The sequence below is a fragment of the Hevea brasiliensis genome, chromosome 11 (genome assembly GCF_030052815.1).
Source record: "Hevea brasiliensis isolate MT/VB/25A 57/8 chromosome 11, ASM3005281v1, whole genome shotgun sequence".
NCBI lineage: Eukaryota > Viridiplantae > Streptophyta > Magnoliopsida > Malpighiales > Euphorbiaceae > Hevea > Hevea brasiliensis.
Genome location: NC_079503.1, coordinates 98,210,934 through 98,265,168, shown reverse-complemented (window position 1 = coordinate 98,265,168; position 54,235 = coordinate 98,210,934). Strand labels below are relative to the sequence as shown.

Here is a 54,235-nt window from a genome sequence, read left to right as displayed (position 1 = left end):
GCAAGTTGATGATGGTACTGAACCAGCGGATGCAAGGAGTTTTAGAAGTCTGGTTGGAGGCTTAATCTACTTGACTAATACGCGGCCTGATATTTCTTTTACTATTGGAGTTATTTCCAGGTTCATGCATTGTCCATCAAAGCATCATTTTGGAGCTGCAAAAAGGGTTCTACGTTATATTGTTGGAACAGTTGATTTTGGGATATGGTATGGTCATGTTTCAGAGTTCAAATTATTTGGCTATACTAATAGTGATTGGGCTAGGTGTTTGGAGGATAGAAAAAGCACATATGGTTATGTTTTTAGTCTTGGATCAGCTGCTGTATGCTGGAGTTCAAAGAAGCAAACAACAACAACCTTGTCTTCATCTGAAGCAGAATATATAGCTGCAAGTTCATCAGCATGTCAAGCCTTATGGTTAAGAAGAATTCTAGCTGATGTCAATCAAGAACAGCAGGAAGCAACTGAAATTTACTGTGATAATCAAGCCGTAATTTGTATGTCTAAAAATCTAGCTTTTCATGGAAGAACTAAGCATATAGATATTCGAGTTCATTTCATTTGAGATCTTGTGTCAGATGAATCAATCATTTTGAAGTACTGCAACATAAATGAGTAAGTAGTAGATATTTTGACAAAGTCCCTTCCTCAAGATAAACATGTTTATTTTAGGCTCCAACTTGGTGTTTGTAACTTTGAATAAAGGGTGAGTGTTGGAGAATGATTCAAAGTCAATTATCGAAATATTAGTTTTTTTATTGAGTTAGATGTAGTTATTTGTAACACCCCTAATTTTTAAATTTATTATTTTTGAGTAAATATTGATATTTTATTTTATTTGAATTTTAGAAAATTATTTGAAATTTTTCAGATTTTAGAAATCGGGTTCGATTTTTCCGAAAACAAAAACTTTGATGATTTTTAAAAATTAATTTAAAGACCACGTGGCAAAACTAAAAATATATTTGGAGTCTACGAATTTTTCTGAGTTTTCTAGAATTTTTTTCGAAATTTTTGGGTCTCGTTTTCGGTCCCAAGGCAGAGTAAAAAATTTAAAATTTTGTATCCTGAATCGAACCGATCGAATTGAACCGGACCGAATTGGTCCATTCGAATCGGACCGGCTTCTTCTTTCTTTTTCTTTCTCCGCGCGCAAGTCCCGACCTCCCCTCCTTCCTTTTGTAACACGCCTGATTTTTTATATATTATTATTGGGCTTCGTGTAGGTATCCTCAATTCGCGGAAATTCGACAGTTGTCGGATCGTGAATTTACGCCGAACATGCACCCACTCTGGAAAAGTCTCCGAATTGGATCGAGGTTTTGGCTACCCCACCATTGTCAGGCATCCCGAGCGCGTTCCCGAAGTCGGAATCGGCAAAGGTAAACCCGAACCTTTCTTTTTCGTAATTTTCTAGTGCTTAAATAGGATTGAAAATCCATAAAATATTCGTGGTATCTTAGAAAATTATGATTCTTTTTGCAATGGCTTAGTAATATTGCTAAGGACCGCGGGGCAAAGTTTTAGAATTTTTAGAGCTGATTTGAGTAGTTTTTGCAAATATGGTCAATTATAAGGACTAAATTGAAATTTTACATATTGTGATGGATGATTGATTTGATGGGCCCAGGAGGGGCTGTGTGATGGGATTGAGTTGTGGACATATGGATTGTGAATATAGAAGTGTGTTTTGAGCCCTTTTGCAGGTTGGGTAGGTCCTAGGTATAGGGGAGACTTTGCCGGATTTTCGGCACGACTTAGGACGTATTTGGTCTTTTCTTTGTTTGTATTGAGTCAAATTTATTAAATGATTGTAATAAAAATTTTCAGGTGAGCATGACCTTCTTCCTACGCCCGCCACAGTGATTGTCGTCAAGTCTGTGAGTAAAATATTAATTTTAATTGTAATTTCGATATTATTATATGTTCAGCATGCCCATGCATCACTTATATGCATATATATTTATGTAGTTAAACTCTAGGCACGATTTATGTTGCATTCATAACTGTTAACGTGCCATGAGTGTTGTTGTGGTAATTTGGAGCAGTGTGCGTGCGTTGGCGTGCGTGTGATGTGGTGTGGACTATGGATAGGACGGGTAGTCACGGCTTGAGTTCTTCGCTGGGACCCGATCCTTCGGGGGGTAGTCACGGCTTGAGTTCTTCGCTGGGACCCCCGATTTGGTTATTAAGTGGAAGTCCGAGCTGAGTTCTTCGCTGGCACCAGGTTGGATTTAAGAGAGCTGTATAGGGGATCAGCTCCCATATATTATGATTGATGCTACAGGGTGCGTGAGTGCTCCAAATTACCTTTTTGATGCTATGATGTGAATTTATTGCTGATGTTGCATTTCATTCCACAGGTTACATTAGTTTTAGATAGTTATAGAGATTATGGTTAAAATTGACATTTTACTCTCTGAGTCGAACGCTCACTCCTGTTCAATATTTTTTTCAGGCTACAGGAGGATTTTATTTTGGTTAACCTGCTTTTCTCCTTCGCAGGTTGTTTATCGATAATTGTGTAATTTTATTTACTCCTAGAATTTCCGCATGTGTTAGAAGTATTTAAATGATTCGGGTCTGTAATATAAATTGTCATGTGGACCTGTAAAATTATATGCATGTTTGATGGATTGGATGAGGGAGCTGAGCTCCCATTTATTTTTATGCCGATATGAGTATGTGGAGGGTGAGCTGAGCTCCCCAATTGATGATATATTTTGTTTACAGGTGGGGTGAGTCAAAAACTCCCCGTTGAAAGGTCCACTTTATGGCCGGACTCTGTCCGGTTGGTTTCTTGAAATTGGGCCCAAATGGGCCTTAGAGTTGGGTTAATGAACAGTTAGGCTTACTACGGGCCTCAGGGGCTTTAGGCTGGCCCAGGTCCTAGTGCCGGTCCGGCCCATAGGTTGGGTCGTGACAAATGTGGTATCAGAGCTTAGGCTCCAGATTCATAGGGAAAAATTATCTAAGTGTTGGGAAGAGTCTACTAGGAGTCACATGCGGAGTATAGGATTCTGTTTCGTCTTTTCCTGTAATTCTTTGTTTCTAGATTCTACGTTATACCTCGTGAAATATAAGATTACCTCAGTTAGTGTCTTGATTTTCGTGGAGTACACAGAAATGTGAAATAGAGTTAGTAGACATGTGAGGTCTATCATGAGGATACGTACTCCAAGAAATGTTATATTTTTGTCAGTATGGGTTTAAATGGTGTGCCCATTTCGTGCAAGGCACGAGTACATAAAAGTGAGTCTTGAAAGTACAGTTGCCCTAGATAAGGATGAGGATACCAGTGCTGGCAGTTATCAGTGGATGACCCAGACAGAATAAGTTTATGATAATAGAAGATTCAAGAGAGATAAGAGATTAAGAGACCTAGTCTGCCAGGACGTATCGTAGTAACTATACAATATTCTCGATGTCTGTTCTGTAAGCTGCAGATTACAGTACCGATATGAGATTATTGTGTAGAACTGCGTACTTCCCTGTAGTGCTTATGATGAGGATGTTGCAGCGGTCTGCTTTGGTACAAGAATGCCGCAAGCAGTTCTATATCTGCAAAGGAGTTGGGAACTCCTAGTTAGGGTCTAGAGTTAGAATATTGAGAGGTCACGGTGGGGTGATAACTAGAGTCGTTGACTTCGATTACCTTAGCATGAGCTAGAGTTACAATAAGAATTGCCATCAGACCAGAGGTTTCGGATTAGTTGCAAAGTAAAGGTGACACCTATAGAGTGAGATTATCTAGTATTCAGTGTGGAATTTTGGATGGTTTTTGCAGTATGACAAACATTTGGTTAGAACTTAGTGAGAATAGTATACCTTGTGTGTATCAGTATGAAATAAAGTACAACCCTACTACCTAGGGAAAGTCGGAACTATGAATTGATGATTCACAGAGCTATAATATGATAGGAGAGTCATTAATTTGACATGGTTTTGGGCAAGGTGGTAAATGTAGTATCTTTGTTGCAGCAAGTTAGGGTATAGTCCTATCTTTTCACAAGGGATCGAAAGTTATTACTAATAATGGTGACCCACAAAATAGTACACAGATGGGACTGTAGAGTGTGGTAGAGAGTAGTTGGCTCGGGTATCCTGGAGAGGATACAAGTTCCATTATAGGAATCATATATAATCAGATCACGATGGATGTAAATCCTTTGAATTGGATGACGGGTTTGGGTGCCCGGAACCTTAAGTTTTGGCTAATTGAGTAAACATGGATAATAATAATAATAACAAATAAATAAAATTACTGCAGAATCAGTTCTCGAGGTAGTAAGGGTATTATGTAAGCTAAAGGATAAGAATAGAAATCATACGATAAAGGTATGACTGCAATTTCCTGAGTTCCTTTCTGACTTCATATTGTTCAAACAGTAGTATAATCTAATTATAATAGTGTTAAGAGTAATAAATTAGCGAAGATAAATCACAGAAGGCCAGTAGATAGAGAAAGTATAGAATGAAAATTGGGATAATTGATTACAGATGCAATATAATCTAAGTGCCAGTGGGAGTACTAGCTAGAGTGGTCAAAGGACCAAATCTGAGTAGCACAGACATATGATAACGCGATAGAGACTCTGAAAGATATAGTTAGCAAGTACAGCTATTATGTTAGGAAGAAGAATGGAACCAGGGATAGAATAGTCAAGTTCTATTTTGGGTAAGACAAAGGAAATAAATGAAAGGACAACCTAAAGAGCGCATAATAAAAGGAACAAAGTTAAGATATAGGATAGGCTAAGTGTTATTCTTAGCAAGGAGAATGACAAGGATGGAAAACCCAAAATGGGACCACATTAGTGAGAAAAGTGATGGAGGTATGGAATACAATAATAATGAGTAAATGTTAGAAGGTGTGCGATGGTATTGTGGACTACCTAAACAGGTAGAGAAAGAGAAGTTAGTAAGCAGTAAGTTGAATAAAAGTCAGTCTAAGGGATCAAATAGGTATGATGAGAGAAAAAGAATGATAGATAATGACACATAGGTTTTAGGTTAGACTTTTGAGATAGTGAGAAGGTAGTTAGAGATTCGTTATGAATGTTAGGCAAACATTTTTAGTGTGATCAACAGAATCACTTTGCAATGGACTTAATAACGACAGAGCAACAAATGAGGGGTAGAATAAAAAGTGACAAGTATGGATGGTAATAAATCACTAGAAAGTTTAAGGATCAAATTAATGACCATAGATAAGGGTGGAATTAGTGTTTGAAGAATCTATTAGCGAGAGAAATCTTTCAGGATTCAACAAGGGTTAAGGGCACAATATAAACGATGATAGATATGAATCATAGGTCGAGTATAAGTAAAGTTAATAAATTATAAAATATTATGTCGAAGGACGATGGTACAAAGAAAGGGGTCATGCAGATGATACCTTATAGGTAGAGCACAATTGTTCTAGGAGATGATGAAATTTGAAGAGAAAGACTAAGAAACATAGGTTAAACGTTATTATATGGACAATCGGGCGTAGTTGAATATAAAGTATATTTTTCTTTCTTTTCAAGTTTAGCTCGTGTTTTTGATTCCAGAGCGTTATATAAGGAAGAGGCGAGGCAAGGAGACCTAGTTATTTGAGATTTTGATAGGCACCAATTCATATACAATTTCTGATATGAGAATGACAGTAAGTGCATACCTAGTGTTAAGTATGAAAGGACGATCAGTAATGACAGAGTTAAATTGAGTTAGCTACTAAGGCTTGCATCGTTTTAAACTATGAGCTAGATGAAGTACTATTTATGGATGAGTTTCAATAGATGAAATTGTTCTGATGGGTAATTTGAGGTTGAAGTTTAGAAAGCTATGGGCGATATATGATTATATTAAGGAGAATGAACACGTGAAGTATCTTGTTTGGAATTAAGGCATGACACATATTTCCTACAGTAGTGTTAGTTCGGATGGAACTTATAGTTTATGGGGCTCATATTCATCCAGATAAGCAATTTCCTACTAAAATGGTAGGGAATGATAATGTTCGATAGTTAAGTTGGAAAAAGGGAATACAAGAAAAATTTATATGGGTAATTATAAGTGTTACATAAGGTGAAGAATGTGCTGGTAGGAGTAAATCATAGGGTTAGAATTCTTGAAGTAATGAAACTAGTATTCAAGATAAGACTAAGAAATAAAAAGAAAGTTAAAGTTGATGATGGGATAGACATCTTTGAAGGACAAGGTGTAAGGATGAGATAGGACTAAAATTCAGGAATAAGTACGAGTTGAAATGATACCAACAATACCAAAAATAGGAAAAGGGAAGTGGATAAGATGCAAAGGACAAGAAGAGAGCTCAATAGAGTCAGTTATAATGATGAGGATAAGGAGTGTCTAACCACTGCCCCTGTGTTAACACTACCTATGAGCGGCGAAGGATACACTGCGGTGTCGTGACGCCTCGAGTTGGCCTAGGGTGTGTTTTGATGCGGAATGGAAAAGTAGTGGCTTATGCTTCAAGGCAGCTGAAGAGGCATGAGCAGAACTATCCCACCCATGATTTGGAAATGGCGGCTGTAGTCTTTGCACTAAAAATCTGGAGACACTACCTGTATGGTGAAGTGTGCGAGATATACACCGACCATAAGAGTTTGAAGTACATCTTCCAACAGAGGGATTTAAACTTGAGACAGAGGAGATGGATGGAGCTTCTGGAAGACTATGATTGCACCATCCAGTACCACCCTGGGAAGGCCAATGTAGTAGCAGATGCTTTAAGTAGAAAATCTTCTGGCAGTTTGGCGCACATTTCAGCAGAGAAGAGACTGTTGATTTAGGAAGTACATGAGTTGATGGATCAAGGTTTAATCCTAAATCTTTCAGATGAGGGGGTCTTGTTGGCTCATTTTTCAGTGAGGCCAGACTTGCGAGATAGAGTTAAGAGTTTCCCAACACAGAGACAAACAATTAATGAAGATCATAGAAAGAGTACAGCAAGATGAAGGTGGTGAGTTTGGATTTGCCAATGATGGTGCCCTAGTGCAAGGTTCTAGGATATGTGTGCCCGAAGTGGACAACCTCAGGAATGAAATCATGCGAGAGGCACACTACACAGCATGCATGTCCACCTGAGTTCCACCAAGATGTACCATGATGTGAAAGATAGCTATTGGTGGAATGGCATGAAGAGAGACATAGCAGACTTTGTGTCCAAGTGCTTGACTTGTCAGAAGGTGAAGTTTGAACACTAGAGACCGTCAGGGAAGTTGCAAGAGCTCCCTATCCCAGAATGGAAGTGGAAAATGATCACTATGGATTTTGTGGATCAAGGTTGCCTCGTACCACGCGAGGATATGATTCGATATGGGTAATTGTAGACCGCTTGACCAAATCAGCTCACTTCTTACTCAGAAGACTACATACTCTGTGGCACAGGTATGTCCGCTCTACATTCGAGAAATAGTCGATTGCATGGAGTTCCGCTTCTATAATATCCGATGAGGGCCCGATTCACTTCTCGGTTTTGGAGAAAGTTGCAGGAGGCACTTGGCACACAGATTGAACTTTAGTACGGCTTTCCACCCTCGACAGACGGGACAACCGAAGGACAATATAAACATCGGAAGACATGCTTCGCATGAGTGTTTTGGATTTTGTAGGTCAATGGGATGATCATCTAGCTTTGGTGGAGTTTGCCTACAACAACAGTTATCACTCCATCATAGGAATAGCGCCCTATGAGTAACTATAAGGAATAAAGTGTAGGTATCCTCGTGTTGGGCAGAAATGGGAAGCGAAGGTGCATGATGTAAACCTAGTGCAAGACACTTGAGAGATAGTTCCTTTAATCGAACAGTCAAACGACTTTCAAAGAGGTAGAAGAGTTATGCACGGACCCAGACGGAGGGATGTGGAGTTTGCAGTGGGCGACTATGTATTCCTGAAGGTTTCTCCAATGAAGGGAGTCATGAGATTTGGAAAGAAGGGCAAGTTGGCACCTCGGTATATTGGACCTTTTGAGGTTACTGATAGAGTTGGAGCAGTTGCCTACCGGTTGGAGCTACCACCCAATCTTTCTCACGTTCATCCCGTATTTCACATCTCGCTGCTCAGGAAGTACATCCTAGATCCTCCCCATGTACTACGGCAGGATGTAATAGAGCTAAAAGAGAACTTGACCTTTGAGGAGCAACTCAGAGCCATAGTGTACTACCAAGTGAGACAGCTAAGATCAAAACAGATCCCTATAGTTAAGGTTTTGTGGAGGAGTCAGTCAGTGGAAGAGTGCACCTGGGAGTCAGAACGGGACATGCGTAGCAAGTACCCTTATCTGTTCAATGTGTGATCATGTACTTTATTCTGCCTTGTGTAAAATTCGAGGACGAATTTTTTGTAAGGGGGGAAGAATGTAACACGCCTGATTTTTTATATATTATTATTGGGCTTCGTGTAGGTATCCTCAATTCGCGGAAATTCGACAGTTGTCCGGATCTGTGAATTTCTCGCCGAACATGCACTACCACCGGAAAAGTCTCCGAATTGGATCGAGGTTTTGGCTACCCCACCATTGTCAGGCATCCCGAGCGCGTTCCCGAAGTCGGAATCGGCAAAGGTAAACCCGAACCTTTCTTTTTCGTAATTTTCTAGTGCTTAAATAGGATTGAAAATCCATAAAATATTCGTGGTATCTTAGAAAATTATGATTCTTTTTGCAATGGCTTAGTAATATTGCTAAGGACCGCGGGGCAAAGTTTTAGAATTTTTAGAGCTGATTTGAGTAGTTTTTGCAAATATGGTCAATTATAAGGACTAAATTGAAATTTTACATATTGTGATGGATGATTGATTTGATGGGCCCAGGAGGGGCTGTGTGATGGGATTGAGTTGTGGACATATGGATTGTGAATATAGAAGTGTGTTTTGAGCCCTTTTGCAGGTTGGGTAGGTCCTAGGTATAGGGGAGACTTTGCCGGATTTTTGACACGACTTAGGACGTATTTGGTCTTTTCTTTGTTTGTATTGAGTCAAATTTATTAAATGATTGTAATAAAAATTGTCAGGTGAGCCGGGACAGCCTTCTTCCTCTGCCCAGCCGCCACAGTGATTGCCGTCAAGTCTGTGAGTAAAATATTAATTTTAATTGTAATTTCGATATTATTATATGTTCAGCATGCCCATACATCACTTATATGCATATATATTTATGTAGTTAAACTCTAGGCACGATTTATGTTGCATTCATAACTGTTAACGTGCCATGAGTGTTGTTGTGGTAATTTGGAGCAGTGTGCGTGCGTTGGCGTGCGTGTGATGTGGTGTGGACTATGGATAGGACGGTAGTCACGGCTGAGTTCTTCATTGGGACCCGATCCTTCGGGGTAGTCACGGCTTGAGTTCTTCGGGACCCCGATTTGGTTATTAAGTGGAAGTCCGAGTGAGTTCTTCACGGCACCAGTTGGATTTAAGAGAGTCAGATAGGATCGGCTCCCATATATTATGATTGATGCTACGAGTGCGTGAGTGCTCCAAATTACCTTTTGATGCTATGATGTGAATTTATTGCGATGTTGCATTTCATTCCACAGTTACATTAGTTTTAGATAGTTATAGAGATTATGGTTAAAATTGACATTTTACTCTCGAGTGAACGCTCACTCTGCTCAATATTTTTTTCAGGCTACAGGAGGATTTTATTTTGGTTAACCTGCTTTTCTCCTTCGCAGGTTGTTTATCGATAATTGTGTAATTTTATTTACTCCTAGAATTTCCGCATATGTTAGAAGTATTTAAATGATTCGGGTCTGTAATATAAATTGTCATGTGGACCTGTAAAATTATATGCATGTTTGATGGATTGGATGAGGGAGCTGAGCTCCCATTTATTTTTATGCTGATATGAGTATGTGGAGGGTGAGCTGAGCTCCCCAATTGATGATATATTTTGTTTACAGGTCGGGTGAGTCAAAAACTCCCCGTTGAAAGGTCCACTTTATGGCCGGACTCTGTCCGGTTGGTTTCTTGAAATTGGGCCCAAATGGGCCTTAGAGTTGGGTTAATGAACAGTTAGGCTTACTACGGGCCTCAGGGGCTTTAGGCTGGCCCAGGTCCTAGTGCCGGTCCGGCCCATAGGTTGGGTCGTGACACCTTTCCCGTTTTCTCTCTCCTCCCTCACCCCCAGGCCGCGCCGCGTCCTCCCCAGCCACCCCACTTCTCCGGCGCGCCACCCCACCACCTCCCCATGGCCGGCCGACGCTCCAAGCTGCTGAAAACGCACGCGAACGCCACTCTTGCGCGCGCGCGACTCTTCGTCTTCCCGGTCGAAATCCAGCCAATCCGACCATTGATTGGGCCGGGCCTTGTGTCAAACACCATCTACACCTCGAGAGCTTTCCATAGACACCAAGAACACCAAAATCCATCAAGCGGTTTGTTCAATTTTTGTCCGAGAAGTTTTAGCCCATTTTGACTTTTGGGCTAGATTTCTCACAAACCGCGAACCCCACGAGAAAACCAAGAGTACCAGAGCACTTCACTCATTGAGAGTTTCGCGGCAATATAAATTTCGAAATTTTTCGACATCGTTTTTCGATGGGTCCCATGAAATTTCATAGTATTTTTCCGAGCATTAAATGAGCTTAGAAAATTTCGTAAAATTTATGTACTAACCCCCGTGTTGTGGGCTTCGTGTAGGTATCTTCAATTCACGGAAATTCGACAGTTGTCCGGGTCTGTGAATTTCCGGCCAGACAGACCGGCTACCGAAAAAGTCTTGGAATCAGATCGAGATTTTGGCTACCCCACCGTTGTTAGACGTCCCAAGCGCGTCCCCGGATTTGGAATCGGCATAGGTAAACCCGAACCTTGCTTTTTCGTAATTTTATAGTGCTTAAATGGGATTAAAAATCCATAAAGTATTTGTGGTAGCTCAGAAAATTATGATTCTTTTTGCATTAGCCTAGTAATATTGCTAAGGCCCATGAGACAAAGTTTTAGAATTTTTAGAGTTTATTTGGGTGGTTTTTGCAAAAAGAGACAATTACAAGGACTAAACTGTAATTTTACATATTGTGATTGATGACTATTTGGATGGGCCTAGGAGGGGCTGTGTGATATGATTGAGTTATAGGTGTTTGGTTGGTGGATATAGAAGTGTGTTTTAAACCCATTTGTAAGTTTGGTAGGTCCTAGGTATAGGGGAGACTCTGCCGGATTTTCGGCACGACTTAGGACGTATTTGGTCTTTTCTTAATTTGTATTGAGTCAATTGTATTAAACAATAGTAATAAAATTGTCAGGTGAGCCGGGACAGCCTTCTTCTTTCACCCAGCCGCCACAGTGACTGTTGTCAAGTCTGTGACTAAAATATTAATTTTAATTGTAATTTCGATATTATTATATGTTCAAGCATGCCCATGCATCACTTATATGTATATGTCTATGTAGTTAAACTCTAGGCACGATTTATGTTGCATTCACAATTGTTAAAGTGCCATGGATGTGTTTGTGGTAATTTGGAGCAGTGTGCATGCGTTGGCATGCGTGTGGTATAGTGTTGGACATGGACAGGACGTGTAAACATGGCTTGAGATCTTCGCTGGGACCCGGTCCTTGGGGTAGACACGGCTTAAGTTCTTCGCTGGGACCCCGATTTGGTTTATTAACCGAAAGTCCGGCTTGAGTTTTTCGCTGGCACAGATTGGATTAAAGAGAGCTGTATAGGGATTAACTCTCATATATTTATGATTTGACATTACTGGGTGTGTGAGTGCTCCAAATTACCTTTTTGCTATTATGATGTGAAAATATTGTCGATGTTGCATTTCACTCTACAGGGTGCATTAGCTTTAGATAGTTATAGAGATTATGATTAAAATTGATATTTTACTCTCTGAGTCGAATGCTCACTCTTGTTCATTATTTTTCAGGCTACAGGAGGATTTTGTTGTGGTTAACCTGCTTGTCTCCTTCGCAGGTTGTTTATTAATGTTTATGTAATTTTATTAACTCCTAGAATTTTCGCATGTGTTAAAAGGATTTATTTGAATTGGGTCTGTAATATAAATTGTCATTTTGGACCTGTAAACTTATTATTTTATGCATGTGTGTTGGGCTGGATGAGGGAGCTGAGCTCCCATTTATTTTTATGTTGTTATGAGTATGTAGAGGGTGAGCTGAGCTCCCCAATTGATTATATATTGTGTTTATAGGTCGGGTGAGTCAAAAACTCTCCGTTGAAAGTTCCACTTTATAGCCAAATTCTGTCCGGTTGAATTCTTAAAATTGGGCCCAAATGGGCCTTAGAGCTGGGTTAAGGAATAGTTAGGCTTACTACGGGCCTCGGGGGCTTTAGGCTGGCCTAGGTCCTAGTGCCAATCCGGCCCATAGGTTGGGTCGTGACATTAATTCTGTTCCTTTATTTTCTACTTTATGCTAGTATTTTGCTGCTCTTCTTTCACTAATTTGTTATTGTGTAAAGCCTATTTATAGGCCTGTTGTTTACTTCATTTTAGCAAGTGAATAAAATAGCAACTTCAGTCAATTATATCTCGTCTTTCTACTATAATTTCTCTGTTTTTTTGTTGCTTTGTTTAATTCCTAAATTAGCTCAAGCCTACTGCATATTTTTTTTTTTGTCACCATCTATCTGATAAAAGTCCTATGTGGCAGCCTCTTGTGTTTACTACAGATTTCCAGCATAGGCGTCCCACTTGCACCTTCTGACTTGACCATTAGTCATGACTCCATGAGCTACCATTACCAGAAAGATTCATGCTCACTCCATGCAAAATAGAAGCTCACGCTGACTACCAATTACTCCCCATAATCACATGTAAGATATGCAAACCTAAGAAAAGACAAAGAAATCAAGTAGCTCAGAAAGATCCCTCAAAATATGCAAACCCAACAGCAAATCAAACTCAGAAGTTATCTACATCCTGACTGGCTGAGGGGAGGGAACCCACGACCGAGTCAGGAGAGGAGGGCCATCCCTTGCCTAGAGCGGCAATGAAAGGGCTTGAACCCTAGGCAAAAAACGAAAGAAATAAGTGAATATGGGTGGTTTACAAGACAAGAAAGAGTGAAAGAGTCAAGTAGGACTTCCTTACTTGGTACTCAAATATCTAAATTAATATTAGTGTTTAAAAGTGAATAAATTAAATAAGACAGAGAGGGGAGTAAATACAAGAAAGTAAAAGGATGAAACAAATGAATATTAGAATATTCTATACTTAGTACCTGCAAAGACTTATATAGTGTTATAGGAACATCGCAAGGGATTTGTTAGAGTAAGCAGACAAGTTGCAAATATTATTGGATTGGTGCATGCTGAGCAGAGTTTTGTTCGTCACACCTATAAATTGTTCCTATCACTGCTCTTACACTAGGGGTCAATGACAATTATATTGGGATCTAGATATTGCTTAAATAGTTATGTCAGTCCCTTGTCTAAGTATGAGTTTCTGAAGCTCCTGGTTATTTAATACGTTCAGTCAACTATTTAATGTTCATAGTAAACTTAAGGTGACTTAGAATGCACTATACTTACTGTTAGAGCTTAAGGGTAATCATTGAAATTGTCTAGAGTATTTAGAGGAACTTGCAAGCTTTTACAAGCAGTTTATAGGGCAATTGACAAAAAAATAATTTTATTTTATATTTTAAATAAAATATAAATATTATTTTAATAAATAAAATTATAATATTATATATTATAATATTTTTATTATGAATATTATTTTTTAATTTAAAATAAAATTAAAATTTAAATTAATAAAAAATTAAAATTAAAAAATTATTTTATTTTATATTTTAAATAAATTAAAAATATTCTTTTAATAAATAAAATTATAATAATTAATATTATCTATTCTATAATATTTTTAATTATTTTATTTTATATTTTAAATAAATTAAAAAAAATAAAAAATTATAATAAAAATATAAAATAAAATAATTAAAAAAAATTAAACTATAAATTGTATCTAATTTTGTTTAAGCCTTTTTAATTATTTATTTTTTTAATTTTAATTTTATATTTTATTAAATTTTAATTTAAATTTAAATTAAAAAAATAATATTGATAATAAAAATATTATAATATATAATTTTATAATTTTATTTATTAAAATAATATTTATATTTTATTTAAAATATAAAAATTATTTATTTTTAATTTTAATTTTTATTTAATTAAATTTTAATATAATTTTAAAATAAAAAAATAATATTGATAATAAAAATATTATAATATATAATATTATAATTTTATTTATTAAAATAATATTTATATTTTATTTAAAATATAAAATAAAATTTTTTAATTATTTATTTTTTAATTTTAATTTTTTACTTATTTAAATTTTAATTTAATTTTAAATTAAAAAATAATATTCATAATAAAAATATTATAATATATAATATTACATATTATAATTTTATTTATTAAAATAATATTTATATTTTATTTAAAATATAAAATAAAATTAAAAAGATTACCATTTTTTTGTCAATTGCCCCAGTTTATAGTTATAATATGCAAGCCGTTGGTTCATTAAGCCTGAATTTACCTCTTTGGGACCCAAACAAATCTTTGTGATGGTAAATGATCTCTCTCCATTCAGGCAATGAGATAATTGTTATTATTTTAAATATAATGTATTTTCTCTTTATATTAAAAATAATTGAAATTTTTTATGTGCAAATAATTTCAATAAATTGAGATATATATGAGTTCTATACTGAAAATTATTTTGCCCCTTAAGCCAAAATTCCAAAGCTCGAAAAGAGAAAGAAAGAAAAAGCTAAGAGCAAACCATTTTAAGATAAGAAATACCTACAATGAATTAAGTCTGGGAATGAAGAGATTGGTGATTTTGCATTATTATTATTATTATTATTATTATTATTATTATTATTATTATTATTATTATATATAAAGGGTCAATATAAGAATATCAATTAATGGAAGTCAAATGAGAAAGTGCTTCTATAACGGTTTTTAAACTAACGTTTACACTTGTTTTTCGTTTTCCTTATAATATATGAATCTGTACAATGTTGAAAATACCAGTTGCTAGATGATGATGACCATCGAAAGATCGTTAATTAAGGTGATCACTCACCTACCTACCCATTACATTTACATGCAAGCTTAATTATCTCTAATTTCTATCAAACTTTGCCTAATTTTCAATTTTATACATTTCTCTGAGAGCCTAACTTTGGTTTACTTGAATTTCCTTAGGCCGTTGAATTAGACCACTCCACTCAACTAAGATATTTTCTTCATATGCCATGCAATTGCCTGCCTGCCTTCCACATCCAACTTGTTTACCAAGCTATATCATCTTCTTCATTTCTGCTCTATAAATAATCTCCATTGCTCTCCCTTCTTCTCCATTCCCAACCCTTCTTCTTTCCTTCAATTCTCACACTCACAAAATGAGGTCTCTCAAGTTATTCTTTTTGCTGGTCCTGCTCGCAGCGTTTGCTGCCATTGCTCTGTCCACCACACCATCTGAAGAAGAATCATTCGTGGACGATAACGATGATGCCACGGAGGAAACTTCTGATATTCCTTGGCAGGAAAGCAAAGAAACAAAGTCTTCTTTGCGGGGAACAATGCGCTTTCTTGCCCACAAAACCAGAGCTTCAGTGATGACATGTGACAAGTACCCTAGGGTTTGCCGAGCCAAGGGCAGCCCAGGGCCAGACTGCTGCAAGAAGAAATGTGTGAATGTGAGGACAGATAAGCTTAATTGCGGCAAATGTGGGAAGAAATGCAAGTATCCAGAGATTTGCTGCAAAGGGGTGTGTGTGAACCCAATGTCCAACAAGAAGCACTGTGGAGGTTGCAACAACAAGTGCAAGAAAGGGAGTGCATGTGTGTATGGGATGTGCAGTTATGCGTAGAGAAATCAACCCATTTGTTCCTTGGATCAGACAAGCATTGGGGTAAATTAAATTTGTGATTATAATTAATTAATTAATTGAACTAGCCATGTGATGAATAAGAGCGAGCCATCACCATATGATAGGCTTCGCTAGTGTTTATTTATTCTTTATGCAGTTTATTCATGTAATAAGTGGGATCTATGTACTCATATTCGTTAGTCGTAATTAAAAGTTGTATCATTCAATTTATGTATGTTTGAAATTGATTTCAATAATATTAAACAAAAGATTTAGGTGTTTATCTCTATTTCTAAGTCAATATTTATTCACATACATCCAGATAATCCTTATCAATTATATCTACTTTTTAAAGTTTCAAATCATAAAATATTTTCAAGACTCCCAAGTATTTTATGATATCCCTTGATCATCGAGGCAGAAGGCTTAGAGTTAGTGGCAAGTCAACAAGCAAGATCAAGCTCGTGCAACCACGTCTGTGTAGGTCTAGCATCGATCAAATCCTACTAAACTTAAACCAAAAACCGACTAGTCTTATACATGGTATCGTGTGGACCACCTTCTTATCTTGTATATAACTTCCCCCTTTTGTCCATTTGTATCAACGCACAAATCCATGGCCTCACTACGATATTCTCTTTCTCTGATTGCAATCTTTGCTTTTACCTTGCAAGCGAATGCGCAGGATTACAACTCCCAACCTTTATCAAGCTATCTTCCTAGCAATACTCAAAGTGTTTTGAACACCGTAGACTCATGCTGGCGTACCGAGTCCAATTGGGCAAGCAATCGCCAAGCCTTGGCTGACTGCGCAGTGGGTTTTGGCCAAGCAGCATTGGGTGGGAAATATGGGGATATCTACTTAGTTACCACCCCGGAGGATGATCCCATAAATCCTGAACCAGGCACACTCCGATATGGAGTAATACAAACCGAACCTCTTTGGATAATCTTTGACAAGGATATGGTTATTACACTAAAAAACGAGCTTATAATGAATAATTTCAAGACAATAGACGGGAGAGGGGCTAAAGTGGAGATTGCCAATGGACCATGCTTAACCATTGAAGGTGTTAGCCATGTTATTGTCCATGGGATTAGCATCCATGACTGTAAGCCAGGAAAGCCAGGCCTTGTTAGGAGTACTCCAACGCATGTTGGTAAACGTCAAGGCTCTGATGGAGATGCCATAGCTGTTTTTGCATCTTCTAATATATGGATAGATCACTGCTATCTTGCTAGCTGCACCGATGGTCTAATTGATGTCATTCATGCTTCAACTGCCGTCACCATCTCTAACAACTATTTCTCTCAGCATGATAAGGTAGGGGCCGGGGAAGAAGTTTCCTTATTTATGGTTTCTGAAGGCTTTGGCCTCTGATCAATTTGGCTACTAACAGGTGATGCTGCTGGGACACAATGATGAATATACAGCCGACAAAGTTATGAAAGTCACGGTTGTCTTCAACCATTTTGGCACTGGACTCGTCCAAAGATTGCCAAGGTACGTAAGGTTTGGCTATATTTCCAATAAATTAAATTTAATACCAAAAATTTGGTGCTTATATATAATATATATATGCAGAGTAAGGTTTGGCTATGCACATGTTGCCAACAATAGGTATGACCAATGGGAAATGTATGCAATCGGAGGCAGTGTTGATCCTACCATTTTCAGCGAAGGCAATTACTTCATAGCTCCTGATGATGCCTATGCCAAAGAGGTGTGCCAAGAAAAAATTCCCTTTTTTCTTTTCACCCATCCTACATAAACATAGACTCTAAACCCAATCTACTATAGACCTAAGACATAAAATCGGTGTTTGGTGAGACTTAGTCTATCTAGGCAAGAAACAAAAAACTATTGTGCTCTATATATATATTTTATGATGTGGTGAGTTTCTTGACGAGTGAACAGGTTACCAAGAGAGAGGCAAACGGAGGTTGGAAGAATTGGAAATGGAGGTCTTCCAGGGATGTATTTATGAATGGTGCCTATTTTGTTCAATCTGGATATGGAAGTTGTTTACCACCTTATTCTGGAGATCAATCATTTACGGCTTCCCCAGGATCTTTGGTTCCTGCCTTAACATCTGATGCAGGTCCTCTAAGCTGCATTACTGGAAAAGTCTGCTGATAAGATCAAACCCGTGATGACGACGAAGTGGCGAGTACTATTAAGATTACAGCATTAAGAAGCCCCCAACTATGGTCTTGTCTTGATGGATTCAGAGAATATAAATCGAAGGCTTTCCAATCTGCTTGAAAAACCAAATTAATGCAGGCTATTTTTTCCTTCCTGGTAAGAGATGTCCAATTAAATTCTTGTAATCGGAACCTTGTAAGTTGTTTTTTTCATTAATCTTCTTGTGTCTTTTGGAATGAGTAATGTGAGCGCTACTGCCATACAACAGCCTGTGATGCATTTTGGTATCACATATATCCATTAGTTGGATTGGTGTTGAAGTCATATTCAGAAATGAATTCTCAATTTCGAATTTCATGAATCAAAGCCAATTGAATAAAAAACATATATTATACGCTCATTTCTCCATTTTTCGTAATATAAAATTATACTCAACTCAACTCAAATAAGCCTTTATCCTAAAAATTGGGAGTCGGCCATATGGATTTTCTTTCTCCACTTTAAACGATTTTGGGTTAAATTCTTGAAAATGTGTAATGCTTCTAGGTCATGTTATATTACTCTTCTCCAAGTCAGTTTAGGTCTACCCCTTCTTTTCTTTCTATCTTCTACCCTATTGTGCTCTACTTGTTTAACTGGAGCCTCAGTATGTCTATGCTTCACATGACCAAACCACCTCAATCTCCTTTCTCTCAACTTATCCTCAATTTGTACAACTCCTACCTTTTCTCTAATACTATCATTACGTATAATATAAAATTATAATGACAATAAATTTGATTTAATTTAGTGGAGTGAATATTTATAAGATAATTGTTTTTTTATCTTATATATAATATACAACAATTAATTAAACCTCACTTTTTTTTTTCTCTTATCTCATTGTCAGTTGCTTATCATGCTAAACAAGTAACACATTAATTCGTTTACTACGTAATTTTTAACAAATATAATACAAATTTGTCAACAATTATAAGGACATTCTTCCCTCCATATATATAATTTACTTCCAAAGTATTTTATCATTTCAGAGAAGGCTTATATATATATATATATATATGTATAAAAGCTTGTGCAACCATGTTGCTTTTAGCATCAAAATCCTACCAATTAACAACTCTTAACAAATAGAATTCACTTGTTAAACATATAAATTTCATATATTTATATTTTAAATTTATTATGGATTGAGTAAAAATTTATCCAATTCAACCATAACGTAAGTTTATCTATAAATGCGTGCCACCTATGTTGTATATGTTAAAAGACATAAACCTAACAATTTTTAAAGTTGAACATAGTGACTACTCCATTTATTAATTAAGCATTACAACATAAAGACAAGCTTGAGATTTTAAGCTTCTTTTGTAGATTTTTTTTTATCATCAAGAAATTAACCATGGCATAACTAGACTCTCTACAAGAGATTATATAATAAAACAATTATTTTATATAGGACTATTATATGAAATGGTAAGATAATTAAAGAGTGACATATAAATTAATATAGTAATTATAATTTTAAAAAAATAAAGATTATTTTCAAAATATGAACATAAACAAATTTTATAAAATTCAATATTGCTTATTTATTATTTTATTATTAATTTATCATTCTATATTAATAAATCTATATAAAATCACCGTTTCATTATAAAATCTCTTACTCTCTACACTTGCTTTCATGTCTTGTACTATAGTCGCTTTATTGACAATGTGCACTAGACTACAAGCCCTTGTCCAGTTATCTTCCTAGCAATTCTAAGGTTTTGAATATCTTAGACTCCTGCTACTGGAGCACGAAGCCAAATTGGGCCACCAATATCCGTGGCTGATTGCGAGGTGGGTTTTGTGAAAGGCAAGATGAAAGGGAAAATGGGGCTATATGTGCAATTACAACTCCATGCGATGATCCGGTAAAGCGTGGGCCAGGAACGGTGTTAGCCAAACAAAGCCTCTATATATGGATCATTTTTGCCAAAGACATGGTTATAATTACTTTTAAGATGATCTTATATTATACTAAAGGTTTTACCTTGAGATATACTCTAATGATTATTGTCAACTTTTTCTTTTACTTTGAATTATTTTTTTTTCTCTTGGATTCATATAGATTCTACAAATAAATTAGACCGTCGCACATATTTATTGAAGAATTTTCTTGCGCGGCAGGTTACTAATTAATTAAGAGAGATGTCAAAGGTGGTTGGAAGAACTGGAAATAGATCGGAGGTCCTCAAGGATGCATTCATGAATGCTCCTTAATTATTTCGTGCAATCTGGATATGGAAGTACTGCTCCACCTTATTTTCGTACCAGTCATTTCTGGTTGTATGCTCCAGGATCAATGGCTCCTGCTTTAACAACTGATGCAGGTCCTTTACGCTGTTTGGTTGGTAAAGCATGCGGGTATAATTATTAAACATTGATCATTTGATCTTTCTTTCTCCTTTTCTTCCATTTTCCTGTGAGGTGAGGTGAGGTGCCAGACCTATAGGAAGCGCATATCACAAAGTGGCAATTGAGAGTTAATTATACTATCATACTGTTTTGTAATAATACATTATAGATTATGCGAAAGGGTGGAAACCATCAAAACTCAAAAGCTGCTATATATTATTCCAATCAATAAAAAATGTCTTGGGCTTTCTAATCAAGCATTGTATGGAGTTTTGTTAAATGTAACAAAGAAACATAGTTAACTAATAAAAGAGGCTTGTTAAACAGAAATCAAAGGGTGGGTAAAGAAAAGTATAGTATTTGCTGCTTTGCTTTAGTTGATGGGTTTCATCAGAAGAGCCTGTTCTCAGTGCTCTGAACCCCACATGTTACTGGTGCTTTAGCTCTCACTTTTTTCCAATACCATATGCCAGCACCAACTCCCAAGGCACCAGCAGCTGAAACTCCAGTAACAGTCCCTGACTCAATAACAACACATCAAAATTAACCTTAAGCTTCCAGTAAAATAATTATTATTCAAATTATGCAAGCAGAATTCAAATGTCAGTATATATTTGACCTGCAATGACCCCTGCCCTGCTATGCTGCCTAGAAGTGCCATGATCTGCTAGAAAGTGAAAGAAGTATTGTTAAAGACTATATTGGCTTTAGCAAATACATTTCCAAAAGCCTTATAATTATTAACGTACCTTTGCAATAACTGGTGACATTTCTGTCGTTACATAGACACATGAAATTCTGTGACTGTATGTCAAATCCACAAGTTCCGCCTCCTTTCATCATGTCTTGACACTCAAGGCAATGGGTAGTCACTGGAATGTCAAAATCGATCCTAATCCCATACTCAGCGACTTGATCATAAGGAGAATTTGCACCATTTCTCCAATAAATGCTTGTGTAACTAGCACAATACTCGAGCATAAGCCTCAGAGATTCGGTTGCTTTCGGGTAGTAAGAGCAGCAAGAACTGCCGCCCAATGCAGTAGCACATCCTGGCAGGTGCCTGCAAAGATAACTTGCACTATCACATGTGGAATCACACTGATCAGGAAACCGCTCGCAGAACATAGGCTTGGGCCGAACGATCACGTTCTTCTCACTACAGTTAAAGAAGAGATAGTCGTTTTGAGAGGAGAGTGTGAAATGTGTGCTTGTATCAAGGCTAAAAGGCCTAGTTGCCCTGAAGTGATTGCCATCTTGACAATTCCACATGAATGGATCAGCAACTATGATATGGGGATCAGAGTAGCTGATGCTGTGTACTTGGTATCTCCCAGAAGGAGTTCGAAGCTCGAGATTACCTGAATCAGAGCAAACAAGTATGTGCCTGTAATAAGGACTGCCACAGCCATCATCAATACCAAAAGGGTAGTTTATTGGAATGGTGCCACAATAGGTTCTGCAACGGCTGGCTTGAGCTGGTGTAATGCTAAAAAATGGAAGAGTAAGCATAAAATATAGGAAACATATAAAGTGATAAAAACAAGAACGTGGGAAAGGCTTATTTTCTGATAAGGATTTGAAGAAGATGAAGAGGAAACCCATTAGATTTTTGACGGCAATTTTTCGTTGGACAATCCCTCTTTATTGTGTCATGGAGGATGGTTTAAGGATAGCAGTTAGATGGAATGAAGAAAGTGGAGGGTTGATGAGTAAGGCAGAGAGAATCTCTGTGTTCTTTGTGATCTCGCTTTCTTTTAACTTTGTCGTCTTTTGTATGTACACTTTGATTTCATTTTGCTTTTGCTTTATTTCTTTAGGAAGTTACAGACGAGAATGTATTGAGCAAGGTAATGAATACAATGATTAACGTCCATGTGAGTACAGAGTTCTATTAAAGCAAAACTGTTACCACGTCAAAGCCCAATGTTAAGGAAGCCAATGGAATTGGATGACGGACAACGGTGGGCTGCTGATTGTTGCAAATTGTTAAGCCTAAGGTTGATCTCAACTATGGCCCTAATTAATGGTTCTTTTCTGTTCTGGGTTCATATGGGCCTTTTGAAGGAATGAGCTCCAAGAGACTTCAAGATAGAGAAATCTCGTAGAAGCCAGAAGGGTCAAAGATACCGGCATTGCTTGTCCTATAGTGATTCACACCTAGGGCTGCTGGTGATTCACACCCAGGGCTGCTGCAAGGAAAATTGGAGGCAAGTTGATAGGCTAGCCGCTGTTGTGTCGTCTAAGTCTCAAGTTTTGAGCTCTCAAGTCTAATCCACTAATGCAACTTTGAAAAAGCATCTCATATGGTGGTCACACCAATCCATGCCCATAACAAATTCAGTCAATCAAAGTTCATTAAATATCCACTCCCTCGATGCAGGAAAGGGGGTTACTCTTCTTTTTTAAAGGAATTTTAATGCTTTATTTTATACAAGATAATATTAGTAGGTCTCCACTGAGTCTGCTTGTGCCTGTGATTGCTTACTTGAAGGTGATTCTCTATTGGTTTAATTGAAGATGAAGGTGAAGCATTTCAGACCAAAATTTGTATAGGATGAAAGGTTCTTTATACCCACAACCTTACGAGTTTAGTTTGTTATTAAAGTCTGTGATTAATCTCAAGACCCATCATCCAACTTTCAGCAACATGGCCGACTCTAGAGGCGTGCGTGCACTCGCTGTTGATTGAGATTTTCTAAGGTGGACAATTATCACATCACTTAATTTACAAATATTTTTATAAAAATCCTTAAATTTTTATTTTTTTATAAAATTTATTAAATTTTAATTTAATTTCTTAATAATTACAATGACATGAGATTAAAAATTTTTAAGTTAATTTATTGATTTATCAACTATTCTCTCTGTTCACAAATAAGTGTTTTAAAATTTTAACATTAGAATTAAAGAAAGTATTTAATAATTTAAATTTATAAAAATATTTAACTAAAATACCCTTTTAAAAAAACATAATACCATTTATTAATCTATTATTTTTTTGTCACACAACATTAATCTTCATTTTTTAAGAGATCACATTTTTTGTTTAAATCAAAGTTTATAATGAAATATGAAATATTGCTTTGACGATATGGCTGGGAAAGTTACAAGAGTAATTAGCTGATTATTTTAACAACTCTGACAACTAAAAAGAAAGTTGAAAAGATAAAATTGGAACATGTAGTGTTTGATAATTGTAAAAGTCATTTATTGAAGTAAGGGTGGAGTTTAATCAAAAGTTAAATTGTTATTTTATTTTTTTTAAATGTCACTTATTTGTAAACAAAATTTTTTACCTTAAAGTGACATTTATTTGTGAACAGATGAAGTATTTTATAAATAAGATTATTTAATTAATAATTATTAATAGAGAAAAAAAAAAAGGAAAGAATTTAATGGTGAAGGAGTAACCGTATACGTTTCATGTAAATTTTTTTTTAAAAAAAATTAATAAAATAAAATAATTTTAATTATAAAATAATTAATAGGTCAACAGGTTAATCTAAAATTTTTTAATTTCAATTTATAATGACTTTTATGAAATTAAATTGAAATTTTATGAGTTTTATGAAAAAAATTAAAATTTAATAATTTTTATAAAATTACTCATAAAATTAAGTGAGCACGTGTTATATTTACTGTTGATATTAATTTTATTAAGCTATATTTGAATAAATTATATTAATTTTGGTTTTTTTTTAATTAATTCCTTTTTAAATTTAAAAAAATTAAAATATCTTACCTATTATGTTTTCAAATATAAAAATTGACAAAAAAAAAATTGAATTGAGATCTTGCAAATTTATAATTTCTCTATCAATTAATATCCATTCTTAATCTATCCATTACAGTAATAAAATTTTTATAATTAAATAATTTGGCCTTGTAGTTTCAATATATATATATATATATATATATATATATATATATATATATAATCTCTCAAAGAAAGTGTGGGCAATTTTTTGTTTAAATAAAATGAGTGTACAGATCAATTGACCATACACCATTCCTATCGTATCTATATTAAAGATAGCATCGACTTAAATACGCTACTACACAGAGAGATCAGTGACAGAGTTGAAACCTTCCTATTTTTTAAGCTATTTTATTATTATTATTATTATTATTATTATTATTATTATTATTATTATTATTATTATTATTATTGTAGGGGGGGATTGAGAAGCAATACCTAACCAGAGGACTAATATTTGCCGACTTGATTAATGCCAACTACTGAAAATAAAGAAACCCATACCAGTTTGCCTCCTTTAGAATTCAACTTTACAAAACGTCAGCAGATCGCATGGATTGATGGAGCATTTAAAAGAGGGGGTAGGCATCAAATCGTTGGGACCAGTTTATATATGTTGTATACATAATGCTATTTATTGGAAAACAAAGACTTAAAACCAGGAACAATTTTCCTGTTTACATGACAATGAGTGATGGCCTCCTTTCTCATTTTAATTTTATTTACCAAGTTTTGCAAGTATTTGTTAATATATATATGGCTGCTATCATCATCTTCCATTTCGTTGGTCATGAAAGGGTTTGAATTTAAGAGAATTCTCTTTGAACTGTGTAAACAATCCAGGGAAACTTAATACAACGACAATATTATAAAATTTAAAAAGGGATATAGATGACATGTTCTATGAGGAAAGTTATAAGTGTAAATTTCAATAATTGTACTTAAACTTTAGAGGTTATAATAAAGTTGTGGCTAAACTTAAAATTATAATATAAAATTATTTAAAATTGTCAAATTTTATAAAGTATAATTTTTTTTTTATTCTCAATAATCAATTTATAAGTAATATATTAATGTAAATAATCTAAAATGGTGATAACATGGATGATTGCTGTTGTTTTTTAAAGATAAAGTCTTTATAATGAGCTGTTATATATCTAGTGCTTTATTATCTCATACAACTGATATTTCTTTTATGATTAATCTGTAAAAAAAATTATAATTAATTTTATCACTATACTATTGAAAATTAAAAAAATTTTATTGTATAAAATTTCAAAATTCAGAAAATTTTATATTCTATTTTTAAGTTCATAAATAATTTTATTACAATTTGAGAGATTCAAGGGCAACCCTTGAAATTTATCTAGAAAGTTTTAAATTTAATTGAAATTCACTACATTTATATTATAAAATAAGAATATAACTAGGAATGGCAATAATAAGATATATTTATTGTCACGACCCAACCTATGGGCCGGACCGGCACTAGGACCTGGGCCAGCTTAAAGCCCCCGAGGCCCATAGTAAGCCTAACTGTTCATTAACCCAACTCTAAGGCCCATTTGGGCCCAATATCAAGAAAACAAACGGACAGAGTCCGGCCATAAAATGGACTTTCCAACGGGGAGTTTTTGACTCACCCGACCTGTAAACACAATATATAGTCATTTGGGGAGCTCAGCTCACCCTCCACATACTTATTAACATAAAATAAATGGGAGCTCAGCTCCCTCATCCAATCCATCAAACATGCATAGCATATTTAGTTTACAGGTCCAACATGATAACAATATTACAGACCATAATCAAATAATTTCTGCTAACACATGCGGAAATTCTAGGAGTAATTAAAATTACACAAATATTGATAAACAACCTGCGAGGTAGAAAAGCAGGTTAACCCAGAACAAAATATCCTCCTGTGGCCTGTAAAAATTTTTGAACAGGAGTGAGCGTTCGACTCAGAGAGTAAAATATCAATCTTAACTATAATCTCTATAACTATCTGAAACTAATGCAATCCTGTAGAGTGAAATGCAACATTTACATCATATTCACATCATAGCATCAAAAAGGTAATTTGGAGCACTCACACACCTGTAACATCATTCATAGTATATGGAGTGATCCCTATCTGACTCTCTTAAATCCAACGGTGCCGTGAAGAACTCATTTCGGACTTCCACTTAAATACCAAATCGGGGTCCCTGAAGAACTCAAGCCGTGTCTACCCGAAGGACCGGGTCCCAGCGAAGAACTCAAGCCGTGTCTACCCGTCCTATCCATAGTCCACACCACATCACACGCACGCCAACGCACGCACACTGCTCCAAATTACCACAACAACACTCATGGCACATTAACAGTTATCAATGCAACATAATTCGTGCCTAGAGTTTAACTACATAAATATATGCATATAAGTGATGCATGGGCATCTGAACATATAATAATATCGAAATTACGCTTAAAATTAATATTTTACTCACAAACTTGACGACAAATTATCGTGGCGGGCCGGGCGGAGGAAGAAGGTCATCGGCTCACGACAAATACATTACATATATTTAATAAATTTGACTCAATACAACAAAGAAAAAGATCAAGTACGTCCTAAGTCGTGCCGAAAATCCGGCAGAGTCTCCCCTATACCTAGGACCTACCCAACCTGCAAAAGGGCTAAAAACGCACTTCTATATTCACAATCCATATATCAACGTTCAATCATATCACTCAGCCCCTCCCGCCCATCAAATCAATCATCCATCACAACACGCAAAATTTCAATTTAGTCCTTATTATTGATCATTTTTGCAAAAGCGCCCAAACAAGCTCTAAAATTATAAAACTTTGCCCCTCGGTCCTTATCAATTTTACTAATCTATTGCAAAATGTATATTAATTTTGTATTCTACCAATAATATTTTTTGGATTTTTAATCCTATTTAAGCTCTAGAATATTTCGAATAAACAAGCTTCGGGTTTACCTTTGCCGATTCCGACTTGAGAACGCTCGGGATGCCCGACAATCGTGGGGTAGCCAAAACCTCGATCCAATTCGAGACTTTTCCGTAGCTAGTGCGTCGCCGGAATTCACAGATCCGGACAATCATCAAATTTTCGCGAATTGAGGATACCTACACGAGCCCCATAATAATATATAAAAATCGTGGGTGTTACATTCTTCCCCTTACGTAAAATTCGTCCTCGAATTTTACACAAGGCGTAATAAAGTACATGATTACACATTGAGCAGATAAGGGTACTTGCTACGCATATCCCGCTCGACTCCAGTGCACTCTTTCACCGATGGCTCCTCCACAAAACCTTAACCATAGGGATCTGTTTTGATTTTAGTGTCTCACTTGGTAGTCCACTATGGCTCTGAGTTGCTCCTCAAATGTCAAGTTCTCCTTTAGTTCTATTACATCCGATTGTAGTACATGAGAAGGATCGGAATGTATTTCTGAGCATGGAGATGTGAAACATGGGATGAACGTGAGAAAGGTTGGGTGGTAGCTCCAACCGGTAGGCAATCGCTCCAACTCTATCAAGAACCTCAAAGGTCCAATATACCGAGCCGCCAACTTGCCCTTCTTTCCAAATCTCACGACTCCTTCATTGGAGAAACCTTCAGAATACATAGTCGCCCACGCAAACTCCACATCCCTCCGTCTGGGTCCGCATAACTCTTACGCCTCTTGAAAATTTGATCGTTCTCGATTAAAGGAACTATCTCGAAGTGTTCGCACTAGATCTACATCATGCACCTTCGCTTCCCCATTTCCGTCCAACACAGAGGAGACCTACACTTTCTTCCATATAGTGCCTCATAGGGTGGCATCCCTATCTTTGGAGTGATAATCGTTGTTGTAAGCAAACTCCACCAAAGCTAGCTGCTCATCCCATTGACCTCCAAAATCCAAAACACTCATGCGAAGCATGTCTTCGATGTTTGGATTGTCCTTTCAATTTGTCCGTCTGCATGCGAGGGTGGAAAGCCATATTGAAGTTCAATCAGTGTGCCAAGTGCCTCCTGCAACTTTCTCCAAAACCGAAGTGAATCGGAGCCCTCTGTGGATATTATGGAAGCCGAAACTCCATGCAATCGACTATTTCTCGAATGTAGAGCCGCATCTTGTGCCACGAGTAGGTAGTCTTCTGAGCAAAAAGTGAGCTGATTTGGTCAGACGGTCTACAATTACCCATATAGAGTCATATCCTCGCGTGGTACGAGGCAACCCAGTCACAAAATCCATAGTGATCATTTCACACTTCCATTCTGGGATAGGGAGCTCTTGCAGCTTCCCTGACGGTCTCTGGTGTTCAAACTTCACCTTCTGACAAGTCAAGCACTTGGACACAAAGTCTGCTATGTCTCTCTTCATGCCATTCCACCATTAGCTATCTTTCACATCATGATACATTTTGGTGGAACACAGGTGGACAACGTAAAGTGTGTAGTGTGCCTCTCGCATGATTTTATTCCCGAGGTTGTCCACATCGGGCACACATATCCTAGAACCATGCACTAGGGCGCCATCATTGGCAAATCCAAACTCACCACCTTCACCTTCTTGTACTCTTTCTATGATCTTCATCAATTGTTGGTCTCGTGTGGAAACTCTAACTCTGTCCCTCAAGTCTGGCCTAACTTATAAGTGATCCAACATTACCCCATCATCTGAAAGATCTAGTATTAAACCTTGATCCATATACTCATGTACTTCCTGAATAAACGGTCTCTTCTCTCACTGAAATGTGCACCAAAGCGCGGAAGATTTCTGCTCAAAGCATCTGCTACAACATTGGCCTTCCCAGGTGGTCTTGGATGGTGCAATCATAGTCTTTGAGCTCCATCCATCTCCTCTGTCTCAAGTTTAAATTCCTCTGTTGGAAGATGTACTTTAAACTCTTATGATCGGTGTATATCTCGCACACTTCACCATACAGATAGTGTCTCCAGATTTTCAGTGCAAAGACTACAGCCGCCATTTCCAAATCATGGGTGGGGTAGTTCTGCTCATGCCTCTTCAGCTGCCTTAAAGCATAAGCCACTACCTTTCTATTCTGCATAAAAACACACCCAAGGCCAACTCGAGGCGTCACAATACAGTGTATCCTTCACCACTCACAGGTAGTGCCAACACAGGGGCAGTGGTTAGACACTCCTTATCCTCATCATTATAACTGACTCTATCGAGCTCTCTTCCTGTCCTTTGCATCTTATCCACTTCCCTTTTCCTATTTTTGGTATTGTTGGTATCTTTTCAACCTGCTGTACTTATTCCTTAATTTTAGTCATATCTCATCCTTACACCTTTTCCTTCAAAGATGTCTATCCCATCATCAACTTTAACTTTCTTTTTATTTCTTAGTCTTATCTTGATTACTAGTTTCATTACTTCAAGAATTCTAACCCTATGATTTACTCCTACCAGCACATTCTTCACCTTATGTAACACTTATAATTACCCATAGAAAATTTTTCTTGTATCACATTTTTTTTCCAACTTAACTATCAGAACATTATCATTCCCTACCAGCCTTAGTAGGAAATTGCTTATCCTGGATGAATATGAGCCCCATAAACTATAAGTTCCATCTGAACTAACACTTTGTAGGAAATATGTGTCATGCCTTAATTCCAAACAAGATACTTCACGTGTTCATTCTCCTTAATATAATCATATATACGCCCATAGCTTTCTAAACTTCAACCTCAAATTACCCATCAAAGAACAATTTCATCTATTGAAACTCATCCATAAATAGTACTTCATCTAGCTCATAGTTTAAAGCGATGCAAGCCTTAGTAGCTAACTCAATTTAACTCCTGTCATTACTCGATCGTCCTTTCATACTTAACACTAGGTATGCACTTCATCATTCTCATATCAGAAATTGTATATGAATTGGTGCCTATCAAAATCTCAAATAACTAGGTCTCCTTGCCTCGATCTCGCTCCTTATATAACGCCTGAATCAAAAACACGAGCTAAACTTGAAAAGAAAGGAAAATATCCTCTATATTCAACTACGCCCGATTGTCCATATAATAACGTTTAACCTATGTTTCTTAGTCTTTCTCTTCAAATTTCATCATCTCCTAGCACAATTGTGCTCTACCTATAAGGTATCATCTGCATGAACCCTTTACTGTACCATCGTCCTTCCTGACATAATATTTTATAATTTATTAACTTTACTTATACTCGACCTATGATTCATATCCATCATCGTTTATATTGTGCCCTTAACCCTTGTTGAATCCTGAAAGATTTCTCTCACTAATAGATTCTTTCAACACTAATTCCACCCTTATCTATGGTCATTAATTTGATCCTTAAACTTTCTAGTGATTTATAACCACCCAGACTTGTCACTTTTCGTTCTACCCCTACTATTATCCTGTCGTTATTGCTTCACTACAAAGTGATTCTGTTGATCACACTAACAATGTTTGCCTGAGATTCATAACGAACCTCTAACTACCTTATCACTATCTCAAAAGTCTAAACTAAGCATATGTATCATTATCTATCATTCTTTTCCTATCATCATACCTATTTGATCCCTTAGATTGACCTTTAATCAACTTACTACTTACTAACTTCGTTTTCTCTACCTAATTAGGTAGTCCACAATACCATCGCATACCTTCTAGCATTTACTCATTATTATTGTATTCCATACCTCCATCACTATTCTTGCTAATATGGTCCCATTTTGGGTTCTCCATCCTTGTCATTCACCTTGTCAAGAATAACACTTAGCCTACCCTATATCTTAACTTTGTTCCTTCTATTATGCGCCATTCAGATTGTCCTTTCATTTATTTCTTTTGTCTTACCCAAAATAGAACTTAACTATTCTATTCCTGGTTCCATTCTTCTTCCTAACATGACAGCTGTACCTGCTAACTATATCTTTCAGAGTCTCTACCGCGTTATCACATATCCTGCTACTCGATTTGGTCCTTTGACCACTCTAGCTAGTACTTCCACTAGCATTTAGATTATATTGTATCTGCAATCACTTGTCCAAACTTTCATTATGTACTTTCTCTATCCATTGGCCTTCTATAATTTATCTTTGCTAATTTATTACTCTTAACACTATTATAATTAGATTATACTATTGTTTTGAATAATATGAATTCAAAAAGGAACTCAGGAAGTTACAGTCATACTTTTATCGTATGATTTCTATTCTTATCCTTTAGCTTACATAATACCTTTACTACCTCGAGAACTGATTCTGCAGTAATTTTATTTATTTGTTATTATTATTATTTTCCATGTTTACTCAATTACCCAAAACTTAAGATTCCGGGCACCCAAACCCGTCATCCAATTTAAAGGATTTACATCCATCGTGATCTGATTATATATGATTCCTATAATGAAACTTGTATCCTTTGCAAGATACCCGAGCCAACTACTCTCTACCACACTCTACAGTCCTATTTGGGGCACTATTTTATTGGTCACCATTATTAGTAATAACTTTCGATCCCTTCTGAAAAGATAGGACTATACCATAACTTGCTGCAACAAAGGTACTACATTTACCACCTTGCCCAAAACCATGTCAAATTAATGTCTCATTTATTATATCATAGCTCCGTAAATCATCAATTCATAGTTTCGACCTTCCCTAGGTAGTAGGGTTGTACTTTATTCCATACTAATACACACAAGATATACTATTCTCACTAAGCTCTAAGCAAAATGTTTGTCATACTACAAAAATCATCCAAAATTCCATACCAAAGACTAGATGGTCTCACTCTATAGGTGTCACCTTTACTTTGCAACTAGTCCGAAACCTCTGGTCTGATGGCAACTCTTACTGTAACTCTAGCTCATGCTAGGGTAACTGAGTCACTGACTCTAGTTACCACCCAACTGTGACCTTCGATATTCTAGCTCTAGGCTCTTAACCAGGAGTTCACAACTCCTCTGCAGATATAAAACTCTGTTCTGGTATTACTGTACCAAAACAGAGACTGCCTGCAAAATCCTCATCATAAGCACTACAGGGAAGTACGCAGCTCTACACAATAATCTCATGTCGGTACTGTAATCTGCAGCTTACAGAGCAGACATCGAGAACATTGTATAGTTACTACGATACGTCCTGGAAGACTAGGTCTCTTAATCTCTTATCTCTCTTGAATCTTCTATTATCATAAACTTATTCTGACGGGGTCATCCACTGATGACTGCCTGCAGTGGTATCCTCATCCTTATCTAGGGCAACTGTACTTTCAAGACTCACGTTTATGTACTCGTGCCTTGCACGAAATGGGCACACCATTTAAACCCATACAGACGAAACATAGCATTTCTTGGAGTACTTTTCATCATGATGGACATCACATGTCTACTAACTCTATTTCACATTTACGTACTCCACGAAAATCAAGACACTAAGAGGTAATCTTATATTTCCGAGGTATAACGTAGAATCTAGAAACAAAGAATTACAGAAAAGACGAAATGTAATCCTATACTCCGCATGTGACTCCTAGTAGACTCTTCCCAACACTTAGATAATTTTTCCCTATGAATCTGGAGCCTAAGCTCTGATACCACATTTGTCACGACCCAACCTATGGGCCGGACCGGCACTAGGACCTGGGCCAGCTTAAAGCCCCCGAGGCCCGTAGTAAGCCTAACTGTTCATTAACCCAACTCTAAGGCCCATTTGGGCCCAATATCAAGAAAACAAACGGACAGAGTCCGCCATAAATGAACTTTCCAACGGGGAGTTTTTGACTCACCCGACCTGTAAACACAATATATAGTCATTTGGGGAGCTCAGCTCACCCTCCACATACTTATTAACATAAAATAAATGGGAGCTCAGCTCCCTCATCCAATCCATCAAACATGCATAGCATATTTAGTTTACAGGTCCAACATGATAACAATATTACAGATCATAATCAAATAATTTCTGCTAACACATGCGGAAATTCTAGGAGTAATTAAAATTACACAAATATTGATAAACAACCTGCGAGGTAGAAAAGCTGGTTAACCCGCAACAAAATATCCTCCTGTGGCCTGTAAAAATTTTTGAACAGGAGTGAGCGTTCGACTCAGAGAGTAAAATATCAATCTTAACTATAATCTCTATAACTATCTGAAACTAATGCAATCCTGTAGAGTGAAATGCAACATTTACATCATATTCACATCATAGCATCAAAAAGGTAATTTGGAGCACTCACACACCCTGTAACATCATTCATAGTATATGGGAGCTGATCCTATCTGACTCTCTTAAATCCAACTGTGCCGTGAAGAACTCAGCTCGGACTTCCACTTAAATACCAAATCGGGGTCCCAGCGAAGAACTCAAGCCGTGTCTACCCCGAAGGACCGGGTCCCAGCGAAGAACTCAAGCCGTGTCTACCCGTCCTATCCATAGTCCACACCACATCACACGCACGCCAACGCACGCACACTGCTCCAAATTACCACAACAACACTCATGGCACATTAACAGTTATCAATGCAACATAATTCGTGCCTAGAGTTTAACTACATAAATATATGCATATAAGTGATGCATGGGCATGCTGAACATATAATAATATCGAAATTACAGTTAAAATTAATATTTTACTCACAAACTTGACGACAAATTACTGTGGCGGCTGGGCGGAGGAAGAAGGCTGTCCCGGCTCACCTGACAATTACATTACATATATTTAATAAATTTGACTCAATACAACAAAGAAAAAGATCAAGTACGTCCTAAGTCGTGCCGAAAATCCGGCAGAGTCTCCCCTATACCTAGGACCTACCCAACCTGCAAAAGGGCTAAAAACGCACTTCTATATTCACAATCCATATATCAACAGTTCAATCATATCACTCAGCCCCTCCTGGGCCCATCAAATCAATCATCCATCACAACACGCAAAATTTCAATTTAGTCCTTATTATTGATCATTTTTGCAAAAACTGCCCAAACAAGCTCTAAAAATTATAAAACTTTGCCCCACGGTCCTTAGCAATATTACTAAGCTATTGCAAAAAGAATCGTAATTTTCTAAGCTACCACGAATATTTTATGGATTTTTAATCCTATTTAAGCACTAGAAAATTACGAAAAAACAAGGTTCGGGTTTACCTTTGCCGATTCCGACTTCGGGAACGCGCTCGGGATGCCTGACAATCGTGGGGTAGCCAAAACCTCGATCCAATTCTGAGACTTTTCCGGTAGCTAGTCTGTCTGGCCGGAAATTCACAGATCCGGACAACTGTCAAATTTTCGCGAATTGAGGATACCTACACGAAGCCCCATAATAATATATAAAAAATCAGGGGTGTTACATTTATAAATTATTTTATGAATTTAATTAATATTTTAATGTTCGAATTTATTTGAAATTTGATTAAAATCTATTTTAAGTTCTTCACATTGATATCAAATTATTATTATTATTATTATTATTGTTGTATATTCGAATTCAATTTACCTTTTATATATTTTATTTAAGTAGATTACATATTTTTAGTAATAATCTACACAAAATGTATTTTTTATTAATAAATTATATTTTAAAAACTTAATAATTCTATAAAATATTTAATAAATTCTACTTACTCAAAATATAATATATAAAAAATTTTAAAATATTATTATAAAATATATTTTACATTTAATTAATTATTTATCTAAATGAATTTTATAATAAGTATCTAATACATAAAATCTAAATAAATTAAAATTTAATATAAATATTATTTTTTAAATTTAAATTTTTCTTCAATTTAATTATATATTATATAAATTTATTTTATTAAAATAGAAAAAAAAGAAGAGAAAACGTATGCAAAGTAACAAAAGGCGTTTAGGGGATGGCGGGTTGGGTATTCAAATTCCATGATTCGGAGCTGTCAAAACCTACCCTCACACCAAAATTTCTACGTCATGCAAGTAAGCCACGTGGGGTGGGTATCTCTACGGTCAACTAAAATCTTAGTCAACTCTGTCTCTTTTCTTCCATGTTTATCTTCTTGTTTTCTCCCCTCCTTGAAAATCTCCATTGTTTTAATGAAATCGGGTATTGACATTTTATGTTTTTATATGGCTGCCTGCTGCTTCCTTCTCAGTAATTCAATTAATTATTAATATTCTTACAAAAAAATCACAATTATATTTTAATAATTCATCTGATTTTTTTTTATAATATATTTTTGTTAAATAGTAATTTTCTTCCTTCTCTCCTCTAAGTTAACTTTTGAGATAAAATTAAATTAAATTTATTTTATTATATAATATTAAAATTTATTTTACTTTAATTTTGAGGTATTTATAAATTTTTATTTAGTATAATTATTATATATAATTATTTAATTATAATCATTAATTATTATAAGATCCATCATAATTAATGATTATAATAAAATTATTATATATATATATATATTAATTTTATTATTTATAAATTTTATATTTTAAATATTTATGTCTGTATACTCATATAAATCTATTATGTTTGAGTTAATTTTTGAGATAGAGTAAATCTGAATTATTTTTCTCACATAATTTAGAGGACACCCAGATGATTTTTCTTCTTATATAATTAATTGATTTATTAATCATAGCTGTAATTGAAGACCAAAAGAGTCCTTTCGATTTGGATAGTTGAAGAACACATGCAGTGTCGTTGATATTTGAAATTAAAGAGAAGAAACCTACACATTAATTACATTATTACCAGCTGCATCAGTTGACTGCCTGCTTCATAATTAATGACGTTATACTAAATAATTGTATTTGTTCACATTTGTAATTAATAATTTCATTTCTTGGATTCTTGATACCTCCACAATATATTCAATTATATATAAGCTCTTAATTATGACCATAACATTTTATAAACTAAAAGAAAAGATCAATTCAGTTGAAATTTCATAGAAAATTAAAATGGAACAATATAATTTATGTTCGTACTAGATAGAATGAAGTAATTCAATATCCATGAATAGAGATTTGAATCTTTGGGCGCCGAATGTTAATTTGAACAGAAACCACATCCAAAATTTTCTAAATAAGACAATTCAATGCAAAGAGAAAATTTTCTATCGCTTGATGCTTTCTTATTCTAATCCATACGTGTTTGATTTATCAAGAAAATTAAACAACAATTACGTACGTAAAAACTATTAAACTCGTGGGAAATTAAAACCCAAGAATAATTGGGGTGGGTTAAATTGATAGGCATTGCCAATAATTGAATGGATTCATTGTTTTAATGATAAAGTGAACTGAAAATGAATTACTGCTTTGTAAAGAAGAAAAGGATGGGAATGCAATGGTCAAAAAACAGGCCGACATTTCTCCCAATCTAAGCGATATGTTTTTCCAAGTTTCTGATAGATAATATGTTGTAGTTTCTTGAAAACTAAACCCACCCGTGCCTACGCTAGTCATGGTAAACAAAGGAAGCTAACCCATTGTTTTCTTTCTTTCTTCTAATTTTAATGTACAAATGCAAGCCAGCCCTCCCCTTTTTGTCTCCAACCTTATCAAAATTTTCAAAAGTTGACATTTAATGGAATGTCGGGCGAAGGATGTAAAAATCAATTGCTATTAATAATTGATTAAAAAGTTATTTATTTTATTTCATTAGATAAAAAAATCTGATATAAATTATAGATGTATTGTAATATATATAAAATAATAATTTTATTTTTATAAATATTATTTTATTAAATAAAAAATTTAATTTAATTTAATTATCGATGGAATTCAATTTCTGATAGTTTTCCTGTTATAATTACACATACAACTACTTTTTTGTTTCCTGCCTCACGGGTTAGTTTACGTATTATAAATATGGTGGCTTTCAAAGTTGGAATTTGAATGCACTACACAATCATAAACTTACTCTTCCATCTCTCTCTCTCTCTCTCTATATATGTAAATAATATAGTATGAAGAGTGGTAAGATGCCATGCATAATTTTCTATGTTCAACGGTTGAAAGCCAAAGGAGATCAAACTGAATTGAAAGAAAGTTATTTTGTCATTTAAAAAAGAGAGTTACAAAGATAAGTCTCAACCTTTAATTACATTTTCTTCATATTCATATCATCTTTCTTGAAATATACATTAAATAAAATTTAAAAAAAAATTAAATATTCATTTAAATATGTGAGTTTTAATTCATATTCATATAATTTTAAAATTTTCACCATATTTATTTCACTAATTAATTATATAATTACATGAATAATATAAATTTAATAGATTTATCAATAATATATATTGTATCTTATTTGTAGAAACAGATTGCTCTATAAATAAATTGAAATAGTCTGTTAAGAATATTAAGATCAAAAATCTAATTCATCACCACTTATTGCACGCACTTTATACCTTCGTTTATATTTTTTTTCTCGTTTATTACATTTTTTTCACACTTGACTATTTATAATTCATGATATATTTTGGCTTAATAGTTGCATTATGCATATAATTATTAAGAAGAATTGCATTTAATGTATATAATTTTTGAACTTTAACATCTTTTAGTAATGTATATGACTTTTTATATAATTGTTCTCAATTTTAATTTTACGTTTAATAGATTCAAATCGACCCATATGAATGAACTGAACAAATCTCTAACATATTTATATAAAAGTTGATTAAAATTGAAATCAAATGATTTGATTAGATCTAAAATTATTTTCTGCAACTTAAAAATTAAAAATAAAAAGGGTTATACAATTCTTATTCTAATATTTTTAAATTTTAAATTAGAATTGTCGATTTTCAATTACAATCAAGACGTTGGCCATCGCTGGCTGCGGGTAGCAATTGCACCAGCAAGAACAAAAACCAGGAAGGAAGAGAGAAAGAGAGAAAATGCGAGAAATGGAGAGAGAGATAGAGATGTTAAAAAGTCAAAGCAAACGACTCGGTCCCACGGGTAAGCAGTCAACATGGTTACCGGAGAGAGCAGATCTGAAACGTGATGTCTCGTGTCATATATATAATACGTGGGGCCACCCATAGACTAGGCCACTGCCCCACCCGGTCTCCGGTCGCAAACGCCTCCCCCGGGCCGTCAAATTCGTTGACTTGGCCTGCCCCTTTCTTCTTCTCCTTTAATAAATTAAAATTATTTATTTTTCCTTTTTTTCTATTTCCTCACGTGGAACGCGGCGCTTCCTTCGGGACGGTGGATTCATTTCTTTCTCTTTTCTTTTTCTTTAGGCATTTGATTAATGAACGAGTCAAAACTCTTTCTTAAAGAAAAATGTAGACCAAACCCACCCCCTTCTTTCACTCCTTTGTCGCAACAATTCAAGTTCGGGTCTCACTTCAAATATCCACCCAAACCCGGATCCATATTTTTCTTTAAATTTATAAAAGAAGTGGTGAAGTGGTAAACGGGTGATCCGTTTGAGAACCCGTTAATTCATGTGGAGAGTAAAGACCCAGTGCCAGCTGGAGAGGTCTCGTGACGCACCGTCTGACGCAACACATGAAAATCCCATCAATTTCTCAAAAATCCAAATCTAATTCTGGTCTACGTCCAACCCTTTTTATAGCCGACCCAGTTGCAGCGGTTAAAGACTTCACAGACTTCTCACGCATAACACGTCTCTTTTCTCTTTCTTCCGCGTTGCGATTCTGGTCTCTGTTTTTCCTTCTCTCCTCTATTTTCTCTTTGTATAGATCTCTTTCCTTCTTGATTTATGGACAAAGGATGGGGTCTAGCCCTTGATTGTGATCCTCATATCTCCTTCAACAAGCCTTCTTCTGCGCCTGTACTCGATTCTTTCTTCAAGATTAAAAAAAATCTTGACGTGCCTGACTCCGTTAAGATGTTTCCCTTTCCTGTTACTGTTTCCCGCCGGGATGACCATGCTTCTCCGTCTGCCGCCGATGACAACCGTGTTGTTGTTGGTGAAGTCGACTTCTTTTCTGATAGCAAGAATATAGCTGTTAGCGATAACAGAAATGACGATGATGAGTCTAAAGCCACATGTGTCACTGTCAAGAAGGAGAATTCTTACGGTGAAGCCGCTCCAAGGTCAAGCCTCCATGTAAATGTAAGAACGGTAATTTATCGATTATGATTTTGATTTACATATCTTCAAGAAATTCGAGTATTCATTGTTTTTCTTTGAATTCTAAATATAGACTGGATTGCACCTTCTCACTGCTAACACTGGAAGTGATCAGTCGACGGTGGATGATGGGGTATCATCGGACGTTGATGATAAACGATCAAAAAGTGAGGTAAGAAACTATATATAAATAAAGAAACAACCCAGAAAAGATTATCAATATTTTTCCTTGAAAATTTTATTATTATTATTATTATTATTTTTTAAGACTACCCACTTAACGATTGATTTGCCTTGTTGCAGCTGGCACAATTGCAAGTAGAGCTCCAAAGGATGAATGTAGAAAATCAAAGGTTGAGAGACATGCTTAGTCAAGTAACCAACAATTACAATGCTTTACAGATGCATCTTGTAGCTTTGATGCAGCAGCAGCAGCAGCAACAGCAACAGCAACAAAACCATGGAACTGAAGCCAACCAAGAGCATGAGGTTTGTAATTAATTAAGCATCTTTGGTTGCTCGTTATTTGTTTTGTTACAAAGCTAATTTAGTTGCCTTATCATGTTCAGGTTGTTCAAGTAAAGCCTGAGGAAAAGAAGCACGAGGTGGTGCCAAGACAATTTTTAGATCTTGGCCCTTCAGCTGAGACCGATGAAATGTCTCATTCATCGTCTGATGAGAGGACCCGTTCAGCCACACCTCTAGCCAATATGGAAACAGCATCCGTGAAAAATAGTGCGAACCAGGAGAATTCTAGTTTCAGGGATGGCAAAAGAATTGGCAGAGAAGAAAGCCCTGATTCTGGATCACAAGGTTGGAATCATAGCAAGGTTCAAAAATTGAATTCCCCCCCTAGTAAGGGTATTGATCAATCCACTGAGGCCACCATGAGAAAAGCTCGTGTCTCAGTTCGAGCCCGATCAGAAGCTCCCATGGTGTGTAATTAATTAGCCTACCCTTGTTTACTATTTTATCAAATTTTGTTATATTACTGCGGATGGCTAATTTATTATTTGGTTTTTAATTGATTAATCAGATCACTGATGGATGCCAATGGAGAAAATATGGACAGAAGATGGCCAAAGGAAACCCATGTCCTAGAGCCTACTATAGGTGCACCATGGCAGTCGGTTGTCCAGTTCGCAAACAGGTATTTAACAGTTTCATATTTCAATTCTTTTTTTCAAATTTTCATTACAAATCATAATCAAAGTGATACCTTAAACTAATATGTGAATTGTTTGGTAAATTACAGGTTCAACGTTGTGCTGACGATAGAACGATCTTGATAACAACTTATGAAGGCAGTCATAATCACCCTTTGCCTCCAGCTGCCGTGGCAATGGCATCCACAACAACAGCAGCTGCAAGCATGCTACTTTCTGGGTCAATGTCAAGTGCAGATGGGTTAATGAACCCAAATTTGCTAGCGAGAGCAATCCTTCCATGCTCATCCAGTATGGCAACAATTTCAGCTTCAGCTCCATTCCCAACTGTAACATTAGACCTTACCCACAACCCAAATTCACAACAAGTCCTAAGGCCTCCCACCCATTTACAGGTCCCTTTTGCAGGCCAACCCCAGAATTTTGCCTCTGTCACAGCCCCACAATTGCCCCAGGTTTTTGGTCAAGCCCTTTATAACCAATCAAAATTCTCTGGCCTCCAGTTGTCTCAGGAAATGGGGTCCTCGCAATTACACCACCAATCTCAACCCCAACAATTGCAACCAGCACAGCAGCCCTCATTAGTTGACACAGTCAATGCTGCGACGGCTGCCATCACTGCGGATCCCAACTTCACTGCAGCACTGGCTGCTGCCATCTCTTCCATTATTAGTGGTGCTAACGGCAACGCCACCACCAGCAACAATAACGGCAATATTACCAACAACACAAGCAACAGAAACTAGAGGGGGTTCTTATATTGTTTTTATCCTTTATTGTTAGAGTTTCTCGGTGTCCTTTCTTTTAGTTCTTCGTTTTTTGGTGTCCATATTTTTTTTTTTCTTCTTGGGGGAAAGAGGGATTAATTAGAACACAAAATTACATTTCTTTGTTATTATTTCATTATGAATAACTTTGTTTCTTATTGTCTAGGAATTAATACAGGAAAAGAAAGGAATATTTCAATTATGACTACTGCCATTATCTTGAGCTTTTCTTCCTTCCAATTTGTCTGAATATGAATCGGAAACTACGAAGAAAGCAGAAAATAATAAAAAAAAATGAAAGTTCTCAATAAAAGACGAGGAATATGATGATCACAAACAGTCAAGAAAATACGGCGATCATCGTTTGACACGTAAAATGGTAACAGTGTCACCAAGACAACCACAATCACTCTGAAAATACTTTCTTTCTTTTCAGAAAAAAAAAAAAAGAGGTGCACTGCATCATAGCTACAAAACAGAAACAGCAGTATTATTCCCCATTGTTTCATCTGAAGAACGACAAAAACAACTTCAATGTCATTAGCTCATCTTTCTCTCTAAAATAAAGGTGATGGAATTTGATCCATGACATATTTCTTTTGAATATTTAGGGTATCTAAATTTTAAAAGAATAAATATGCAGAAGGTGAGAGAGAGTTGCAGGCAAGCGTACATCATGGGTGTGAAAATTGGTTTGTAGTTTCGTGGAGAAAAGTGATGTTGAATTAAAGAAATGGAAAGGTGGGGGAAGTGAGATTATTGGACAGGGTGGGATATATTGTTGACTTGGGGTGCCAATTTATGGATAGAAAAGAAAAGATAATAAGGTCATGCATTGCTGATATAATAATACGACGTGGAACTTTGTGGGTCTCACCGTACGTTACTCACCGTACAATTTTCTTTGAATGCTGTCATTTATTTATTGTATGTTTGATTTTATATGAATATTTATATATTATTTAAAATTCATTTAGAAATATTATTTTATTAAAAAAAAAAAATCTTAATAAGCTCAGGCGGCTTGTATTTCAACTTTGGTATCGGAGATTCCGTTTTCAGCATATGCTTTCATGTGATTGGGATTTGCGAGACTTCTCCAATTGCCACCCTCTTCCAGATTTCTTCTATACATTTTCTTTTTGGATTGACATTTATATTTAAATTAAATTAAATTAAATTTATACATAAAATTAAATCTAATTACATTGATTTTTTTTTTTAATTTTAACCATGCGATTTTCAAACTTAGACTCAGAGTAGTATTTAGATAAAATTATTTCAATAATAATAATTTACAGATAAACATTTGGCAATTATATACAACTGATTTAACCATTTATTGATAAATTAAAATTTTTTAGTTTGTTCCAATTTATTATTTTGAGTTTTTTGTTTTTCAAAATATATAAGATACAGACAATATATTAACCAAAATTTTGCAAAAATATCTCAATATTGTCCTCCAAACAAGAATAAAAAAGTAACAAATATATAAAATAATCAAACTTCAAACAAACTCAAATTTTGCAACAATTAAATAAACATAATTTTTCTCTAACAATATCAAAAATCTCAACAATCAAACAATCACATTCACAAAAAAAAAAAAAAAAAAAAAAAAAATCTCCTATGTTTTATCAAGAGTCCCATTTAAAAACTACAGCAAGTTTAAAAGTTTTATATAAGAGTGGAAGACCAGTTAACTAATTAATCAATTTTAACTGATCGATTCAAATTCAAGTAAGCCCATCTTACTCTTGATGAACTCTTTCCTCGGTTCATTCATGCAACTCTAACCGTTTAATTCAATTCAATGAAATGTTATAGTGGAGGTTTTACTTAGTTTAATTAAAGTGTCAAGTTCAAAAAAGTTCAAGGTTTCAGAGTGAAGATTTCAAGGTTCATTTTAAGAGTCGCACATTTAAAAAATACAACAAGTTCAAAGGGCTTATAAGAAGATTAACTAATTAATTAGTTTGTTCTAACATTTTTAACAATAGGTGGTCCAAATCTAAGTAAGTTCAACTCGCTTTTCATCAACTATTTGGCTCGGTCCATTCATCCACCTCTGCCTGTTTAATTAATAACAAGTACATCTAACTACAAATTAAACTCAAGCTTGACGAAAGAGGGGTGGTTGGAGCAAGGGAAGCTTGGGAGAGCTTGGCCTGAGGGATGGTGGGGCACAGGAAAAGGAGGAGAATGGCCAACATAATCGCATGGTCTAGAGCCTAAAAAAGGTGGAGGTGACAAGACTAAAGGGAGAAAGGAAGGGAAAGGAAAGGAAAGGAGTAAAGAAAATTAGGCATTAGGTTTAGGTGTTACAAACATGAGCTGGAAAATTATAAAGTTGGGTCTCATTTTTTCTAAACAGGATAGAAGGACAATAAAATAGCTCATTAAATCTCTAATGTAAATCTTATTGTCTGTTTGGAAACAATAAATTTTGTAAGTGCCTAATTCAATTAATTTTTTTTTGTAATTTTTATATTTAAAAATATAATAACTTTGTTTTAAAAAAATCATTTATAAGAAAATAAATTAATTCAATTCTCATATAATTATATCTTATATCTCCTTATTTAGAAACTAAAATTTTATAATAATTTAATTCAATTTTTTTTTTCAATTCTCTTATTTAAAATTAAAGAATTTAATTTTTTTTAACTTAAAAAAACAATTTTAAAAAAATAAAAATCAAGTATAATTATCTGAAAATTTAATTAATTTTTTTTATAAATGATTTATTTTAGAAGAAATCTTATTTTTTTTCAATAATTGAATTTTTTTATTTATTAAGTTTTTAAATATGAGAAGTGATAAAAAAAAAATTAATTAAATTAAAAATTATTATTTCAAACAGGGGAATGGGTAAACCCTTTCAAAGGCCATGAAAATAAATGAATTGATTACTTCACTGCCACACTTAGTTTTCTATTTTTAATTCACAATTTCATGTCTTTATTATTATTGAAAAAGTGAAAAGAACTCAAGAACCTGTCCTTTTTACAGGACAGTTGGCGTTGAATGTTATGGATAGAAGTCCGCCCACTGAAATAATCACAAACAAATCTAATCCTCTCCTCTGCATTTATGCAAACAATTGACGTCTTCTTTAACATGGGCTTGCAAATGCAAGAAACCATAAATCAGAGAGAGACATTTTGAGCCAGCCCAATATGAATACACAATGTGAAGAACAAGTTGAAGTGTGGCAAGCACAAGCCCTTCAATTTCATCGTGTTTGGGCCTGCTTCGCTGTGGACACCCTGAATATGTTCATTTTTTTGGCAGATCAATAATTCAAGAACAAGATTACAACCAACACTAGCGGACATAAGCCACCTCTCCAAGATCATGTTAACTTTATATATATATATATATATAAAGGGTCATACAATTCAGTACCTTATATTTCATGCTTTTTCAATTTGAGAAACAAAGAAAATTTAGATAGTGTTGATGTGTCATGTTAACATCAGTGCCACGTCTGACATGGCACACTGATATTAGCACCATATCATTAGGGCATACTGACGTTTAAATGTCACATTAGCACAATTAATAACATTAATTACTAAATTCTTAGGATATTAACAGTGCAGTAATTAAATTATCGATTTGTCACAAAAATTAGCATGAAAATATATGATATTAAATTGTATTTTTTTTCTACAATTATTTCCTTGAGCAGTTATGTCGTTTTGATGGGCCAAGCCCTATATCAGCATTTCGTCGTTTGGTAGCCAAGAAGTAACTATAATTCTGCCTTGTACTCAACAATTATATATCTATATAATTATGAAAGAAATTGCTTGTAGGCAACAAGCTTCCTTTCTATTATTCAATTTATGGGATCACACCGACTTCTTTCTTATATCATTATGGGCACCTTTTTTTTTTTTTTTTTTTTTTCTCTGTAACCAATTGAATCATTTCATTAATTTTTTTCTTCTCTTTTTTGTAATATTAATTGTTGCAGAGTACAAAAGTATCTCAATTGTTGATTGCTTAATTCTGATATTGGTCCCTAATCCAACGGCTAAAACAGCGAAACACGCAATGGTAAAGGAAATAAACAAGAACATCTGGGTTACCTAGATCAACGGTTGAAATCAAACGGTTTAGAGGATTAAACGGTGTATGTAAAAAGTTTAAAATAAGATAATACAAAATTGAGAACGGCATCCAAGCCTGAGCTGGGCCCCGTGGGTCTAACAAGGTGACAGGTTGCTCTCAAGTCTGTTCTCTCCCTCCTCTGCTCTTCATATATTCTCTCCTACGTTTGCTGCCTTCTTCGTGATTCCTCTCTCGTCTTCGACAATCGGTGCGTAATGTCTGATTCTATATCATTGAATGTTTCGCTTGAATTTTTATTATTACTTTTTGTTTCAGATGTTTGCTTCTTTGATGAAATGAGTGTTTGCTTTGAGGTGATAATTGACGGCTGATTGTTAGTCTATAGCTTATTATGGTTGTTTTTGTTATTAGTATTATTGTTATTATAATGTACAGCAGAACTTATGTTAATTGAGGTGAGTTAATGAAGATGTCGTTTACACTATTTTTCTTTAATGTGTCTTCTTCACTTAATTAAAAAAAAAAAAAAAAAGGAAAAAGGGAAAAGGTGAACTTAGTTATCTGAAACATTCTATGATGCTTTGGTAAAGTTCTGATTTTATATTCCTGCTTGTTTAGATGATATCTTTGAATGCTTTAGAAAATGATTCTTCCAACTCTGTTATTGCATTTGCTGAAGTAAAATTATATAACTTTTTAGGTGAACATGGGAACCAACTTCAAACCAGTGATATTGTCACTGTTTACTGCCTCGTTGCTGTTTACCTTTGCATACTCTGCGTCCAATGATGGGTTGGTTAGAATTGGACTGAAAAAGATGAAATTGGATCAAAACAGTCAAATTGCTGCCCGGCTCGAGTTAAAGAATGCAGAGGCTTTCAGAGCTTCTGTGAGGAAGTATGGTCTCCGTGGTAATCTGGCAGACTCTGGGGGTCCTGATATTGTGGCACTGAAGAATTACTTGGATGCTCAGTACTACGGCGAAATTAGCGTTGGCACTCCTCCTCAGAAATTCACTGTAATCTTTGACACTGGTAGCTCCAATTTGTGGGTGCCGTCATCCAAGTGCTTTCTCTCTGTGAGTTTTATTTCTTTGTGATTATTATGAGTGCTTATCAAATGGAATTTATCAGTTGTGGGAAAGCAATTTATGGTTTGTATTTCTGTGTAGGTTGCTTGTTACTTCCATTCTAAGTACAAGTCAAGCCAATCAAGTACCTACAAGAAGAATGGTCCGTTTCCTCTTGTGACCGCTAACAATGTCTAAAATGCATTTTCTGTCATTTATATTACCTAAAGAAATTTCAGCTTGCTGATTTAAATCTATTTTGTAAGCTCACCTTTGTTATTTTTTCATGCTTATATGAGAGTAGTTTTATTTATTCATGCTTATATAATAATAAGTAGTTGAAATTCACCATAAAATTCATGGTTCATCTGTGACAACCATACTCTCAAGTTTTCTCTAGATTGATTATCCTGTCAAATATAGGAAGGTTGCATAGTGATCCATCATATAATCCTAAGCTAATTATTTAAACCCATTACACATTGTGGATGCTAGGCTGATGGATGTGGCAGGACAACGGTCATATTAATGTTTTAATCATTTTAAAACTGAAAATGGTCTGTTATGATTCATTGTGTAGGGAAATCTGCTGAAATTCACTATGGTAGCGGAGCTGTTTCTGGTTTCTTTAGTTATGATAATGTCAATGTTGGTGACCTGGTTGTAAAAGATCAGGTAATCTTATTCTCCAACTTCTTACTTGCTTATTTCTTTAAGTTATTGTGTTTTTTAGATTGTAGTGTACTCGGCTATTTACTTTCCCCCTCAAAGAAGGGTTACCCAGTGCACAAATCATTTTACAGTTGTGGGCTTTGGGAGGGTTTGATGTACACAGCCTTACCCCTGTTAGGAATTCCCCTCAATTTTCATTTATTTTTTCTTTGGTGAAATCTATTAGGAATTTATTGAGGCAACTTCAGAGCCTAGTGTCACATTTTTGGTGGCCAAGTTTGATGGCATACTAGGGCTTGGGTTTCAAGAAATTTCAGTTGGAAATGCTGTGCCCGTCTGGTATGTGTGTTATGTTTTTATTTTAATTAATCATTTAAAATTTTCTTTGTTTTGGGCTCAAGTTGAGGCACTTGCATGTCTTACAGGTACAACATGGTTAAACAATGCCTTGTCAAGGAATCAGTATTTTCTTTTTGGCTTAACCGCAATACAGAGGAAGAGGAAGGAGGTGAAATTGTATTTGGTGGTGTTGATCCAAATCATTACAAGGGCAAGCACACATATGTTCCTGTGACACAGAAAGGCTATTGGCAGGTTTCATTTCTCCTTTAATTGGAGTGCTTAATTAATGTTCCTTATGCCTTTTTCAATTGGCTCCTCATTTTGTTTATTATTATTATTTTTTAAAATTTTTGGTAGTTTGACATGGGTGATATTCTCATCGGTGATAAACCGACTGGTATGCTCTCTTTATACCTACAGCTTTTAAGAAGAATCTAAGACTATTGAAGTTGGACAAAGCTCTGTGATTTGATATAATATATTCTCTCTTGTTCTTGCACATGGTTCTAACAACTTAAGCTTACTGTTACACAGGGTATTGTACTGGCAGTTGCTCAGCAATTGCAGACTCTGGAACTTCCTTGTTGGCGGGCCCAATGGTATGAATAAATGCCTTAAAAGTCTTAAACCTTTATGCAGCCTGTTGGACAATCTGCCATTGATTTCTCATATAACATGATTTGCTGACTTATTATCTAGGACCCTGCTCTTTCTCTGCCTAATTTTGCTTGTTATCTAAATCAGAACATCGACTAAGTTAAAGTATTTATGCGTGTGTGCGTGTGTGTGTAGTTTTATGCATGGTCCAAGAACAGAATGAATAAGTATTGAGAAACTAGTTTTTTTAACGAAAATTTCTTTTGGTATAAGGATTTAGTCTGTTTGTTCCCCTTTGTTTTTGGCCCTTCTCCTATTCAGCCATCTAACATGGATGGTGATTTTGAATATGGAGTTGTGCATATTTTAATGGGTTCCCGGTCATGTTATAACTTTTCTTACTTCTTTGTGATATCTATTCCATGTTCATTTGTGTCATTCAACTTGGAGTCTTAAAAGTTAAAACACCTTAGCACATACACTTTGAGATTTAAATTTTGACACTTGTCACCATTTAGACCTTAGCACTGGTGTAGGTTCATTGTTATCAAATTTCCTGTCCTTAAATTATATGGGTTGATTGACTTTCTTTTCAGACAGTGGTTACCATGATAAATCAAGCGATTGGAGCCACTGGAGTAGTTAGCCAGGAATGTAAGGCTGTTGTTGCTCGGTATGGACAAACCATAATGGATTTGCTTCTAGCTGAGGTGAAAACCATAATTTTATTATCTTCCGAGACTTTTAATGCATTTACCAACCCCTGCTTCTACCTTGAAAGAAAAGAAAGGACAAGAATAAGGGAAAGGAAAAAATTGAAATCAGCTTCTGCTATAGGTTGACTTATTGGTTCTGCTTTTATTGACAGGCTCAACCAAAGAAAATCTGCTCACAAATTGGATTGTGCACATTCGATGGGACCCATGGTGTTAGGTTAGTCTTTAAGGATGATGTGTTATTTATTAGCTATTTCATAATTCTCCTAGGATGCCTTAATTTAATTTTATTCCTCTTATTATCATACCTTACTTTGACAGCAAACCGTTAACCTTTTAATATAGAAATGGCTTATTTATTGATTAATTTGTTTGTCTATTCTTTTTTTTAAATAGCATTGGCATCCAGAGTGTAGTGGATGAGAACAATGATAAATCATATGGTATTGCTGGTAATGCTATGTGCTCTGCCTGTGAGATGACAGTTGTTTGGATGCAGAACCAGCTGAGACAGAATCAGACACAAGATCGTATACTGAACTATATCAATGAGGTGAAATAAACACATGATACATCAATGAATAACTAACCATGTCAATGACAAGAAAAACACTGAAACACTTCATTTACTAATTGCTTGTGATATGCTTCTCTCACCGACTGGTGTGCTATAATACTTTTTACAGCTCTGTGATCGAATTCCAAACCCAATGGGACAATCAGCAGTCGACTGTGGAAGTCTCTCTTCAATGCCTACTGTTTCCTTCACTATAGGAGGAAAAATTTTTAATCTTACCCCAGAGGAGGTTTTTCATTAAAACTTCTTTGTTATTGTTGAATATATTTTGGATTTGAAGAAATTCTATGATAAGTGGAAGTGCTAGTATCTGAAAAAGTAACCAATAAGGAAAATTAAAGAAATAAGAAAATGACTTCCGTTGCTTCTTGTTTCCTTTTAGTCACATACGAGAAATTGTTGTGGGTGCACATCTTGGTGAAACCAACATCTTGTCTCTAAGATGAGGTGTTGATGATTACTTGGTCCTCGATTTTTTTTTCCTCCCTGCTGTCACTGTAAAGGATATCTTTGATTTAGAATGCTAGTCTGTGGGGCATTTTGACAGTGTGCATGCTTGTGTTGTTGCTTTTCTTTTCGTTGGTGCCATGGTGGGTAGCAATGGCACATATTTGATATCTCATTTCATATCTAGCATGCACTTTAATTCATTGCTTTTATTGCATTCTTTTTGTGTGTTGATCAGTACATCCTCAAGGTGGGCGCGGGTTCAGCAGCTCAGTGCATCAGTGGCTTTACTGCTTTGGATGTGCCGCCTCCTCGTGGACCTCTTTGGTAATTTATTCTTTTTCATCCTGATCTTAATTGAAGTTACACCATGTCACATTTGTCATGTAGACAGGCAATTAGCTCTACTCTTGAGATGGTTGGCTCGAACTGATTGACATATTATGGATTCAGGATCTTGGGAGATATTTTCATGGGTCGATACCATACTGTTTTCGACTATGGCAATCTGCGAGTTGGATTTGCAGAAGCAGCATAAATGGATCTACTTTGGGGTATCCCTCAAATTAGATACTCCATTTCTATCTGCTACTACGTACCTTCAAAGTGGAATTACTAGTGCATTATAGAGGGTGGTAGACCCCAGCTTAAAACCAATAGTAGTTTACTTGTAAATATTTGTGCGTTGGGTTGAAAAGTGAATGTTAGTTCAAGAAATGATGAGCTTCAAACTTTATTTTAAGAGTATCTTGCACCTACAGTGTATCATTGGCTAGATAAGCTAGGGTTCGGTTTGTTCAAGGACGATCATGCATCACCATGTAATAAATTTTGAACATGTTTTATTCACTAAGCTTGAATTCTAAGCAGGTTTTTTAGTTGGTTCTATTTCTATATCAATGCACCTATTCCTAGTTAATTTGATTGTATTTTAATAAAATTTTACTAAAATAGTGTTAATAGATACAATACTAAATGTGTGAATTCATTAATAAAAATTATTTATAAATTAAATTAATTTCATATTGTCTTATTCTAAATATAATAGAAATGTTATAAGCACTCGATTTCATATCAAGCGAGTTAAATTGGCCTCAAATAGACAAAACTGAACTTTTTTTCTAGATAATCAAATCATATATAGTTGGAACAATTTAAGGCAGAATCCATTCTATGAATGTGCAACAACAATTCTTCCATACCCAGGAAGGAAACCAAGCAAAAACTAAATCCTATCTTCAATTACTTTTAGTATTAGTGTGAATGAGATTCCAACTGGTAAATCCAAAGAGCAGTCCAAACCTTTGTAGTGCTTCTCAGTCACAAGATTACAACTCCAATCTAACCTTATTACATATGACCTTTTATGTGACTTTATTATACCAATTACTAATTAAAAGATTAGAATTCCAGTCTTCTTTATAAATTCTCTCTCTCTCTAGAGAGACATTCTCTCTTTTCTCATTCTTTCATTTGCATCAATTTGTTTTCTTTGCCTAATCGAGGCCTTTCCCTACCAGAAGACGGTAGGTTCCACACCTGGAGATATCACACATTTAAGCGGACTATGTAAGATTTTTGTCACGATCCAAAATTCTGAACCGTGACCGGCACATAATTTAAGTATTCTTAAATCATGCAAGCCTTATCAGAGTATCTTGAATGAATATATTGTCAATTACTAATCCCAAAAATAGACAAAATCCAAATAAACAAAATGCTGAATAAACATCACAAATATTCCATAGGTAAACTGCGGAGTCTCTACAGATTTCAAATAAAAACTTAAACTATTCAATAAACTAAACTAATTATTAGCCCAAGAAAACATGAATTCGGGCATACCATGAGAACAAATCAAAGTTATCCCTCTCCAGAAAATGGACTGAATATTTGGATTAGCTGCAGAATTCTACTGATCTGAAACAGATAACAGACAGAGAAAACGTGGTTTGAGCTAAATACTCAGTGAATGATAATTATAGCACACAACGGAATAGGAACAGGCAAACGCTTGATTAATTTCATAATAAATTTTCTATTCAATAACATTATGCTCATGCTATCAAAATCATTAATAAAATAACTTCATAAAACATATAAATAAAAGAAATTCATTCAATAAAAATTTTATGGTACAGTGCACCAGGGTGATGATACCCCACATCACCAAAGGCCAGATGGTAAGCGCGCTACCAGGTATCAGATACCTTCTTCCTCCTTCACAGATATCAATGCATATGATACTAATGCAAACCATAAACTGCAATGATGCATGACTCGACAATGCAACCTAATACCATGATAGTCTACACGGCGGGGCCAGATAACAGAAACAAATATTGGGCACAGATACCAATTCAAAATAGAAAATCAATTTGTACAAATCAATCAAAATCAATAAAAATTTCAGATAGCAATTAATAACTGATAGTGCAATTCCAATAGTGTATTTCAATAGTTTCAGAGAGTCAATAAAATCAAATCAATCTCAAATCAATTCAGTAACACATCAGTAAATTTTATAGTCAAATATCAATCAATATAAATACATTAAAGGCCTGTTCCCGGAATCCTAATGGGTCTAATGCAAAGATAGTTGACAAAATCAATTATTTAATCAAAATCGAAATAAAATTCAATATTAAAATAAAACTCTAGAAAATTACATATAAATAATCGTTAAAATATTAATTTAAAATTTCATTTAATAACAAACTTAATGCTAAGAAATTTTATAAGGGACTAAACGGTACCATGTACTATAATTACCACTCACCTGGAACCTCCAAGACAATAGTTATTTCAATGGAAGAGAGACAATTTCAACTAACTGATTGAATATTCAAATCTTCTACACACCCAAAATATTAAAGAAAAATATCAAATAATAATAAAATATAATAACTTATATATATATATATATATATATATATATATATATATAAACGTGAACGGGACGTCGTGGGACGAGGTGGGTCGTGGGACGAGAGGCTATATATATATATATATATAATAATCTATTATTATCCAACAGCAATTATGATCAACCCAATTCAATACTAATGATCAAAGAAAAAAAATAAATAAAGTTCTAGGGTAATTGTAACAAATCAATGAAAGAATAAAATCAAATTCACCCATTATTGAATAAAGAATGAGAATTTTTACCTTGAAAACATAATCGAATGTGATGAATGGATAAGTAAAAATTTAGGGATTCTTTGTTGAGAGTATTTGATAGAAAAAGGAGGTGACAAATAGGTTTTGAGAGCAAAGTTTAGCAGAAGAGATGATTAGGGTATATATATATTTCAAGAGTTCTATTAGGTGTAGAATGGGATAAGAGTTATTATTGAACTGGGTTGTTCAGATTATAGATATATATTTAATTTTCAAAAATAATATATATATATATATATATATATATATATATATATATATATATATATATATATCTAAAAATAAATAAGCAGACCATCCAATAAAATATATATATTTTTTATAAATATATTAAATTATTATTAGCTAATTAAAATAAAATAATAATAAATAATAAATGTATATGGGTTTCCACATACTTCCCCCCTTAAAAAAAATTCGGTCCCCGAATATGAATAGACAAAATTCTAACCTGAAGAATCAAATAAGTGAGGATATTTGGCTCGCATTTCAGATTCTGCCTCCCATGTGGCCTCACTACTTGAGTGATTATGCCACAAGACTTTAATCAAAGCCACTTCCTTAGACCGGAGTTTCCTAATTTGTCGATCTAAAATCTTTACTGGTTGCCCCTCATATGACATATCATCCCTAAATTGCATGGTTTGAGGTTGTAAAACATGAGATGGATCTGGTACATACTTCATAAGCATAGAAATATAGAAAATTGGATGTACTTGTGCAAAACCAGGTGGAAGAGCTAAACGGTAAGCAACCGCTCAAATTCTCTCCAAAATTTCAAATGGACCAACAAAACGAGGGCTAAGCTTCCCTTTCTTCCCAAACCTCATGATTCCTTTCATAGGGGAAACTCTCAGAAATACATGATCACCAATAATAAATTCTACATCTTTACGCTTAGGGTCTGCATAACTTCTCTGTCGACTTTGAGCAGTCAAAAGTCGATCACGAATTAGTCGAACCTTCTCTGAAGTAAATTGTATCAACTCTGGCCTAGTAAGCCTTCTTTCTCCAACTTCATCCCAACAAACCGATGACCTACACTTTCGACCATATAATGCCTCATATGGAGCCATCTCTATACTTGCACGATAATCGTATTATAAGCAAACTCCACTAAAGGCAAATGATGATCCCAACAGCCACCAAAATCCATAACGCATGCACGAAGCATGTCCTCTAATGTCTGTATCGTCCTTTCTGACTGTCCATCCGTTTGAGGGTGAAAAGCAGTACTAAAGTCTACTCGTGTTCCTAAAGCTTCTTGGAATTCTTCCAAAATCGAGAAGTAAACTGAGTACCACGATCAGAGACAATGGAAA

The 54,235-nt window shown here is 35.1% G+C and overlaps 5 protein-coding genes across 7 annotated transcripts; 4 read left to right on the top strand and 1 right to left on the bottom strand.

Moving 5' to 3' along the window:
- The first annotated feature begins 15,214 nt into the window (after positions 1-15,214).
- On the top strand, positions 15,215-16,096 carry LOC110655992 (stigma-specific STIG1-like protein 1). Its single transcript, XM_021812496.2, has one exon. The coding sequence runs from the start codon at positions 15,406-15,408 to the stop codon at positions 15,874-15,876; it is 471 nt and encodes a 156-aa protein (XP_021668188.2). The 5' UTR covers positions 15,215-15,405; the 3' UTR covers positions 15,877-16,096.
- A 396-nt stretch (positions 16,097-16,492) lies between these two features.
- LOC110655960 (probable pectate lyase 16) lies at positions 16,493-18,120 on the top strand. The gene is made up of 4 exons (XM_058130477.1): positions 16,493-17,200; positions 17,277-17,380; positions 17,462-17,600; positions 17,795-18,120. Exons 1-4 carry the CDS (start codon positions 16,493-16,495, stop codon positions 18,011-18,013), a joined length of 1,170 nt encoding a protein of 389 aa, XP_057986460.1. The 3' UTR covers positions 18,014-18,120.
- Positions 18,121-20,617: 2,497 nt separating this feature from the next.
- On the bottom strand, positions 20,618-22,217 carry LOC110655993 (uncharacterized). The gene is made up of 3 exons (XM_021812497.2): positions 21,172-22,217; positions 21,042-21,086; positions 20,618-20,940 (listed from the first exon to the last, which is right to left on the bottom strand). Exons 1-3 carry the CDS (start codon positions 22,025-22,027, stop codon positions 20,813-20,815), a joined length of 1,029 nt encoding a protein of 342 aa, XP_021668189.1. The 5' UTR covers positions 22,028-22,217; the 3' UTR covers positions 20,618-20,812.
- Positions 22,218-38,051: 15,834 nt separating this feature from the next.
- Positions 38,052-41,435, top strand: LOC110655994 (probable WRKY transcription factor 31). Its single transcript, XM_021812498.2, has 6 exons — positions 38,052-39,276; positions 39,368-39,466; positions 39,598-39,783; positions 39,864-40,229; positions 40,331-40,444; positions 40,550-41,435. The coding sequence occupies exons 1-6, from the start codon at positions 38,920-38,922 to the stop codon at positions 41,204-41,206; spliced, it is 1,779 nt and encodes a 592-aa protein (XP_021668190.2). The 5' UTR covers positions 38,052-38,919; the 3' UTR covers positions 41,207-41,435.
- Positions 41,436-45,296: 3,861 nt separating this feature from the next.
- On the top strand, positions 45,297-50,583 carry LOC110655995 (aspartic proteinase). 3 transcript variants are annotated; one of them, XM_058130476.1, is made up of 14 exons: positions 45,297-45,557; positions 46,011-46,388; positions 46,482-46,542; positions 46,960-47,054; positions 47,278-47,390; positions 47,477-47,645; positions 47,751-47,790; positions 47,928-47,992; positions 48,587-48,700; positions 48,859-48,923; positions 49,103-49,259; positions 49,393-49,512; positions 49,969-50,057; positions 50,184-50,583. In XM_058130476.1, the coding sequence occupies exons 2-14, from the start codon at positions 46,017-46,019 to the stop codon at positions 50,266-50,268; spliced, it is 1,545 nt and encodes a 514-aa protein (XP_057986459.1). In that variant the 5' UTR covers positions 45,297-45,557; positions 46,011-46,016; the 3' UTR covers positions 50,269-50,583. The 3 variants fall into 3 exon arrangements, with proteins under 3 accessions (XP_057986459.1, XP_057986457.1, XP_057986458.1); XM_058130474.1 differs by lacking the exon at positions 45,297-45,557 and adding an exon at positions 45,631-45,663; XM_058130475.1 differs by lacking the exon at positions 45,297-45,557 and adding an exon at positions 45,739-45,765.
- The last annotated feature ends 3,652 nt before the right edge of the window (positions 50,584-54,235 follow it).

Bases quoted from the DNA above. Each gene is read 5' to 3' on its own strand.
- LOC110655960 (XM_058130477.1), top strand. From the start codon at position 16,493: ATGGCCTCACTACGATATTCTCTTTCTCTGATTGCAATCTTTGCTTTT. The intron at 17,201-17,276 runs GTAGGGGCCGGG...GGCTACTAACAG, and splicing joins ATTTCTCTCAGCATGATAAG to GTGATGCTGCTGGGACACAA. The intron at 17,601-17,794 runs GTGTGCCAAGAA...ACGAGTGAACAG, and splicing joins ATGATGCCTATGCCAAAGAG to GTTACCAAGAGAGAGGCAAA.
- LOC110655994 (XM_021812498.2), top strand. From the start codon at position 38,920: ATGGACAAAGGATGGGGTCTAGCCCTTGATTGTGATCCTCATATCTCC. The intron at 39,277-39,367 runs GTAAGAACGGTA...TTCTAAATATAG, and splicing joins GGTCAAGCCTCCATGTAAAT to ACTGGATTGCACCTTCTCAC. The intron at 40,230-40,330 runs GTGTGTAATTAA...TTGATTAATCAG, and splicing joins CCCGATCAGAAGCTCCCATG to ATCACTGATGGATGCCAATG.
- LOC110655993 (XM_021812497.2), bottom strand. From the start codon at position 22,027: ATGGGTTTCCTCTTCATCTTCTTCAAATCCTTATCAGAAAATAAGCCT. The intron at 21,087-21,171 runs GTACGTTAATAA...ACTTTCTAGCAG, and splicing joins TGTCACCAGTTATTGCAAAG to ATCATGGCACTTCTAGGCAG. The intron at 20,941-21,041 runs GTCAAATATATA...TTATTGAGTCAG, and splicing joins CAGGGCAGGGGTCATTGCAG to GGACTGTTACTGGAGTTTCA.
- LOC110655995 (XM_058130474.1), top strand. The intron at 47,993-48,586 runs GTATGAATAAAT...CTTTCTTTTCAG, and splicing joins CCTTGTTGGCGGGCCCAATG to ACAGTGGTTACCATGATAAA. The intron at 50,058-50,183 runs GTAATTTATTCT...TTATGGATTCAG, and splicing joins CCTCCTCGTGGACCTCTTTG to GATCTTGGGAGATATTTTCA.
- LOC110655992 (XM_021812496.2), top strand. From the start codon at position 15,406: ATGAGGTCTCTCAAGTTATTCTTTTTGCTGGTCCTGCTCGCAGCGTTT.